The sequence below is a fragment of the Hemitrygon akajei genome, chromosome 7, assembly GCF_048418815.1.
Source record: "Hemitrygon akajei chromosome 7, sHemAka1.3, whole genome shotgun sequence".
NCBI lineage: Eukaryota > Metazoa > Chordata > Chondrichthyes > Myliobatiformes > Dasyatidae > Hemitrygon > Hemitrygon akajei.
The window spans coordinates 13,090,134-13,162,222 of NC_133130.1; the positions used below are offsets into that span (position 1 = coordinate 13,090,134).

General features: G+C 45.5%; 1 protein-coding gene across 1 annotated transcript; it reads right to left on the bottom strand.

The window, feature by feature from the left end:
* Nucleotides 1-24,610: 24,610 nt before the first annotated feature.
* Nucleotides 24,611-49,418, bottom strand: fuca2 (alpha-L-fucosidase 2). Its single transcript, XM_073050406.1, has 7 exons — nucleotides 49,163-49,418; nucleotides 41,788-41,975; nucleotides 40,286-40,625; nucleotides 38,815-39,025; nucleotides 35,387-35,577; nucleotides 32,778-32,886; nucleotides 24,611-25,380 (listed from the first exon to the last, which is right to left on the bottom strand). Exons 1-7 carry the CDS (start codon nucleotides 49,381-49,383, stop codon nucleotides 25,240-25,242), a joined length of 1,401 nt encoding a protein of 466 aa, XP_072906507.1. The 5' UTR covers nucleotides 49,384-49,418; the 3' UTR covers nucleotides 24,611-25,239.
* Between the last annotated feature and the right edge of the window lie 22,671 nt (nucleotides 49,419-72,089).

Consider the following 72,089-nt stretch of genomic DNA (forward strand, 5'->3'; position numbering starts at 1 on the left):
TTCTGAAGGGACATCCTCCTATTCTGAGGCTGTACCCTCTGATCCTAGACTCCTCCACTTTAGGGAACAACCTCTCCACATCCACTCTATCCAGGTCTTTCAATATTGAACAGGTTTCAGTGAGATCCCCCTCATTCTTCTAACCTCCAGTGAGTAACAAGCCCAGAGCCATCAAACATTCTTCATCGTTAACCCTGTCATTCCTGGAATCATTCCCATGATTTTGTGCCAAACTTTTAACCTACTTTAAGATCTATTACTACTGGAGTATATTATTGGACTGTTTACTTCTCTCCATAGATGCTGCCTGACTTGCTGAGTTCCTCCAGCATTGTGTGTGTGTGCGTGTGCGTGTGCGTGTGCGTGTGCGTGGTGCGCGCGCGTTTTACTATTGAATAATCACTCCCGGAAAACTGTACGGGACTTCTTGACGTGTTAAATGTCAAATAGTTATTTTTCTTGTTCAGCTGCTTTGTAAGCCAAAGGCTGCAAGTGAAACAGCTTTTGTGGTTGTAGATCTCGTAGGCAGATTCAGTATGACTGATCTCCCTGGGCGGTAAGGACCAAAGATTGCTGAGAGAAATGTCTTTACGCTGTCAAATGCTGGAAACTGAAGAAGATTGTAAAAGAATTTTATTTTTGTTACAAAGCATGGTTGTTAGCAACAAGTGAATACAGATTGATATGTTTGTAGATTTATTTACCAGGTTAGGTCATAATCAGTCTAACCTGTCCAAGTGCTAAATCAATCCTAATGCATGGATTTGCTGAGAAAGGCAGTTCCAGGAAGATGGGGCTTGTCAGTGATGTTCGGCAACTCACCCAGGAGAAGGAGAACTCTGGTCTCAAACTGCCACTAATTGCGGCGATGTCCACTCGTGTGGAAAAATCTAGAGCTGGGGTCCTAAGGCAGATCTACATTGTGTTCAACGCTGACTGGCAACTCCTGCGACACCACTGGTGCCAAACCGTATCGGCCACTGCCATTACTTTGGGTGGAGAGGGGGAGCCTGCTCATACTCTCCAAATCGTACTGCCCTGGCTTGAGAATCTAAATAGCTAGGACACAGTACCAATGGTCCACCCTGACTAATGGAGGGCCTCCCAGTCTAACGAGTCCCCATACACCCACTAGTTGGCCTAAGATCAACCCAAACAGACTGAGGTGGTCATGGTGATATGTTAGTGTGACACTGACCCTACCAGCTGTTTCATGTTCAGCCAGGGCTGTGCATAGTCCACAGTGTCGTGACGCCACCAGGGGACACCCAGGCAAACTCACTGAGGCTGAGGTTTAATCTGTGAGGGTGAAATCATCTTTCTGTAACTGGTTTACATTTTGCTCGTTGCTGATTTTGCTTCATTGCCACTAGCTGTAGAATGAGAGCTGGAAATGAATCGAACCATATCACATTTAATAAAGAGTTCTATAATAAGTATCAAGTGTGTTGTTTTCATTCACCCGTTCAGGCATGAGTGGGCCAGGCTCTTTGGTCCATTCAGTCTGCACTACACACACTACCGGCAATCGGTATTCAATTCCCGCCGCCGTCTGCCAAGAGTGTGTTCGTTCTAACCCATACATTCCAGGACCCAGGACCCAGGGTAGTGAACCAACAGTCATGAATTCCAGGTGGCTTGTCCCACTATCCCCTCAGGAGTGTGTGGCAGTCACCAGAGGAGATGGGGCCTAGGGTAGATCATCTACAACTATATAAAGATAAAGATTATCTTATTTGTCACATGTACATCGAAACATAGAGTGGAATGTGTCGCTTGCATCAATGACCAACATATCTGAGGACTGGGGACAGCCTGCAGGTGTCATCCACACCCATAGTGCCAACATAGCGTGCCCACAAATTACTAACTCTTAATAATCCATAAAACCATAAGACAATAAATACCAGAGCAGAATTAGGCCATTTTTCCATTCAAGTCTGTTCTGCCATTTCATCATGGCTGATCCGTATATGATGCTCTTCATACGACATGCCATTTAATCCTGCAATCACTTTTGTGAAACTCGTTTGAACCCTCGCCAGTTTCAGCACATCCCCTCCTAAGATAAGGGGCCCAAAAGAGCTGACAATACTCCAGGTAAGGCCTCGCCCGTGCTTTATAAAGTCTCAACATTACATCCTTGCTTTTATGTTCTAGTCCTCTTGAAATGAATGCTGACATCACATTTGCCTTCCTCACCACAGGCTCAACCTTCAAATTAACCTTTAGGAAATCCTGCACCAGGACTCCCAAGTCCCTTTGCGTCTCAGTTTTTTGTATTTTCTCTCCATTTAGAAAATAGTCAACTCTTTCAATTTCTTCTCACAAAGTGCATGACCATTCACTTCCCAGCACTACATTCCATCTCCCACCTCTTTGCTCATTCTCCTTATCTGCCGAAGTCCATCTGTAGCCTCTCTACTTCCTCAAATCTACCTGTCCCTCCACCTATCTTCATATCATTTGCAAAAGTGCAACAAAGCCACCAACTTCATCATCCAAATCATTGACAAATTATGTACAAAGAATCGGTCCCAACGCAGCCCCCCGTGGAACAACACTAGTCGCCAGCATTCAACCAGAAAAGGATCCCTTTAATCCCACTCTTTGCCTCCTGCCAATCAGTCACTGCTTTATCAATACAACAATCTTTCGTGTAATACCATGGGCTCGTAACTTTTTAAGCAGTCTCACGAGTGGCACCTTGTCAACGGCCTAATGAAAATCCAGGAATACGACATCAGCTGATTCTCCTTTGTATAATCCTGCTGGTTATTTCTTCAAAAAATTCCAACAGATTTGTAAGGCAGGATTTTTCCTTGAGGAAATCATGTTGACTATGACCTATTTTATCAAGTGCCACCAAAAACCACATCCTAAACAAGCAACCCAACCACTGAGGTCAGACTAACTGGACTATAATTTCCTTTCTTCTGCCTCTCTCCCTTCTTGAAAAGTGGAGTGACGTTTTTAATTTTCTAGTCTTCCCAGACCAGTCCAGAACCTAGTGATTCCTGAAAGATCGTTACCAATGCCTTCACAATCTCTTCAGCCACCTCTTTCAGAACCTGGGATGCACACCATCTGTTCCAGATGACTTATCTATAAGACCATAAGACACAGAAGCAGAATTAGGCCATTCAGCCCATCGAGTCTACTCTGCCATTCCACCAAGGCTGATTCCGGATCACACTCAACCCCATACACCTGTCTTCTCACCAAATCCTTTCATGCCCTGACCGATCAGGAAACAATCAACTTATATCATAAACATACCCACAGACTTGGCCTCCACCACAGTCTGTGGCAAAGAATTCCACCGGTTCACTACTCTCTGGCTAAAAACAAATTCTTCCTTTCCTCTGTACTAAGGGGTCACCCCTCAATTTTGAAGCTGTATCATCTTGTTCTGGATACCCCCAGCAGAGGAAGCATCCTCTTCACATCCACCCTATCCAGTCCTTTCAACATTCAGTAGGTTTCAATGAGATACCACCCCCCCCCCACACTTTTTTCTAAATTCCAGTGAGTTCAGGCCCAAAGCTGCCAAATGCTCTTCATATGTTAATCCCTTCATTCCTGGAATCATCCTCATGAACTTCCTCTGGACTCTCTCCAATAACAACACATCCTTTCTGAGATATGGGGCTCAAAACTGCTGACAATGCTCCCAAGTGCAGCCTGACTAGTGTCTTATAAAGGCTCAGCATTATCTCCTTGCTTTTAAATTCTATGCCCCTGAAATAAATGCCAACATCACATTTGCCTTCTTTACCACATACTCAACCTGTAAATTAACCTTCTGGGACTCTTGCATGAGGATTTATAAGTCCCTCTCCACCTCTGATGTTTGAACCTTCTCTTCATTTAGATAATAGTCTGCATTATTGTTCCTTTTACCAAAATGCAATATCATGCATTTCCCAACACTGAATCCCATCTGCCACTTTTTTGTTAATTCTTCCAATTTCTCTACAATTGCATTGCTTCCTCAGCACTATCTAATCCTCCACCTATCTTTTTATCATCCACAACCTTTGTCAAATATTATCAATTCCATTATCTAAATCATTGACAAACAAAGTGAAAAGCAGTGGTCCCAATACTGACCCCTGAGGAACACCACTAGTCACCAACAGCCAATCAGTAAAGGCCTCTTTTATTCCCACTTGCTGCCTCCTGCCTGTCAGCCATTCCTCTATCCTTGCCAGAATCTTTCCTGTTATGTCATAGGATTTTATCTTGTTAAGCAACCTCATGTGTGGCACTTTGTCAAACACATTCTGAAAATCTAAGTAAATGACATCCATTGCCTCTCCTTTGTCCACCCTGCTTGTTACTTCCTCAAAGAACTCCAACAGACTTTCAGGCAAGATTTCCCTTTACAGAAACCAAGCTGACTTTGACTTATTTTATCATTAGTCTCCAAGTACCTTTCCTTTTTACACTTGTGGTTCCTTAGTTCTGCCAGAATAATTCATCGCCTTTCGTCCCTATGACATCTTTTCATCATGATTTGATTTAATTTTTTATTAGCAGAACAACTCTACGCCTTCTCTCTATCTCCCTGTCCTTTTGATACAATGTGGACATTGAGCTCCCAGCTATAATCTTCTTCAGTCATGATGCAGAGGTGCCTACATCGTTCATGCCAATCTGTAACTGTGCTACAAGTTTATCTACCCTGCCCTGTATACTGTGCGCATTCAAATACAACACCTTCAGTCCTTTACTCACCCTTTTCAATTTTGTCGCACCATGCTCAACCTTTTGATCCCTAACTTTGTCTGAGGTATTCACCCTTTTCAAGCCTGTATGTCTTTGGAATTTGGGTTAAACCAGAACACATGGAAGAAACCCATATGGTCACAGAGAGCAGCCAGCTCTCCTTACAGAGAGCGACAGGAATTGAACCCAGGTCACTCGCACTGTAATAGTGTTTGGCCACCATGCTGTCCCAAATGAACACCACAATTCTGCCTGTAGTGTTCTCGTGCAGATGTAGGAACTCTGAACTAAACACCGAGGTAAACCGTAGTCAATTAGGCACAATCACAGTAAGATTAACCATTTACTGTTCACTCTTCCACATTAACATATGGTGAAAACTGTTGATAAAACAATACAAAATATATACAGTATTTGTTTCCTTCTTGGCATCACATTTACATCATAAATACTTGCAGAAGTAAAACTACAACAAACTATATTACATTAAAGTACAACATACAGTCAGAATCTACCTACGCCATCAACAACTTCAAATACTTCAACACAAACTATCCAGCAACGCTTTCAATAGCACAAGAAAATAAACTTTATCAACCGTCATTACTTTTAACAGAATCAGCATTAACATTTTTACTTCAACATATCGATTATCTTATAAACTTACGACGTTGCTTCTATGATGTTTCTTAGCACGTAGAATCAAACTTTTCTCGCGCTGATCCTGCACACACAAGCCCCCTCCTTCCCGTTTCTCCAAACCGGTATTCTCCCACAAAACACGGCGAAACCGAGTGTGACGTCATCGCATGCTGCGATACATCACAGACAATGAATTTACTTTCAACAACCTTAACTTTACTAGAAAATAATTACAAACGAATTACTAAAGCGAACATTTCTGAAATGATAACCAAGTGTGGAAAATCTTACGCAATCAGTGAAAGATTAACAATGCCTGCTGTATCAGAAGTGCTCACCACTGTTCTCAAAATGGATACCAGTATTTTAATATCAACTCCTCGGAGTAATAACTCAGTAGGTCATCGTATTGACAAAATGAGTGAAGACGTTGAGTATCAACTATGCACAGAGCTACCAAAACAGAATTTGGGATACAACAAGATGAGTCGACTGTGCAAGACAATGAGGCATTGCTAATGGCATATGTGTGACTTATCAAAAATAGAAAAGTTTATGAAGCCTTTCTCTTTTGTAAAAAGTTAAAAGCAAATATCAACAAAGAATGGATCTATGACAAGCTCAAAATGTATATTGAGGATATAAGTATTCCTATTAGGAACATGATTTCTTGTGCAACAGTTGAAACACAATATATGACAGGTCTCCATGATGGTTTAGTGGCATTTATGAAAAAAAAAGAAATTCCAAGTCTGTTTGCAATCCATTGTGTAATTTATTGTCAACATCTCACACCCAGAAACCTCAGCCAGAGACTTTTTCAAGCGTGAATCTTGTAATATCTACTATCAACACAATGAAAGCTCATCTATTAACTACCAGAATATTTCACCAGTTATGCTAAGATAATAATGAAGAGTTTGAATGCTTGCTACGCTGTCAAAAGTCTGTTGCTTAAAATGTTTCTTTCATCTTTTTGACACTGTGGTTGAATTTTAGCACAAAGTTGACAAGAGCTTGGGAAACAAGGTAATGAAAGTAAGAATAGCAGAATTAAGCAGATGAATGTGTGGCTAAGTAACTGGTGCAGGGGGCAGGGCTTCAAATTCTTGGATCATTGTGATCTATTTTGGGGGAGGTTTGACTTATACAAAGACGTTGGGTTACACCTGAACTCAAAGGGTACCAATATCCTGGTGGAATTGTTTAATATATCTACTAGGGAGGGTTTAAACTAAGTTGACAGGGGGAAGGAAGCCAGGGTGTTAGGGTCGAGGAAGAGAAAAATAGAAATAAGTCAAAGATACTGTGCAGCAAAGATGGCAAAAGGACAGGAAGGTGAACTACAACAATTGTTCATCCCAGTTTGGCAAAAGAATAAACCAGGGAAGGTAGTGCACCCGTGGCTGACAAGGGAAATTAGGGATAGTATCAAGTCCAAAGAAGAAACATATAAATCAGCCAGAAAAAGCGGCACACCTGAGGACTGGGAGAAATTCAGAGACCAGCAGAGGAGGACAAAGGGCTTAATTAGGAAAGGGAAAAAAGATTATGAGAGAAAGCTGGCAGGGAACATAAAAACTGACTGTAAAAGCTTTTATAGATATGTGAAAAGAAAAAGATTGGTCGAGACAAATGTAGGTCCCTTACAGTCAGAAACAGGTGGATTGATCATAGGGAACAAAGACATGGCAAACCAATTGAATAACTACTTTGGTTCTGTCTTCACTAAGGAGGACATAAATAATCTTCCGGAAATAGTAGGGGACCGAGGGACTAGTGAGATGGAGGAACTGAGGGAAATACATGTTAGTAGGGAAGTGGTGTTAGGTAAATTGAAGGGATTAAAGGCAGATAAATCCCCAGGGCCAGATGGTCTGCATCCCAGAGTGCTTAAGGAAGTAGCCCAAGAAATAGTGGATGCATTAGTGATAATTTTTCAAAACTCCTTAGATTCTGGATTAGTTCCTGAGGATTGGAGGGTGACTAATGTAACCGCACTTTTTAAAAAAGGAGGGAGAGAAAAACCGGGGAATTATTGACCGGTTAGTCTGACATCGGTGGTGGGGAAAATGCTAGAGTCGGTTATCAAAGATGTGATAACAGCACATTTGGAAAGAGGTGAAATCATCGGACAAAGTCAGCATGGATTTGTGAAAGGAAAATCATGTCTGACGAATCTTATAGAATTTTTTGAAGATGTAACTAGTAGAGTGGATAGGGGAGAGCCAGTGGATGTGGTATATTTAGATTTCAAATGGCTTTTGACAAGGTCCCACACAGGAGATTAGTGTGCAAACTTAAAGCACACAGTATTGGGGGTATGGTATTGATGTGGATAGAGAATTGGTTGGCAGACAGGAAGCAAAGAGTGGGAGTAAACAGGACCTTTTCAGAATGGCAGGCAGTGACTAGTGGGGCCCGCAGGCTCAGTGCTGGGACCCCAGTTGTTTACAATATATATTAATGATTTAGACGAGGGAATTAAATGCAGAATCTCCAAGTTTGCGGATGACACGAAGCTGGGCGGCGGTGTTAGCTGTGAGGAGGATGCTAAGAGGATGCAGGATGACTTGGATAGGTTAGGTGAGTGGGCAAATTCATGGCAGATGCAATTTAATGTGGATAAATGTGAGGTTATCCACTTTGGTTGCAAGAACAGGAAAACAGATTATTACCAGAATGGCGGCCGATTAGGAAAAGGGGAGGTGCAACGAGACCTGGGTATCATTGTACACCAGTCATTGAAGGTGGGCATGCAGGTACAGCAGACGGTGAAAAAGGCAAATGGTATGTTGGCATTCATAGCAAAAGGATTTGAGTACGGGAGCAGGGAGGTTCTACTGCAGTTGTACAAGGCTTTGGTGAGACCACACCTAGAGTATTGTGTGCAGTTTTGGTCCCCTAATCTGAGGAAAGACATTCTTGCCATAGAGGGAGTACAAAGAAGGTTCACCAGATTGATTCCTGGGATGGCAGGACTTTCATATGAAGAAAGACTGGATCGACTAAGCTTATACTCACTGGAATTTAGAAGATTGAGGGGGGATCTTATAGAAACGTATAAAATTCTAAAGGGATTGGAGAGGCTAGATGCAGGAAGATTGTTTCTGATGTTGGGGAAGTCCAGAACGAGGGGTCACAGTTTAAGGATAAAGGGGAAGCCTTTTAGGACCGAGATGAGGAAAAACTTATTCACACAGAGAGTGGTGAATCTGTGGAATTCTCTGCCACAGGAAACAGTTGAGGCTGGTTCATTGGCTATATTTAAGAGGAAGTTAGATATGGCCCTTGTGGCTAAAGGGATCAGGGGGTATGGAGAGAAAGCAGGTACAGGGTTCTGAGGTGGATGATCAGCCATGATCATACTGAATGACGGTGCAGGCTCGAAGGGCCAAATGGCCTACTCCTGCACCTATTTTCTATGTTTCTATGTTTCTTTGTGAAAAGACAGGATACTTTGCTGTGCAATAGAAATATAGCAAAATCAGTAACAGATACTGATCTAAATGTACTGTACTTAAATGTATGCAGCATTATAAATAAAGTGGACAACCTTGTTGTACAGCTACAGGTTAAAAGATATAACATTGTGACCATCACTGAGTCATGGCTAAATGATGGATCTGATTGGGAGCTGAATGTCCAAGGATACACAGTGCATAGGAAAGATAGGAAGGTAGGTAAAAGGAGTGGCGTGGCCCTGATGGTAAGCAACGATATCAAATCACTAGAAAGAAGGGACATAAGATCAGAAGAGGTAGAATCCTTATGGGTCGAGTTAAGAAATGGCAAGGCTATAAAAACACTAATAGCAGTTCTATACAGACCTCCAAACAGCAGCCAAGATATGGACTACAAGTTACAGCTGGAAATAGAAAAAGCGTGTCAGAAAGAAAATGTCAAGATAATGATAGGGGATTCTAATAGGAAACTGGATTGGGAAAGTCAGGAAGGTAGTGGATCTCAGGAGAGGGAGTTTGTAGAATGCCTATGGGATGGCTTTTTGGAGCAGCTTGTCCATAAGCCCACCAGGGGTTCGGCTGTTTTGGATTGGGCGCTGTGTAATGAACCTGAGGCGATTAGGGAGCCAGAGGTAATGGAACCCCTTGGAAGTAGTGATCATAATATGATTGAGTTCAGTTTCAAATTTGAAAAGGAGAAGCTGGTATCAAGTGTATTGATATTTCAGTGGAACAAAGGAAATTACAGTGGTATGAGAGAGGAACTGGCCCAAGTTGATTGGAAAAGTAAGCTAGATGGAGGGACGGTAGAGCAGAATTGGATGAAATTTCTACAAGAAATAAAGAAAGTGCAGGAAAATATATATTCCAAGAAAAAAGAAAATCATGAATAGAAAAATGGCACAAATGTGGCTAACTAAAGAGGTTAAAGCTAAAATAAAAGCAAAAGAGACGGCATACAAAGAAGCAAAAATTAGTGGGAAAACTGAGGACTGGATGACTTTTAAAAACTTACAGAAGGAAACAAAGAAAGTCATTAGAAAAGAAAAGATGAATTATGAAAGGAAGTTGGCAATTAACATAAAAAAAGATACTAAGAGTTTTTTTTAATATATGAAGAATAAAAGAGTGACACAGGTAGATATAGGACCGATTGAAAATGATGCTGCAGAAATTATAATGGGTAACAAAGAGATGGCAGAGGAACTAAATGAGTATTTTGCATCATTCTTCATGGTGGAAGACATTAGCAACATACCTGATAGCCAGAGGTCTCGGGGAATAGAATTAGGTACAGTCAAGATTACTAGAGAGAAAGTGCTTGGGAAGCTAAATGGACTAAGGATAGGTAAGTCTCCTGGACCAGATGAGGTGCACCCACGGGTTCTGAAGGAGATGGCTTTGGAGATTGTGGAGGCATTGGAAATGATCTTCCAGGAATCAATAGACTCTGGCATGGTTCCAGAGGACTGGAAGGTCGCAAATGTAGTTCCGCTGTTTAAGAAATGAGGGAGGCAGCAAAAAGAAACTTACAGACCTATTGGTCTGACATCGGTAGTTGGAAAGTTATTGGAGTCAATCCTCAAGGACGAGGTTATGAAATACCTCAAGGTGCATGACAAGATAGGCTCAAGCCAGCATGGTTTCATGAAGGGAAGATCCTGCCTCACCATCCTATTGGAATTTTTTGAGGTAATCTCAAATAAGATTGACAAGGAAGAGACTGTGGATGTTGTGTATTTGGATTTTCAAAAGGCCTTCGACAAGGTGCCGCTTAAGAGGCTGCTTAATAAGATGACAGTCCATGGAATTACAGGGAAGATATTGGAATGGGTGGAGCATTGGCTGATAGGCAGAAAGCAAAGGGTGGGAATACAGGGATCCTATTCTGGTTGGTTGCCAGTTACAAGTGGTGTTCCGCAGGGGTCGGTGTTGGGGCCGCTTCTTTTTACAATGTATATCGATGATTTAGATTATGGATTAAATAGTTTTGTGGCTAAGTTTGCGGATGACACCAAGATAGGTGGAGGAGCAGGAAGTGTTGAAGAAATGGAAAGGTTGCAGAGAGACTTGGTCAGTTTAGGAGAGTGGGCAAAGAAATGGCAGATGAGATACAATGTTGAGAAATGTATGGTTGTACGTTTTGGAAGAAGAAATAATCAGGCAGATTATTATTTGGATGGGGAGAAAATTCAAAAATCGGAATTGCAAAGGGACGTGGGGGTCCTCGTGCAGGATACCCTGAAGGTTAACCACCAGGTTGGATCGGCAGTAAGGAAAGCGAATGCTATGTTGGCATTCATTTCAAGAGGAATAGTGTATAAAAGTAAGGAGATGTTGATGAGGCTCTATGGGGCACTAGTGAGATCTCATTTGGAATACTGTGTGCAGTTTTGGGCCCCCTATCTTAGAAGGGATGTACTGATGTTGGAGAGAATTCACAGAAGATTTACGAGGATGATTCCTGGAATGCAGGGGCTAACATATGAGGAGCGTTTGTCGGCTCTTGGACTGTATTCATTAGAGTATAGAAGAATGAGAGGGGATCTCATAGAAACATTTCCAATGTTGAAAGGGTTGGACAGAGTAGATGTGGAAAGGCTGTTTCCCTTGGTGGGTCGATTTGTGCCAGGTCTAGAGGCCACAGTTTTAGAATTAGAGGGTACTCATTTAAAACAGAGATGAGGAGAATTTTTTTTTAGCCAGAGGGTTGTGGATTTATGGAATTCATTGCCAGATACAGCTGTGGAGGCCCAATCATTGAGGGTGTTTAAGGAGGAGATTGATAGGTATCTAATTAGGCAGGGTATCAAGGGATATGGGGGGAAAGCCGGGTTGGAACTAGACGGGAGAATAGTTTAGCTCATGGTGGGGTGGCGGAGCAGACTCGATGGGCCAAATGGCTTACTTCTGCTCCTTTATCTTGTGAAACAAGATTGAACTTCTCCGTGAAGGTGAGGAATACCTAGCCAATCTGGACGACAAAATGAACACTGTAAATAAGAAACTGCAGGGTGAGAATTTCAATTTAATCCAGGCAAAAATTGCAGTATCCACTTTTATTAGAAAATTGGAAATCCATAAGCAAAACATTGGGAGAAGAATGGTCTCAGAGTTTCCCAGCACGGAATGTATGGCACTCTGTTTCATAGACAGTGATTTGTAAGAGAACTGCTTACACCTGCAGTCACTGAAGAAGGATTTCCAGAATCAGTTCCAGGATATGAACGATCTGGAAATTCCAGACTGAGTAATTAATCCATTTCTTTGCAGGGTGGAAGAACAAGAAGAGAGCTGACAAGAAGAAATTATTGAAATTCGGAATGATGAAGCAAAACTGCTTTTCAAAGATGTCGGTTTTTGTGGTACGTGGCTACACTGTCATATGAAGCTTCCTGGTCTTTGGAGAAGAGCCAAACTGCTCTTCGTTGTATTTCCACCCTCCTGCCTTGTTGAAAGAGGCTTCAGTGCAGTGAACCACATACTCACAAAAAGCAGAAACCGCCTGGACATTGTTACGCATGGGGACTGAAGGCATTTGCTGTCACAACTTGAACTAAATATTTCAACTCTTTCTAAAAACCATCAAGCTCAAGGACTGTTGTTGGAGCTGCTGTACAACGCACAGGTACTGTGCCAGCTAGGCTTAAAGACAAATAAAAGTTTAAAGCCAAATCATTTTTCTCAAGTTAGCATGTGGCAGACATATTTATACACTATGGGGGCACCCGAAAGGATATTGTGTCTCAAAGAACCTTGGCAAGTATGAAAGTGCTGTAGGGTGGTGCTGGGCTAAAAATGGTTGGGAAAAACTGGGTTAGGACTTTATTCCCTGGAGCATAGGAGAACAAGATGAGATTTGATAAAGGTTTAAAAAATTATGAGGGGTATAGGTAGGGTAAATGCAAGCAGGCTTTTTCCACTGAGGTTGGGTGAGACTAGAACCAGAGGTCATGGGTTAAGGGTGAAACATCAGCCCGTGATGTTGGCTGGCAGTTTAACCTACTCTAAGATCGATCTAACTCTTCCGTCCATCTGCCTACCTAAGAGACTCTTAAATGTCCCACATGTATCTGCCTCTACCACCACCCCTGGCAGGACTTTCTACACACCCACTACTCTATGTAAGATCCTACCTCTGACATCCCCCCCTCCAATCCTCTCAAAATTATGCCCCCTCATATTAGCCATTTCCACCCTGGGAAAAAGTCTCTGTCCATCCACTCTATCAATGCCTCCTATCATCCTGTACACCTCTATCAAGCCACCTCTCATCTTCTTTTCTCTCCAAAGAGAAAATCCCCAGCCCACTGAACCTATCCTCATAAGTCATGCTCTCTAGTTCAGACAGCACCTTGGTAAGACTCCCCTGCACCCTCTCTATAGCTTCCACACCTTTTCTTTAATAAGGCAACCAGAACTGAACACAATAATCCAAGTGTGGTCTAACCAGGGCTTTACAGAGGGGCAACACTACCTCGTGGCTCTTGAACTCAATCCCTCGACTGACAAAGGCCAACACTCAACACAACACACACAAGGTGCTGGAGGATCTCAACAATTCAGGCAACATCTATGAGAATGAACAAGCAGTCGATGTTTCGGGCCGAGATCCCTGTTCAGGACGGGAAGGGAAGGGGGAGATGCCAGAATAAAAAGCTGGGGGGAAGGAAAGGAGCATAGCTAGAAGGTGATAAGTGAAGCACTTTAATAAGCCTTCTTAAACACCCTTCGACGGGGGGAAGAGGGAGCGAATGAGTAGAGAGAGAGGGAGTGGGGGCAGCAAGGGAGAAGCGGGGAGAGAAGAGGAGAAAAAAGAGGGGGTAAAAGAGAAGGAGAGTAAGGGAAAAGGGGAGGGAGAGGGAGAGAGGGAGGTGAGCTGGGGTGGGGAAGGAAATGGGGATAGAAAGTGGAGTGAGTGGGAGAGGGAAAGAGGGGGCATTTTGTGGGCCTACCCTAACCACCACCCTCATACTCCCCATCACTCACTCTTCCCCCATTCTCCCCCTCACACCGCCCCCTCTCTTCACACATTCCTCCCACTCTCTCCTCAACTTTCACACTTTTCGAGTCATAGCCCTTCGGCCCATCTAGTCTGTGCTGAACTGTTATTCCACCAAGGTCCAAGTGCGCCATGCCAGGCCCTGGGTACTTATCCACCTTAAAAACCAGTGAGCACCTCCTGTAACCTTCTGTAATCTCCTGCATACAGTCCATAACCTCACTGCTGGTTTGCCAGTTCTATATAACTCTATTTCCTGAATAAATGCAGATCTCCACCACCTTTTTCAGCTCCAGGCACAGGTGACCACGCTGTCCCCCACTTGCCCATCGCCTTCCTCTCTCGCTCACCTAACCCCCTCCTCTCCCATCAGTTTTGGGCCCCTTTTCTGTGAAGAGATGTGCTGGCTTTGGGGAAGGTCCAGAGCAGGTCCATGAGAACGATCCCAGTAATGAAAGGGTTAATGTTTGGGGCGAGTTTGATGGCTCTGGACCTGTACTCACTGGAGTTTAGTTAGATAATAGATCGATACGTTATTGATCCCAAAGGAAATGACAGTGTCACCGTAGCATTACAAGTGCACAGATACACAAATATCAGCAGAGAAGGAAGAAAGAATAAAAACTGAGTTACCTCAAACTCTCTAACAGGAGGGGGTCATCACCACCTCGGCTATAGATTGACTCATTACAGAGCCTAATGGTCGAGGGTAAAAATGACCTCATATCGTGCTCTTTGGAGGAGCGCAGTTGCCTTAGTCTGTTACTAAAAGTGCTCCTCTGTTCAGCCAAGGTGGCATGCAGAGGGTAAGAAACATTGTCCAGAATTGCCAGGATTTTCTGGAGGGTCCATTGTTTTACCACAGCCCCCCAGCGTGTCAAGTTTGACTCCTGTAACAGGGCCAGCCTTTCTAATCAGTTTATTGAGACTGTTGGCGTCATCCGTGTTGATGCCATTGCCCCAGCACACCACCACATAGAAGATTGTACTGGCGACAACAGACTGGTAGAACATGAGAAGGAAAGGCCTGCACACTCCAAAGAACCTCAGTCTCCCCGGAGATGACTCGGGCCTTTCTTGTACACAGCCTCTGTGTTGGTGCTCCACTGAAGTCTGTCATCCAGGTGCACCCCAGGTACTTGTAGATCCTCACCACATCCATGTCCTCACCATCAATAGTAACAAGGAACAATACAGGGTTGGTCTTCCCAAAGTCCATCACCATCTCCTTTGTCTTACTGATGTTGAGCTGCGGATGATTCAGCGTGCACCATTCGATGAGGTCCTCCATGAGGGCCCCAAATTCAACCTCCTGTCCTTCCTTTAAACACCCAATTATTGCTGAGTCATCAGAGAATTTCTGCCAATGACATGACTCGATATCGTATCTAAAGTCCGAGGTAGACAGGGTAAACAGGAAGGGGGCCAATGCAGTCCCCCTGTGGGGCCCCAGTGCTGCTTATAGCCATGTTTGACACACAGCTCTGAAGTGGCACAAACTGTGGTCTGCCAGTCAGGTAGACCATTATCCAGGAGACAATGGAAGTGCCAGCCTGCATCGAGTGGAGCTTTTCACCCAGTAATGAGGATTGTATGGTATCGAAGGCACTTGAGAAATCAAAAACCAGGATCCTCATAGCGCTGTCCTGCTTATCCAAATGGGAGCAGGCTCTGTTCAGAAGGTAGATGACAGCATTGTCCACTCCAATGTGCTCCTGGTAGACAAACCGCAGAGGATCAAGGACTGATCTGACCAGGGGTCCGCGGTGAGCCAGAACCAGCCTCTCTAGGGTCTTCATGATGTGTGGGGCGTGGGACACAGGATGGTCATCATTCAAGACTTTTGGTCAGCCCTTCTTGGTTACCGGGACCACACACGATGTTTTCCACACAGTCGGGACCCTCTCCAGGCTGAGACTCAGACTGAAAATGCGCTGGAGAACCCCACACGGCTGCTCAACACACTCCAGTCTGGTAGTCACGCTATCCGGTCCCGATGCTTTGCCGTGTCTCAGCTTCCCCTCTCACCTGCTGGGTAGTGAAGGTGAGTCCACGATGACCGGGGAGTTGGGGGTAGGTGGGGGTGGGGGAGGTGAAGATTGGGGTGATAGCAGTCAGCATGTGGAGGTGTGGATGGTAGGTGTAGGGCAAGGAGGAGATGTAGACAGTGGTATCCTGTGTTGTACGTCCATGTGTTGAACTGGAAGAGTGAGGGGCGATCTCACAGAGATCTATCGAATATTGAAAGACCGAATTAGATTGGATGTGGATGTTTCTGACAGCGGCTGACCTCAGGATCAGAAGGCACATCCTTTGAAACTGAGATCGGGAGGAATTTCTTTTGCCAAAGAGAGGTGAATCTGTGGAGTACATTGCCATGTCATTGGGTATATTTAAAGTGGATTAGTTTCTTGATTGGTCAGGCCATCAAAAGGTTACTGGAAGAAGGCTGGAGAATGGAGACGAGTGGGTTGATGGAACAACAGAGTGAACTCTATGGGCCAAATGGCCTTATCCTGCTCCTTTGTCTTATGATCTCATGGTCTTTCCCACTTCCAGCAGCCAGCCACTCGATCCCTCTCAGAGTGGGGCCTCCTTAACCCCGACCCAGCATCAATTTGTGCACAGAGATGGGAAAAGGGAAAGGGTTTGCCTGGGCACTGTCCTCTTTGCGTCAAGTTGGTCTGATTTCAAACCAGATGTGGCTGCAGTCTTGGAGCGCCCTCTGCTGGTAGGCACCTGGATGTATTTTACATAGCGATGCAATTCCAAAGGTTGCATTTCATTAGGAGTTTGAGATTTGGTATGTCGCCAAAGACACTCGCAAATTTCTACAGATAAGACCACAAGACCATAAGATATAGAAGCAGAAGGAGGCCATTCAGCCCATCAAGTCTGCTCTGCCATTCATGGGCTGATCCATTTCTTCCAGTCATCTCTACTCCCGTGCCTTCTCCCCTTACTCTTTGATGCCCTGGCTAATCAAGAAACTATCTCTCTCTGCCTTAAGTACACCCAGTGACTTGGCCTCCACAGCCACACATGCCAACAAACTCCACAGATTTACCACCCTCTGACTAAAATAATTTCTCTGCATCTCTGGTCTAAATGGACGTCCTTCAATCTTGAAGTCATGCCCTCGTGCCTCGACTCCCCTACCATGGGACATAACTTTGCCATATATTATCTGTTCAGGCCTTTTAATATTCAGAATGTTTCTATGAGATCCCCCCCCCCCCCATTCTCCTGAACTCCAGGGAATACAGCCCAAGAGCCACCAGACATTCCTCATATGGTAACCCCTTCATTCCTGGAATCATTCTCATGAATTCATTAATCCAATAGTCCAAATCATCGACATACCTCGTAAAAAGCAGTGACCCCAACACCGACCCCTGTGGAACTCCACTGGTAACCGGCAGCCAGCCAGAATGGGATCCTTTAATTCCCACTCTCTGTTTTCTGCCAATCAGCCAATGTTCTACCCATGCTAGTAACTTCTCTTTAATTCCAAGGGCTCTTATCTTGCTAAGCAGCCTCATGTGTGGCATCTTGTCAAAGGCCCTCTGAAAATCCAAGTACACCACGTCTACTGCATCTCCTTTGTCTACCCTGCTTGTAATTTCCTCAAAGAATTGCAATTGGTTTGTCAGGCAGGATTTTCCTTTCAGGAAACCATGCTGGCTTTGGCCTATCTTGTCATGTGCCTCCAGGTGCTCCGTAATCTCATCCCTAACAATCTATTCCAACAAATTCCCAACCACTGATGTCAGGCTAACAGGTCTATAGTTTCCTTTCTGCTGCCTCCCACCCTTCTTAAATAGCGGAGAAACATTTGCAATTTTCCAGACATCCATTACAATGCCAGAATCTATTGATTCTTGAAAGATCATTTTTAATGCCTCCGCAATCTCTCCAGCTACTTCCTTCAGAATCCAAAGGTGCATTCCATTAGATCCAGGAGATTTATCCACCCTCAGACCATTCAGCTTCCTGAGCACCTTCTCAGTCGTAATTTTTGCTGCACAATCTTCACTTCCCTGACACACTTGAATGTCTGGTATACTGCAGATGTCTTCCACTGTGAAGACCGATGCAAAATACACTTTCAGTTCCTCTGCCATCTAGGCGCCTCTGATTACAATATCTCCAGCAGCATTTTTATTGGTTCTATATCTACCATCAACTCTCTTTTAACCTTTATATACTTAAAAAAGCTTTTAGTATCTTCTTTGATATTAGTTGCCATCTTCCTCTCATAATTCATCTTTTCCTTCCTAATGACCTTCTTAGTTTCCTTCTGCAAGTTTTTAAAAGCTTCCCAATCCCCAATCTTCCCACTAGCTTTGGCTTCTCTTTTGCTTTTACTTTGGCTCTGACTTCACTTGTCAGCCATTGTAGTGTCCTTCTTCCATTCAAAAATTTCTTCTTATTTGGAATATACTGTATCTGTTTTGCACTTCCCTCATTTCTCACAGAAACTCCAGCCATTGCTGCTCTGCTGTCCTTCCTGCTAGTGTCTCTTTCCAGTCAACTTTGGCCAGTTCCCCTCTTATGCCATTGTAATTTCTTTTATTCCACTGAAATACTGACACATTGGAATTTAGTTTCTCCTTCTCAGATTTCAAAGTGAACTTGATCATACTGTGATCACTGTTCCTTAAGGGTTCCTTAACCTTAAGCTCTCTTATCACCTCCAGATCATTGCACAACACCCAATCCAGCACAGCCAATCACCTAGTAGGCTCAACAACAAGCTGTTCTACAGGGGTGCTTTCTACTATCTGAGCTCTTCCCATCCCTTCCCTGATAGTCACCCACTTATCTAACTCCAACAGCCTCGGTGTAATCAATTCCCTGTAGCTCCTATCTATCTCCTGTTCACGCTCCCTAATAAGCTGTGGGTCAACGAGCCGCAGCTCCAGATCCTACCTGGCGCAGATGTGGCCATCTGGGAGACTGGAAGATTCCCAGGATTCTCACAGCTGACACCCAGAGCAAAGTACTAACCCTACAGACATGCTCTCTATTCCTCAAAAACTGAGGTCCACTTACCCACTTACCTCACCGAAGCCCTACCACTCTGACTCAGACCACCCTATCGATGACTGCTTCACTAGGCCGTGTCTCCCTTTCACCCCTGAACCTTCCCTGCTCTCCAACTCACGACTGGTGCTCCTTGTGCAATTGGATCTTCAATTTCTTCGCTTGAAGTCCCCAGTCTGATTGGATTGGCAACAGCATCCCCTCCACAATCTTCATCAGTATAGGTGCACCACCAGGCTATTTGTAGCCACTCTGTGAACCCCCAGCTGCTACACATAACATCCCAAACCCTTCGGTGTCAGCGTCCTTCAGGACAGCTTCCAAACTGACCTGTAACAAAGCCAATTATGAAAAATACCTGAGTTATACAGGGAAAGGTTGAATAGGCTAGGAGCGTAGGAGAATGAGGGGAGATTTGATTTTGAGGTTGGAGAGGCGTGGGCTAAGGGCGAAAAGTGAACTATGTAGAGGGAACTTCTTCACTCAGAGGGAGGTGAGAGGGTGGAACAAGCTGCCAGTGGAAGTGGTCGATGCGGGTTCGATTTCAACAGTTAAGAGACGTTTGGATAAGTACATGGATGGGAGGGGTCTGGGTGGATATGGTCCAGGTGCAGGTCAATGGGAGTAGGCAGATTAATGGGTCCAGCATGGACTAAAAGGGCTGAAGGGCCTGTTTCTATGCTGTAGTGTTCCATGACTCCATATTACAGCGTAATGCAAACTTGAGTCCTAAATTATTCATTTACTGAAATTTGCATAGACATTCTGTTTATCACCATCAGAGCATTATAACATGAAAAAGACATCACATTTTAAAAGGTAGTTAATTGTAGCTCAGTTAATCAATAATAGAACAGTAATACTTCTCATTGGTTTTAAAGACCTTTGTCTTAATATCTTAACCTTATAATAAAATATTTTACCTTGGTTAAGCTCGGTATGGTAGCGTAGCAGTAAGCATGCATCATGCTTTACAGTGCCCGAGATCAGAAGATCAGGGTTCGATTCTCACCACCGTCTGTGAGGATTTTCTACCCTCTCCCCAGGGCCGTGTGGATTTCCTCACAAGTGGGACAAAGAGTCCGTGGGCTGGGTGGGTGGGATCCTTCATGATGTTACCGGCTCTTTTCAGGCAGCTTTCTGCAGATGTGTCCTTGATGGTGGGTAGGCCGGCACTGGTGAAGCCTTGGGTGGTTTTCACTGCCCGCCGCAGAGCTGTTTCCGTACCGTGCAGCAATGCAGCTTGTTAGGACGCTCTCTGTGGAATAACTTGAGAATAGGTTCAGCCGTGGGATTGACCTGCAGGCAGAATGCAACAGATGGGCCAAATGGTCTGTACCTGTGCTGTAATCTTCTATGACTCTAGGCTGTTTTGGCATGTTTTATTAACAGTGGCTTTGACTCTATATACTGTAATTTGCAATTGATTAAGGCAATTGTCAAATCACAGTCAGGTTGAATGTCAACCAGCGTGTGACATGAGATTTGTTATCTTTGCAACAGCGGTACAATGTGATACATAATAATAGAGAAAAATGGAATCAGAGTAAATGTATGTGTGTGTGTGTATATATATATATATATATATATATATAAATATACAAACATTTGCATATATCTTAGTCAAATTAAATAAATAATACAAAAATCAGAAATAAAAAGTAGTTAGGCAGTGTCCAAGGGTTCAATGTCCACTCAGGAATCGGATGGCAAAGGGGAAGAAGATGTTCCTGAGTTTCTGTCTTCAGGATTCTGTACAGGCAGTGTCAAGAGGTGTGTTGTATGTGTGTGCCCTTTTAAAGAAAGCCATTAAAATTATTTTATATGGGTCTCCAAGAAGGTGATGGTGAGCCATGGCAATGTCTTGTGAGCTGTTTACGAAACGTCGCACTTTTTCGAAAGTCTGAGCACAATGTCCTAAAGGGACGGTGTTGTGCGGTGTAGCACGCTGACATTGGTTGTTTGTCCGTCCTGTTGGGCAAGGTATGTCATCGATTCTATTGAGTTTATTTGTATTTACTGCAAAGGCCCGCAAGAAAATGAACTTCAGAACTGTATATGGTGATATATGTGTACTTTGATAATAAATTTACTTTGAACCTCCATCTGCTGGGAGTGTAGATCGAGCCTCCCTCTCTCCAACTGCCCCGAGCCGCCAGCAGAGGGCGCAGTCTCTCCATCCCAGCCCCATCAGACGCTCCCAACCAGCCAGTAGCTCCTCGCTTTCTGGCTGCGTTTTAGCCACACCCTCTTCACTGGATGAACGCCCAAGTTGGTGTCATTGATTATTTTATAGTTATTCCTTTACTATGGATTTATTGATTATGTCCACAAGAAAATGAATCACAGGTTTCTAAATGGTGACATAGATTTAATTACACTGGATAACAAACTTCTTCAAACATATGATGTGGTGGCCATTACAGAGACTTGGATGGCTCAGGGACAGGAATGGTTACTTCAAGTGCCGGGTTTTAGATGTTTCAGAAAGGATGGGGAGGGAGGCAACTGGTGGGGGCATGGCACTGTTGATCAGAGATAGTGTCACAGCTGCAGAAAAGGAGGAAGTCATGGAGGGATTGTCTACAGAGTCTCTGTGGGTGGAAGTTAGGAACAGGAAGGGGTCAATAACTCTACTGGGTGTTTTTTATAGACCTCCCAATAGTAACAGGGACATCGAGGAGCAGATAGGGAGACAGATTCTGGAAAGGAGTAATAATAACAGGGTTGTTGTGGTAGGAGATTTTTATTTCACAAATATTGATTGGCATCTCCCTAGAGTGAGGGGTTTAGATGGGGTGGAGTTTGTTAGTTGTGTTCAGGAAGGTTTCTTGACACAATATGTAGATAAGCCTACAAGAGGAAAGACGGTACTTGATTTGGTACTGGAAAATGAACCTGGTCGGGTGACAGATTTCTCAGTGGGAGAGCCTTTGGAGATAGTGATCATAATTCTATCTCCTTTACCGTAGCATTGGAGAGGGATAGGAACAGACAAGTTAGGAAACCGTTTAATTGGAGTAAGGGGAAATATGAGGCTGTCAGGCAGGAATTTGGAAGCATAAATTGGGAACAGATGTTCTCAGGGAAATGTACGGAAGAAATGTGGCAAATGTTCAGGGGATATTTGCATGGCGTTCTGCACGGTTACGTTCCAATGAGACAGGGAAAGTATGGTAGGGTACAGAAAGCGTGGTTTACAAATACTGTTGAAAATTTAGTCAAGAAAAGAAAAGAAAAGCTAACAAAAGGTTCAAAAACCTAGGTAGTGATAGATATCTAGAAGATTATAAGGCTAGCAGGGAGGAGCTGAAGAATGAAATTAGGAGAGCTGGAAGGGGCCATGAGAAGGCCTTGGTGGGCAGAATTAAGGAAAACCCCAAGGCATTCTACAAGTATGTGAAGAGCAAGAGGATAAGACGTGAGAGAATAGGACCAATCAAGTGTGACAATGGAAAAGTGTATGAAATCAGAGGAGATAGCAGAGTACTTAATGAATACTTTACTTCACTATTCACTACGGAAAAGTATCTTGATGATTGTAGGGATGAATTACAGTGGATTGAAAAGCTTGAGCATGTAGATATTAAGAAAGAGGATGTGCTGGAGCTTTTGGAAAGCATCAACTTGGACAAGTCACTGGGACCGGATGAGATGTACCCCAGGGTACTGTGAGAGGTGAGGGAGGAGGTTGCTGAGCCTCTGGCAATGATCTTTGCATCATCAATGGGGACGGAAGAGGTTCCAGAGGATTGGAGGGTTGCAGATGTTGCTCCCTTATTCAAGAAAGTATGTAGACATAGCCCAGGAAATTATAGACCATTCAGTCTTACTCAGTGGTTGGTAAGTTGATGGAGAAGATCCTGAGAGGCAGGATTTATGAACATTTGGAGAGGCATAATATGATTAGGAATAGCCAGCATGGCTTTGTCAAAGGCAGGTCGTGCCTTACGAGCCTGATTGGATTTTTTGAGGATGTGACAAAACACATTGATGAAGGTAGAGCCATAGATGTAGTATCTATGGATGTTAGCAAGGCATTTGTTAAGGTACCCCATGCAAGGCTTATTGAGAAAGTAAGGAGGCACGGGATCCAATTGGACATTGCTTTGTGAATCCAAAATTGGTTTGCCCACAGAAGGCAAAGAGTGGTTGTAGACGGGTCATATTCTGCATGCAGGTCAGTGACCAGTGGTGTGTCTCAGGGATCTGTTCTGGACCCATTCTCTTCGTGATTTTTGTAAATGACCTGGATGAGGAAGTGGAGGGATGGGTTAGTAAATTTGCTGATGACACAAAGGTCAGGGGTGTTGTGGATAGTGTGGAGGGCTGTCAGAGGTTACAGCGGGACATTGATAGAATGCAAAACTGGGCTGAGAAGTGGCAAATGGAGTTCATCCCAGATAAGTTGAGGTGGTTCATTTTGGTAGGTCAAATATGATTGCAGAATATAGTATTAATGGTAAGACTCTTGGCAGTGTGGAGGATCAGAGGGATCTTGGTCCGAGTCCATAGGACACTCAATGGTGCTAAGCAGGTTGACTCTGTGGTTAAGAAGGCGTACGGTGTATTGGCCTTCATCAACCATGGAATTGAGTTTAAGAGTCAAGAGGTAATGTTGCAGCTTTATAGGACCCTGGTCAGACCCCAGTTGGAGTACTGTGCTCAATTCTGGTCGTCTCACTACAGGAAGGATGTGGAAACCATAGAAAGGGTGCAGAGGAGATTTACAAGGATGTTGCCTGGATTGGGGAGCATGCCTTATGAGAATAGGTTGAGTGAAGTTGGCCTTTTCTCCTTGGAGCGATGGAGGATGAGAGGTGACCTGATAGAGGTGTACAAGATGATAAGAGGCATTAATTGTATGGATAGTCAGAGGCTTTTTCCCAGGGCTGAAACGGCTAACACAAGAGGCCATAGTTTTTTAGGTGCTTGGAAGTAGGTTCAGAGGAGATGTCAGAGAGTGGTGAGTGTGTGGAATGGGCTGCTGGCAACAGTGGTGGAGGCGGATACGATCGGGTCTTTTAAGTGACTTCTGGACAGGTACATGGAGCTTAGAAAAATAGAGGGCTATGGGTAACCCTAGGCAATTTCTAAGGTAGCGACATGTTCAGCAGAGCTTTGTGGGCCGAAGGGCCTGTACTGTGCTGCAGGTTTCCTGTGTTTCTGTTTCTATATCATTTCTTCAGAAATTTTTTTGTGATAGACCGCTTGAGGCTGAACAGAAATATAACTTCAGACTACTTAGGAATTAGGAAAAACAATAAATCAACTTTTATTGAATATAAAGTATTTAATTGCAAAATGGTGCTAATGCTTTGCAATAGTTCACTCAGCTAAAAATATTTTGTTAATGCTTTCCATTGGTACTCAGTGTCTGAGGCTTCTCGTTTAAGTGTTCAACAATAATCAGCCAGCATTGATGGATTCCACTTGCCCTGATACCGTTTCTCCATGACCGAAACGTCCTGGTGAAACATTTCACCGTGCTCGTTACTGACAGCACCAAGATTTGCAGGGAAGAAGTCTAAATGGGAATGCAGAAAATGAATCTTTAATAACATGACGCACTTCACATGATGCCCGTCCCATGATCCTTTCCCTTCTACAGCTCTGTATCACTTTTGCCAATCACCTTTCCAGCTCTCAGCTTCACCCCACCCCCTCCGGTCTTCTCCTATCATTTCGCATTTCCCCCTCCCCCTCCTACTTTCAAATCTCTTACTATCTTTCCTTTCGGTTAGTCCTGACGAAGGGTCTCGGCCCGAAACGTCGACAGCGCTTCTCCCTATAGATGCTGCCTGGCCTGCTGTGTTCCACCAGCATTTTGTGTGTGGTGCTTGAATTTCCAGCATCTGCAGATTTCCTCGTGTTTGATGCACTTCGTGGGTCTGTTTGCTTGAAGCATGTTGTCAACCAGCTGCACGTAGCTTGGTGCTCTGCAGTTGCCAAGAAAGTTATTAACAACATCCTTGTATGCCTTCTATGCGATTTTCTCCGGTTCCACTAGATGTTCTTCGATTTGCCCGTCATTGATGAATTTTTTGATTTGTTCGCCAACAAAAACACCTTCCTTAATCTTGCATCAGTTACTCTGACTTGAATCATGATTGAAATAGCAAGTAAAGGTGATTTCAAAAAAAAAGTGAGCGAAAGGGAAATTTCATGGTGATTTTCATGATCAGCAGCCCAAAATCCATTAAATACACCCAAAAGTATTCAGGAAGCAAAATCTTTATTGTTCAGGGTAATAAATTCACTTTGAACTTTGTCATATAAAAAAGGTAAAAGTGTGCTGAGGAATCTTCCAGAAACCCTTTAGGGGTTTTTGCTCCGCACGGCCGCTCTCCATCATCACGACACGCTGGTGAGCTTCAAGCTCCAAGCCCACTGACAGGGCAGCTGGTGCGGGAGAAGAGTCGGCAGCAACACTACCAGCTCCTGCTCCCCAGACGTCATCCACTGCAGAGGCTCCGGGTATCCGACAAGGTTTACCTGGCCGGTCAGGGTGGGAAAAGCAGACAGGTGAACTCCGGGCTCTAACAGCCGGACTGAGCCACTTCATCTCATGGTACTTACAAAAACAATACCTACAGTCAGTGACCTCTTTATTAGCTACACCCGTACACCTGCTCGTTAACGTAAATATCTCATCGGCCCATCGTGCGGCAGCAGCTCAATGCATAAAAGCATGCAGACACAGTCAAGAGGTTAGTTGTTTAGACCAAACATCAGAATGGGGAAGAAATGTGATCTGAGTGACTTTGACCGTGAAATGACTGTTGGTTTGAGAAAGAGAAGCTAAACTAGGTAGTATCAGGTTTACAGTGGAGTAAAGCGAATTATAGAGGCATGAGAGAGGAGCTGGACAAAGTTGAGTGGAAGGGGACACTAGCAGGGATGACGGCAGGACGGCAATGCCTGGTGCTTCTAGGGGGAATTCGGGAGATGCAGGAAATATACATCCCAAAGAAAAAGAAGTATTTTAAAGGGAAGGTGAGACAACTGTGGCCAACAATGGAAGTGAAAAACAGCATAAAAGCAAAAGAAAGGGAATGTAATATTTCAAAAATTAGAGGAAAGATAGAGGATTGGGAAGCTGTTCAAAACCAACAAAAGGCAACTAAAAAGCCATAAAGAGAGAAAAGTTGGAATATGAAGGTAAGCTAGCCAATAATAGAAAAGAGGATACAAAAAAGTTTCTTTCAGATATATAAAAAGTACAAGAGAGACAAGAGTGGATATTGGACTGCTGGAAAATGATCCTGGAGAGGTAGCAGTGGGGGACAAAATTAATAAGTATTTTGCGTCAGCCGTCACTGTAGAAGAGGACAGCGAGGCTTTGAGAAGAAGTGCGGCGGCGGCCATTTTCAAATTGCTTCTCAGATCGGAGTTCTGAGAGGCGGGTCAGCGCAGGTGCGTGAAGGAGGCCTGGGAAGGAGGGAAGATATAAAAAGAACGCAGCCTTAAGCAGTGGGCAGCTTCGTTTGCGGGCAGCGGAGTGAGCCGGGAGCAGAGTGTAGGGCTTGGGCTCAGAGGGCTTAGGCGGAAGAGGGCACAGTAGGCTTATCTTTTAGTTCTTGTTATTTTCAGTTATTCGGGAAGTATGAGTGTGAGGGCAGCTTGTTGTTCTCGGTGTCGGATGTGGGAGATCCTGGAGTCTCCGAGCCTCCCGGACGTCCACATCTGCGCCAGGTGCGCCGAACTGCAGCTCCTGAGGGACCGAATTAGGGAACTGGAGCTGCAGCTCGATGACCTTCGCCTGGTCAGGGAGAGTGAGGAGGTGATAGAGAGGAGTTACAGGCAGGTGGTCACTCCGGGGCCACGGGAGGCAGATAGGTGGGTCACGGTCAGGAAGGGGAAGGGGCAGGTACTAGAGAGTACCCCAGTGGCTGTACCCCTTGACAATAAGTACTCATGTTTGAGTACTGTTGGGGGGGACAGCCTACCTGGAGGAAGTGACAGTGGCCGGGCCTCCAGCACAGAGGACGGCCCTGTAGCTCAGAAGGGTAGGGATAGAAGAAAGAGGACCATAGTAATAGGGGACTCGATAGTCAGGGGTTCAGACAGGCGGTTCTGTGGAGGTGATCGGGAGTCCCGGATGGTAGTTTGCCTCCCTGGTGCCAGGGTCCAGGACGTTTCTGATCGCGTCCAAGATATCCTGAAGTGGGAGGGTGAGGAGCCAGAGGTCGTGGTACATGTAAGTACCAATGACATAGGTAGGAAAGGGGAAGAGGTCCTGAAACGAGAGTATAGGGAGTTAGGAAGGCAGTTAAGAAGAAGGACCGCAAAGGTAGTAATCTCGGGATTACTGCCTGTGCCACGCGACAGTGAGAGTAGGAATGGAATTAGGTGGAGGATGAATGCGTGGTTGAGAGATTGGAACAGGGGGCAGGGATTCAAGTTTCTGGATCATTGGGACCTCTTCTGGGGCAGGCGTGACCTGTTCAAGAAGGACGGGTTACACTTGAATCCTGGGGGAGCCAATATCCTAGCGGGGAGGTTTGCTAGGGCTACAGGGCAGACTTTAAACTAGTAAGATGGGGGGGGCGGAAATCAATTTGAGGAAACTATGGGAGAGGAGGTTAGTTCACCAGTAGAACAAGTAAGTAGACAGTGTGTGAGGGAGGAAAGGCAGGTGATGGAGAAGGGATGCGCTCAGCCCGAAGATGTAGGGGAGAAGAAAGAAAAGGATAATAAATTTGAATGCATTGCTAGGGATGAAAAGAGAGGAGGAGGTGGAGAGTATCTTAAATGTATCTATTTTAATGCTAGGAGCATTGTAAGAAAGGTGGATGAGCTTAAAGCGTGGATTGATACCTGGAATTATGATGTTGTAGCTATTAGTGAAACATGGTTGCAGGAAGGGTGTGATTGGCAACTAAATATTCCTGGATTTAGTTGCTTCAGGTGTGATAGAGTAGGTGGGGCCAGAGGAGGAGGTGTTGCATTGTTTGTCCGAGAAAATCTTATGGCGGTGCTTTGGAAGGATAGATTAGAGAGCTCCTCTAGGGAGGCTATTTGGGTGGAATTGAGGAATGGGAAAGGTGTAGTAACACTGATAGGAGTGTATTATAGGCCACCTAATGGGGAGCGTGAGTTGGAAGAGCAAATGTGTAAGGAGATAGCAGATATTTGTAGTAAACACAAGGTGGTGATTGTGGGAGATTTTAATTTTCCACACATAGATTGGGAAGCTCATTCTGTAAAAGGGCTGGATGGTTTAGAGTTTGTGAAATGTGTGCAGGATAGTTTTTTGCAACAATACATAGAAGTACCGACTAGAGATGGGGCAGTGTTGGATCTCCTGTTAGGGAATGCGATAGGTCAGCTGACAGATGTATGTGTTGGGGAGCACTTCGGGTCCAGTGATCACAATAGCATTAGCTTCAATATAATTATGGAGAAGGACAGGACTGGACCTAGAGTTGAGATTTTTGATTGGAGAAAGGCTAACTTTGAGGAGATGCGCAGGGATTTAAAGAGAGTGGATTGGGTCAAGTTGTTTTATGGGAAGGATGTAATAGAGAAATGGAGGTCATTTAAGGGTGAAATTATGAGGGTACAGAATCTTTATGTTCCTGTTCGGTTGAAAGGAAAGGTTAAAGGTTTGAAAGCGCCATGGTTTTCAAGGGATATTAGAAACTTGGTTCGAAAAAAGAGGGATGTCTACAATAGATATAGGCAGCATGGAGTAAAGGAATTGCTCGAGGAATATAAAGAATGTAAAAGGAAACTTAAGAAAGAGATTAGAAAAGCTAAAAGAAGTTACGAGTTTGGTTTGGCAAATAAGGTGGAAGTAAATCCGAAAGGCTTCTACAGTTATATTAAAAGCAAGAGGATAGTGAGGGATAAAATTGGTCCCTTAGAGAATCAGGGTGGCCAGCTATGTGTGGAGCCGAGGGAGATGGGAGAGATTTTGAACGATTTCTTCTCTTCGGTATTCACTAAGGAGAAGGATATTGAATGGTGTAAGGTGTGGGAAACAAGTAAGGAAGTTATGGAACCTATGACAATTAAAGAGGTGGAAGTACTGGCGCTTTTAAGAAATTTAAAAGTGGATAAATCTCTGGGTCCTGACTGGATATTCCCCAGGACCTTGAGGGAAGTTTGTGTAGAGATAGCAGGAGCTCTGACGGAGATCTTTCAGATGTCATTAGAAACGGGGATTGTGCCGGAGGATTGGCGTATTGCTCATGTGGTTCCATTGTTTAAAAAGGGTTCTAGAAGTAAGCCTGGCAATTATAGACCTGTCAGTTTGACATCAGTGGTGGGTAAATTAATGGAAAGTATTCTTAGAGATAGTATTTATAATTATCTGGATAGACAGGATCTGATTAGGAGTAGCCAGCATGGATTTGTGCGTGGAAGGTCATGTTTGACAAACCTTATTGAATTTTTTGAAGTAGTTACGAGGAATGTTGACGAGGGTAAGGCAGTGGATGTAGTCTATATGGACTTCAGCAAGGCCTTTGACAAAGTTCCACATGGAAGGTTAGTTAAGAAGGTTCAGTCGTTAGGTATTAATGCTGGAGTAATAAAATGGATTCAACAGTGGCTAGATGGGAGATGCCAGAGAGTAGTGGTGGATAATTATTTATCGGGATGGAGGCCGGTGACTAGCGGGGTGCCTCAGGGATCTGTTTTGGGCCCAATGTTGTTTGTAATATATATAAATGATCTGGATGATGGGGTGGTAAATTGGATTAGTAAGTATGCTGATGATACTAAGGTAGGAGGTGTTGTGGATAATGAGGTGGGTTTTCAAAGCTTGCAGGGAGATTTATGCCGGTTAGAAGAATGGGCTGAACGTTGGCAGATGGAGTTTAATGCTGAGAAGTGTGAGGTTCTACATTTTGGCAGGAATAATCCAAATAGAACATACAGGGTAAATGGTAGGGCATTGAGGTATGCAGTGGAACAGAGAGATCTAGGAATAACAGTGCATAGTTCCCTGAAGGTGGAGTCTCATGTAGATAGGGTGGTGAAGAAGGCTTTTGGAACGCTGGCCTTTATAAATCAGAGTATTGAGTACAGAAGTTGGGATGTAATGTTAAAATTGTACAAGGCATTGGTAAGGCCAAATTTGGAATATTGTGTACAGTTCTGGTCACCGAATTATAGGAAAGATATCAATAAATTAGAGAGAGTGCAGAGACGATTTACTAGGATGTTACCTGGGTTTCAGCACTTAAGTTACAGAGAAAGGTTGAACAAGTTAGGTCTCTATTCATTGGAGCGTAGAAGGTTGAGGGGGGATTTGATCGAGGTATTTAAAATGTTGAGAGGGATAGATAGAGTTGATGTGAATAGGCTGTTTCCATTGAGAGTAGGGGAGATTCAAACGAGAGGACATGATTTGAGAGTTAGGGGGCAAAAGTTTAAGGGAAACACGAGGGGGTATTTCTTTACTCAGAGAGTGATAGCTGTGTGGAATGAGCTTCCTGTAGAAGTAGTAGAGGCCAGTTCAGTTGTGTCATTTAAGGTAAAATTGGATAGGTATATGGACAGGAAAGGAGTGGAGGGTTATGGGCTGAGTGCGGGTAGGTGGGACTAGGTGAGATTAAGAGTTCGGCACGGACTAGGAGGGCCGGAATGGCCTGTTTCCGTGCTGTGATTGTTATATGGTTAAGACACTAGCAGCATGCTGAAATGCGAGAGTGTCAGGAGGCAGACGTGAGTGTCATTGCTATTAATAAAGGTGTTTGGGAAGCGGAAAGCAGATAAGTCACCTGGACCAGTTGGACTACCTCCCAGGTTCTGAAAGAGGTAGCTGAAGAGATTGTGGAGGCATTAGTAACAATCTTTCAAGGATCACTAGATTCTGGAATAGTTCCAGAGGGCTGGAAAATTGCTAATATCACTCCATTCTTTAAGAAGAATGATATTAGCAATTTCTGGTCATCCTGAGAAGGGAGGGGGTGGCAGAAGAAAGGAAATTACAGGCTAGTTAGCCTGGCTTCACTGGTTGGGAAGATGTTGGAGCCCATTATTAAGGATGAGGTTTCAGAGTAGTTGGAGACACAAGATAAAATAGGCCAAAGTCAGTTTAGTTTCCTTCAGGGGAAATCTTGCCTGACAAATCTGTTGGAATTCTTTGAGGAAATAAACAGGATAGACAAAAGAGAATCAGTGAATGTGGTTTATTTTGGATTTTCAGAAGGCCTTTGACGAGGTGCTGCACATGAGGCTGCTTCACAAAATAAGAGCCCGTGTAACAGAATGGATAGAAGACTGGCTGATTGGCATGAAGCAACGAGTGGGAATAAAGGGGCCCTTTTCCGGATGGCTGTCGGTAACTAGATATTTGCTGTAAGGGTCGGTGTTGGGATTGCATCGATCATTGAAAAGTCTGGATTCTTTGTATGTGGAGCAGGTATTTCCCGTAGTGGGGGAGTCCAGGATCAGAGGGCACAGCCTCAGAACTGAGTGACATCCACTTAGGACAGAGATGAAGACAGTTTCTTCAGCCAGAGGGAGGTGAATCTGTGGAATCAGTTGCCATATATGGCTGGGTAAGGCCAAGTCATTGGGTATATTTGAGGCAAAGGTTGTTAGGTTCTTGATGAATCAGGGTGTCAAATGTTTTGGGGAGAAAGCAGATGAATGGGTTTGAGTGTGATAATGAATCAGCCATGTTGGAATGGCGGAGCATACACGATGGGCTGAATGGCCTAATTCTGCACCTAGGTCTTATGGTGCCAGACAGGGTGGTTTGAGTATCTCAGAAAATGCTGATCTCCTGGGATTTTCATACACAGCATTTAAAGTTTACAAAGAATGGTGCAAAAATAGCAGCAGTTCCCTGGGCAGAATTGTCTTGTTAATCACAGACATCAGAGGAGAACAGCCAGATCGGTTTAAGGTGACAATAACCACACGTTACAACAGTGGTGTGCAGAACAGCATCTCTGAATGTACAATACATCACACCTTGAAGCTGATGGGCTACATTAGCAGAAGACAACACCAAGTTCCACTCCTGCACCTAACTGAGTAATCGCTGAGTTTACATGGATTATTATAGCACAGTACAGGCCCTTTGGCCCACAATGGTGTGCTGACCCCTTAACTCACTTGAAAATCAGTCTCACCTTTTTTATCCCACATATCCCTCCATTTTTCAAAATCCATGTGCTTGTTTGAATGTCCCTAGGTTTCTCTCACCCCCAGGCAGTTATCTGATCAACCACTCTAGTTGAGCTCTCCCCACCCCTCTCTACCCGTCACTGCACTTAAACAAACAAGAGAAAATGTACAGATGCCAAAAATCCAATCAAAACACACAAAATGCTGGAGGAACTCAGCAGGCCAGGCAGCATTTATGGTAAAAAGCACAGCAATGTTTCGGGCTGAGGGAAGTGTCTCAGCCCGAAACATCGACTGTACTCTTTTCCATAGATGCTGCCTGGCCTGCTGAGTTCCTCCAGCATTTTGTGTACATTGCTTGTGCACACTTTAAACCACCTTTTATAATGTCGTTTACCTTGTAAATACATACTGGTATATATGTATTTATACACATTTCATTCCATATCTGTCCTTTAACCACTAACTTTGTAGCTTTCTTATAAATAATTTTTTTTTGTTTTATTTTACACAGAGAGTGGCGGGTGCCTGGAATTCGCTGCCTGGGTGGGTGTAGAGACAGGTTCATGAGGGATTTTTAAGAGATGTTTAGATAGGCGCTTGGATGTGAGGAAAATGGAGGGATATGGGCATTGTGTAGGAAGAAGGGATTAGCTTGATGTTTGATTCCTAACTTAATTGGGTCAGCACAACACTGTGGGCTGAAGGGCTTGTTCCTGTGCTGTACTGTTCAAAGTTCTATTGCCTTCATTCCAAAGAGAAAAACTCAAAACAAAGAAGAGAAGCAATAATATACTTCAGACCTTGGTTCTCCCTGCAGCAGGACGAGGGTCACTGAGGTGCAGCCGTCCCACTTTTGGCCAGGTCAGAAATATTGCGTAAACCACCTGTTTCCCCGGTAACGATGTATACCTGCCAACACACACATGACACACCCAGCTGAGACAATTGGAAGGTCGAGAGTTAACAGTCTGGCAGCATCGGATCATTTCAGTCAGCGTAACGCTTTACAGTGCCAGCAATCACCGATTGGGGTTCCATTACCCCGCTGTCTGTAAGGGGTTTGTACGTTCTCCCCGTGACCGCGTGGGTTTCCTCCCAACATCCCAAAGACGTACTGGTTAGGGTTAGTATGTTGTGGGCACGCATGGCAACAACTGTGGGCTGCCCAGCACGGTCCACACTGATCTGATCTGACACGAACAACAAATTTCACTCATTGCTTAGATGTATGTGTGACGGGTTTTATCACAATGTCCACTCATCGCCCTCCTTGTCCCACACCCACTTATTCAGGCTGGCAAACAGTACCAAAGCAAAAAACGGCGCCACGCTGGTCGAGAGGTACCCACCCTCACCCAGAAGGAAAGTGTGTGCCCCTGCCGATCGAAAACCTTCCAGGCTGCCCGTTACAACCGGCAAGTCATTCACTTCGCTAGAAGAATTAAAAGGGTAGATAATTTTCTAAATGAGGAGCAAATTCAGAAATCAGAGGTGTAAGAGGACTCGAGAGTCCTCTAAAAGGTTAATTTGCAGGTTGAGACATTGGGAGGAAGGCCAATGCATTGCTACAATTCATATCAAAAGGACTAGAACATAACAGCAGGGCTGTGATGCTGAGGCTTTATAAGGCACTGGTGAGGCCTCACCTTGTGTATGGTGAGCAGCTTTGGGCCCCTTTTCTAAGAGAGGATGTGCTGGCATTTGAGAGAGTCCAGAGAGGGTTCAAAAGAATGATCCCGAGAATAAAAGGGTTAATACGGTATATAGTAATGTGCAAATGTCTTAGGCACCTTTATATAGCTAGGATGCCGAAGACATTAGTAATTTTATGTATTGCACTGTACTGCTGCCACAAAAAAAATCTAATTTCATGACGTATGTGAGTGATAATAAACCTAATTCTGATGTGGGTCTCTGTTGTGGACTGGGAGTGGGAAGGGGTAAGGGAGAGGGGAATCATGGTTGGGAAAAGGGGAAGGGAGAGGGGGGAGAGAGGGAAGCACCAGAGAGACATTCTGTAATGGTCAATAAACCAATTGTTTGGAATCAAACAGCCTTGCCTGGTGTCTCAGGGCTGGGTGTGTCTGCACCCACACTACCCCACCTCCCCACCCCTGGCACTCCTCCTCTGCCACCTGTCCCACACCCCTCCCACAGTCCTCCACCCTCACCATTCCCAACATCCTTTGTTCCAGCCAAAGTTACAGACTCACTCTCCACTCCACGTTGACAAATACAGTGCTGTGCAAAAGTCATAGGCACCCCAGCTATATATACTGTTTGTGCCTATGAGTTCTACACAGTACTGTATGGCTCTGGGCCAGTACTGGCTGCAGCTTAGAAGAATAAGGGGGGATCTCATTAAAACCTACAAATATTGAAAGGCTGAGATAGAATAGATGTAGAGAAGATGTTTCCTACAGTGGGAGAGTCTAGGACCAGAGGACACAGCCTCGGAATAGAGGGATGTCCCTTTAGAACAGGAATGAGGAGAAACTTTGTGAACAAGGGGGTGGTAAATTTGTGGAATTCATTGCCACAGGTGGCTGTGCAGGCCAAGTCATTGGGTATATTTAAAGCAGAGATTGATAGGTTTTTGATCTGCAAGGGTGTCAAAGATTACGTGGAAAAGGCAGGAGAATGGGTTGAGAGGGATAATAAACCTGCTATGATGGAATGGCAGAGTAGACTCGATGGGCTGAATGGCCTGTATTTTATGGCCTTATGGACATATCAACAGTGCCATGACAAGTGAGGTGGAACCACTGCCTAAGATCTCGGACACAGGCATCGCCCCCTGAAAGAGCAGGACTCAACCTACTCGACACTGGGGAAGCCCCCACACACCCCAGTGTCTGTCTCAAGCCTCTAACAAGGGATTTGAACCAAAACCCCCAACATGGGCTGAATCTCAGGCCACACAGAGAAAGTTTACAAGGATGCTGCCAGGATATGAGGACCTGAGTTACAGAGACAAGTTGAATAGGTTAGGACTTTACTCCCTGGAGCATAGGAGTATGAGAGGTGATTTGATAGAGGTTTTCAAAATCATGAGGGGTCTGTAGGCTTTTTCCCCTCAAGTTGCATGGGACTAGAGATTAAGGGTGAAAAGTAAAATATTTAGAGGGAACTTGGATGGGAGGGGAATGGAGGGCTATGGTCCTGGTTTGAGTCGACGGACCAAGGCAGAGTAAAAATTTAGCATGGACTAGATGGGCCAAATGGCCTATTTCTTTGCTGTAGTGCCCCATAACTCTACAAGCACACACAATGGGACGTGGAAATGAACTCTGTGCTGATAAATTTGGCCCCACTTCGGATCGAAGTGAATGGACTGAATTTCAGAGGAGCTCTGATGTGGATGGTTGGTACTAAGGATGACTCAAGCCTCTGCCCTCGATGGTCCTACCACACGCCAGGTGTGACCGTGTCGTTCTGCTTCCTCCAGGGCTTGGTGTTGTAGATTGCCTCCCCATTGACGTGCAGCCACTGCCCCATCTGCCTCAGCCTCTCCTCGAAGATGGGCACGATCCGACCATCGTGAGTGGGTCCGATGTTCATCAGGAGATTCCCTCCGCAGGACACCGTCTCAACCAGCGTCTGACAGAAAGAGTGACTGTTACCAATTGGCCAACTCTTAAAATAATCAGCAGGCGATTCACAATTACTCTTCAATGAGTGAAGTGGTTTTCACCTCAAGGGCACAAACCAGAACCCGGGCATATCGGACATGCTGAACCACAAGAGATTCTACAGAGGCTAGGGAAACACACACAAAATGCTGGAGGGACTCTGCAGGTCAGGCAGCATCTAGGTGGACATCTTGGTTGGCAGGGATGACTTGGTGTGAAGAGTCTGTTTCACTGCAGGGGGCAACTGTAAATTGCCTCCCCTCCTCCAGCCTAAACATTATTAAAAAGCGTACGTCGATAAGTAAATTTTTAACTTCTAGTTAAGATTTAAGATCCATTCATTTCTGAAGATTTCTGAAGAAAAAGACATTTTAACTTTTAAATGATCTGCTGCCAACATAAAACAAATCCAGTACAACGATGAAACAAGTGAATCTCCCACCACACCGTCCCGTCACATTCTCCAGGGTCAGACACAGAATGAAGCTCCCACCACACTGTCCCGTCACACCCTCCAGGGTCAGACACAGAATGAAGCTCCCACCACACCGTCCCGTCACACCCTCCAGGGTCAGACACAGTATGAAGCTCCCACCACACCGTCCCGTCACATTCTCCAGGGTCAGACACAGAATGAAGCTCCCACCACACTGTCCCGTCACACCCTCCAGGGTCAGACACAGAATGAAGCTCCCACCACACCGTCCCGTCACACCCTCCAGGGTCAGACACAGTATGAAGCTCCCACCACACCGTCCCGTCACATTCTCCAGGGTCAGACACAGAATGAAGCTCCCACCACACTGTCCCGTCACACCCTCCAGGGTCAGACACAGAATGAAGCTCCCACCACACCGTCCCGTCACACCCTCCAGGGTCAGACACAGTATGAAGCTCCCACCACACTGTCCCGTCACACCCTCCAGGGTCAGACACAGAATGAAGCTCCCACCACACCGTCCCGTCACACCCTCCAGGGTCAGACACAGAATGAAGCTCCCACCACACCGTCCTGTCACACCCTCCAGGGTCAGGCACAGTATGAAGCTCCCACCACACTGTCCCGTCACACCCTCCAGGGTCAGACACAGAATGAAGCTCCCACCACACCGTCCCGTCACACCCTCCAGGGTCAGACACAGTATGAAGCTCCCACCACACCGTCCTGTCACACCCTCCAGGGTCAGACACAGTATGAAGCTCCCACCACACTGTCCCGTCACACCCTCCAGGGTCAGACACAGAATGAAGCTCCCACCACACCGTCCCGTCACACCCTCCAGGGTCAGACACAGTATGAAGCTCCCCCCACACCGTCCCGTCACATTCTCCAGGGTCAGACACAGTATGAAGCTCCCACCACACCGTCCCGTCACACCCTCCAGGGTCAGACACAGTATGAAGCTCCCACCACACCGTCCCGTCACATTCTCCAGGGTCAGACACAGTATGAAGCTCCCACCACACCACCCCGTCACACCCTCCAGGGTCTTTTTTTTATTACAAAATCCTTTATTACAAATATTGGTGCTATACAATATATACAAAACAGTGGCAAACACAATTACCGGTACTTCACTACAAATAGACAATAGACATTACACCAGAATGTTGCCATCTCTATCCACGATGGCATTTACACCCCGTGGAGCCCAACGGTCTCGAAACTCCTCTAAGGTCGCCGTGGATTATGTGTGTTCTTTTTCAATATTTACCCGGGCACGAACATACCCCCTAAACATTGCCAGGCAGTCTGCCCGGGGAGATCCTCCAGCCACCCGTTTCCAAGACCCTCGGATGGTGGCTTTTGCTAGCCCCAGGAGCAAGTTGACTAGGTATGAAGCTCCCTCCACACCGTCCCATCAAACCCTCCAGGGTCAGACACAGAATGAAACTCCCTCTGCACCGTCCCGTCACACCCTCCAGGGTCAGACACAGTATGAAACTCCCTCCGCACCGTCCCGTCACACCCTCCAGGGTCAGACACAGTATGAAACTCCCTCCGCACCGTCCCGTCACACCCTCCAGGGTCAGACACAGAATGAAACTCCCTCCGCACCGTCCCGTCACACCCTCCAGGGTCAGACACAGAATGAAACTCCCTCCGCACCGTCCCGTCACACCCTCCAGGGTCAGACACAGAATGAAACTCCCTCCGCACCGTCCCGTCACACCCTCCAGGGTCAGACACAGAATGAACCTCCCTCCGCACCGTCCCGTCACACCCTCCAGGGTCAGACACAGTATGAACTTCCCTCCACACCGTCCCGTCACACCCTCCAGGGTCAGACACAGAATGAACCTCCCTCCGCACCGTCCCGTCACACCCTCCAGGGTCAGACACAGTATGAACCTCCCTCCACACCATCTTGTAACAACCTACAGGGTCTGACACAGTAAGAAGCTCCCTCTGCACCGTCCTGTCACACCCTCCAGGGTCAGACACAGAATGAACCTCCCTCTGCACCGTCCTGTCACAACCTCCAGGGTCAGACACAGTATGAACCTCCCTCTGCACCGTCCTGTCACACCCTCCAGGATCAGACACAGTATGAACCTCCCTCTGCACCGTCCTGTCACACCCTCCAGGGTCAGACACAGTATGAACCTCCCTCTGCACCGTCCTGTCACACCCTCCAGGGTCAGACACAGAATGAACCTCCCTCTGCACCGTCCTGTCACAACCTCCAGGGTCAGACACAGTATGAACCTCCCTCTGCACCGTCCTGTCACACCCTCCAGGGTCAGATACAGTATGAACCTCCCTCTGCACCGTCCTGTCACACCCTCCAGGGTCAGACACAGAATGAACCTCCCTCCACACCGTCCCGTCACACCCTCCAGGGTCAGACACAGAATTAACCTCCCTCTGCACCGTCCCGTCACACCCTCCAGGGTCAGGCACAGTATGAACCTCCCTCTGCACCATCCTGTCACACCCTCCAGTGTCAGACACAGAATGAACCTCCCTCTGCACCATCCTGTCACACCCTCCAGTGTCAGACACAGAATGAACCTCCCTCTGCACCGTCCTGTCACACCCTCCAGTGTCAGACAGAATTTGTACTTTAAAATAAGCTGAAAAGCTGCTCATCATTCCTGACTCCCGGAAGAATCCGAAGGATGAATGGAGGAGCAGTCAGGGATGGGTAGTAAATACTGGCATCACTGCGCCCAGTGAATGAATGAAACAGGTGCACTCTACCTTCACCAGTTGCTCGATCGAGAGGTAGTCCCGGAGCTGGGCCTCTCGCCTGTATCCCCAGGACTTGGAGTCGATGGTCATGCAGTTCTCCCACTTGTGGGTGAGGAGATGCCCTGGGCTGTACCGATCTGCACAGGTGTAGAATCCGCCGTGCTTGCAAATGGTACCCGTGCCCCATCGGTCGTTGGTTACCACCGTCTCTCGCACAGGACTGAAAGGATAAGACATGGGACCAGAATCTGATTTGACATTCCATCATGGCTGATTTACTATCCCTCTCAACCCCAATTTTTCTGTCTTCTCCTGTAACCTTTGACACCCTTACAAATCCAGAACCTATCTTTGCAACAGACACAAAATGCTGGGGGAACTCATTTCCCCCAGCAGGTTTGGCAGCATCCATGCAAAAAAGTACAGTCGACGTCTCGGCCCAAAACACCGACTGTACATTTTTCCATAGATGCTGCCTGACCTGCTGAGTTCCTCCAGCATTTTGTGTGTGTTGCTCGGATTTCCAGTGTCTGCAAATTTTCTCTTGTTTGTAAAGAACCTATCATTCTCCACTTTAAATATACCCAATGACTTGGCCTCCACAGCTGTCTTTGGCAATGAATTCCACAGATTCATCACCCTCCAACTAAAGAAATTCCTCATCTCTGTTCCAAATGGACATCTCTCCTTTCTGAGGCTGTGCCCTCTGGTCCTGCCACCCTCTCTGTAGGAAACATCCTCTCCACATCCACTCTATCTCGGCCTTTCAACATTCGCAAGGTTTCAATGAGAACTCCCCTCATTTGTCTAAACTCCAGGCCTAGAACCATCAAACGCTCCTCCTATGTTAACCCCTTCACTCCCAGGACCATTCTTGCGAGCATGCTCTGGATCTTCTCCAACGCCAGCACATCTTTCTTAGATGAGCCCATAAGACACAGGAGTAGAATTAGGACACATGGCCCAACAAGTCTGCTTTGCTATTCCATTATAATTCCTCTGAACCCCCATTCTCCAGCCTTCTCCCTGTGACTTTTGATGTCCCTTATTAATCAAGAACCTATCGACCTCCATTTTAAATATACCCAATGACTTGGCCTCAACGGACGTCTATGGCAATGAATTCCACAGATTCATCTCTCTCTGGCTAAACAAATCTCTCATCTCTTTTCTAAAGGGACGTTCTTATATTCTGAGGCTGTGCCCTCTGGTCCCAGGCTCTCCCAGGGGAAAGCTGGAGAATATCACAGGGAGGATGTGCAAACTCCACATGGACAGCCCCCTCAATCTACCCCGTTATGGCCCTGCACGGCTCAGTCTCAGCAACTGTGCGGCTTCAGTCTGCATTCTGTCAATGTTCTTCCCTTGTCCTACCTCCACTCTCCACCGTGAGGAAGTGACCCGGCTGAACAAAGCTCCTCGCTGTGCCTCCGTACATGTGACAATAGTAAACCAATTACTGATGGTGATGGTGCAGTACCTCTGGGTGTAGAGCCAGTACAGGAAGCCAGTGCTGTTCCAGTAGGTATCGGGAGCTCCGCCGTCCCCGTCAGACCAGAGAATCTCTGGGCGATACCTGTTCACGATCTCGTACAGCTCCGGCAGGGTCTTGGTGGTGGGGAACGTGTTGGTCCGGAAGACACTGGCAGCATCTTCCAGGAAGGTGGGGTTGAACCATTCGAAGAGGGAGTGATAGAGGCCAAGCCTCAAGCTGGTCCTATTACGGACAGCTTGTGCCAGCTCTCCGACAAGGTCACGGTGAGGACCCACGTCAACTGCGTTCCAGTTCCACGAGTACTTCGACCCCCAGAGTGTAAAACCTACAGGGGACACAAAATCAAAGTCAATATAACCACCATTGTTTAAACCTGCACTGTGTCAAAGGGTTCACAGGAGTGATCCCGGGAATGAAAGGGTTAACGTGTGAGAAGCATTTGAAGGATCCCAGTCTGTGCTTGTTCAAGTTATGGATGATGAGGGGTGATTGCACTGAAACTTATCAAATATTGAAAGGGCTAAATAGAGTGGACATGGAGAGGATGTTTCCCATAGTGGGGGAGTCTAGGGCCAGAGGGAACAGACTCAAAATAGAGGGACTTACATTTAGAACAAAGACAACGAGGAATTTCTTTAGCCAAACGGTGGTGAATCTGTGGAATTCATTGCCATATGCGGCTGTGGAGGCCAAGTCACTGGGCGTATTTAAGATGGAGTTTGATAGCTTTTTGATTAGTCAGTGTATCAAAGATTGCAGGGAGAAGGCAGGAGAATGGTTTTGAGAGGATAACAAAATCAGCCGTGATGGAATGGCGGAGCAGACTTAATGTGCCAAATGGCCTATTCTGATGCGACGGTTTATGGTCGTGAAATCAAAGTGAGTTTATTGTCGTCAGCACAAGGCCACGTGTGCCCAGGCACAATGAGAAAGGTCTTTGCAACAGCCTCACAGACCCATACCATCAGATCAGCAGTGTTCACAAGGGACACACAAACTCAGCCCAGCTTTTACAAGAAAGAACACAATCAGAACAAAAATAAAATTCATTTTGGTGCAAATTGGTCAGAGCATTGACAAACTGGGCAACACACTAGCATAGCAGTTAGTGCCATTCCTTTACAGGGAAAGCGCCACCGTAAGGAGTTTGTACGTTCTCCCCATGACCATGTCAGTTTCTTCCGAGGGCTCTGGTTTCCTCCCCCTTTCACCTTAGGGTTAGTAAGTTATGTGTTGGTGCTGAAAACTGGGCGACACTTGTGGGCTGCCCAACACAATCATTGCTGATTTGATTTAATCAGACAACACAGTTCACCATACCTGAGGCAAAGCGTCTTAGTGACATCAATGGCTGTGGAGAATACACAATCTTTCTATTTACAGTCGAGGGCTTCAAATTACACACCATTTCTCTTCAGCGTTAACGTGCTGACTCAGGCTACGAGAAAGCAAAGGAAGCTGAGGCTATGCTCTGAGAAGCTTAGTACCTTCGTGGTGCTTTGAGGTCAGGACGACGTATCGGGCTCCCGAGGAGGCCAGGAGATCAGCCCAATCCTCTGCATCAAAGAAGGTTGCGGAGAACATCGGGGCAAACTCTGGGTAGGTAAATCTAGGAGGGTAGTTCCTCTCCATGAACTCCACATACTGTTTCAGCCTCTGCTTCTGCCAGTAGAACCTGTGGGAAATGAGAACCTGAGTATGTGTGCACACGTATTGACCAGCACGCAACTGCGATTACGAAGAAAGCACAGCCGGCCGCCCTTCTAATTCCTTAGGAGTCTGCAGAAATTCGGGAAGACACATAAACTTCTACAGATGTGTAGTGGAGAGTGCTTTGACTGGCAGCATCACGGCCTGGCAGGGTAACACCAATACACTTGAATGGAAAATCCGACTAATAGTGGTGGGTTCGGCCCGGTCCATCACTGGCAAAGCCCTCACCATTACCGAGCACATCTGCACGAAATGCTGTCAAAGGGGAAGCGGAAGCTATCATCAAGGGCCCCCACCACCCAGGCCGTGTTCTTTTCTCACTGCTACCATCAGGAAGGTACAGGAGCCTCAGGACTCACCTCACCAGATCCAGGAACAGTTTTCACCCCTTAACCATCAGGCTCTTGAACCAGAGGGGATAACCTCACTCAAATTCACTGGCACCATCACTGAACTGTTCCTTCAACCTATGAACTCACTTTCAAGGATTGTTCATCTCATGTTCTTGATATTTATTGCTCAATTATTTATTATTATTATTATTATTTTCTCTTTTTGTGTTTGCACAGTGTTTTGTCTTCTGCACTCTGGTTGAAAGTCCTGCTTGCCCGATCTTTCAATGATTCTGATGTGGTTATTATTCTACAGATTTAGTGAGTATGCCCACAAGAAAATGAATATCAGGGTTGTATATGGTAGAGTTTTCAATCGTAATGCCTTCTCACATTGTTTCTCATCCTTACAAACAATTAACACATCACCTCCTCTTAAAGTACGAGCATATGACATATATGGACTTTGATAACAAAATTTACTTTTGAACCCATGGACGCGTACCATTTACTGTGACACTATTACAGCTTGGAGTTCAAGTTCAGTCCCGGCATCCTCTGTAAGGAGTTCATACAAGGTCCCTCACGAGAGACTCATCCAGAAAGTCATGAGGCATGGGATAAGTGGAACCTTGGCTGTTTGGATAAAAAATTGGCTTAAGGGAAGAAAGCAGAGGGTAGTTGTGGAAGGGAAGTATTCTGCCTGGAGGTCGGTGACTAGTGGAGTGCCACAAGGATCTGTCCTGGGACCCCTGCTCTTTGTGATTTTTATAAATGACCTGGATGTAGAGGCGGAAGGATGGGTGGTGTTGCAAGTTTTATAAGGAAAGGAATAGGACATAGAGTTGTGGATGTAAATTAAGTATATTAAGTATATGAAGTATTTGATTCAACAGGTAGGGGTATTAAAGCAGTAAATGTTTACAACCCTTGTGGAAAACTTTTGATTTGTTGGGAAGCCTATGTAGCTCTAGCTCACTAAGGGTTATACTGTGTGGGGATTTTAACGCACAGAGTTCACTGAGGGGTTATTCACAAAATGATAGTAATGGTTTGATCGTAGAAGGATTTTTAGGTATTTCTCATCTTGTGTGCCTTAGTGATGGGAGGGGTAAGAGATTTGATGTTCATTATCGTTCGGAAACTGCCATCGATTTAACTTTAGTTTCGAACATTCTGGCTGGAGTGAGTGAGTGGGAGGTCATGGAGATGAAACATTGGGAAATGATCATTTTCCTGTATTAGCTTGGGTTTGGATTTGTATAGGGGACAGGCCGCTTTTAGAATGTGGAATTTTGGTAAAGCAAATTGGGAGAAGTTTAAGGTTTTATGCGATGAATGTTTGTCAGGGCTGAATGTTGAAGATTATGTGGATTTATGTAATGAAAGATTACATCGCATTATTCATCAAACTGTGATTCCTATTAAAAAGGGCATTAATAGGAGAACTGAGTGGAAATAGGAGAAATAGTGGACTGAGGAGTGTGCAGAGGCAATTAGGGAGAGAAATAAAGCGTTTAGGAAAGTTATCAAGTTTCACTCTCCGGGTGACTTTATTAAGTATAAAAGGGCACAGGCTGTGGTGAGGAAAGTAGTGAAGGTTGGGAAACAGGTTTACTGGAGGTCATATTGTGGTAGTATTAGAAGGGATATTAAACTTGAAGATTTTTGGGGAATGATTAAGAAAATGGGGGGTGGGCGTTCATAGGGCTACTAACACTCCAGTATTGATTAAAGAAGGTAATACAATTGTTACTAAAATAGAGAAGGTTGAGTTACTGACTCAGTCACTTGCTGAATTTCATAATCAAGATAATTTAAGTGAAGAGGCTAAACGATGTAGGGATAGGGTTCTCAGTGAATACCCCGATGTGTTGGAAGCCAGCTGTACCTGTGATGTAGAATTTTCCTTGTGTGAATTTATGAAAGCTATTCATAGTACAGGTCAGACAGCTCCAGGAGAGGATGTTACATGTTATTGTATGTTTAAACATATAGCTGACAACTCTCTTGAGAGAAGATTAAAATTCCTGAATCATATTTGGAGCTTAGGCCATCTTCGCTCCTCTTGGAAAAAGCCAGTAGTAGTGCCTATTCTAAAACCTGGGAAGCCCCCATCTGATCCTTCCAGTTATAGACCAATATCATTAACGTCCCATTTGTGTAAAACTTATGGAACATACGGTAATAGAGCAGTTGAATTATATTTTGGGAAAAAGAGGAGATATAGCATTTTTATCAGAGTGGATTTCAGAAGGATAGAAGGACATTGGATTCAGTTTTATGTTTGGAAGATGATATTAGGAAAGCACCGTAAATAAAGAAGATGTAACTGTAGCATTTTTGATATAGAAAAAGCTTATGGTATGTTATGGAAGGAAGGTCTTTTGATTAAATTATGGAAATTAGGAGTGAGAGGAAAGCTATACTTTTTTCTGAGTTTTGTATTTGGAAGGTCTATGCAGGTAAGGGTAGGGAGGGTATAGTCAGGCTTCTATGAGATAGGGAATGGGTCTCCACAAGGCAATATTTGTGCCCTTTATTGTTTACTATTATGATTAATGTCATTTTCTCTGAGATAGGCACTGGGGTGGGTAAATCACTTTTTGCTGATGATGAAGCTTTCTGGATCAGAGGTAGAAATTTCACTTTAACTGTATATAGAATGCAACCAGCATTTAATAAGGTTGAACAGTGGGCAAGTAGATAGGGTTTGGAGCTTTCAGTAGCTCAAACACAGGTTATGTGTTTTGCAAAGAGAATCAATAGACCTGAACTTGATTTGAAATGATATCGTCAAACACTTGAAGTTGTGCCAGTGGTAAAATTTCTTGATATGTGGCTGGATAATAAGCTGACATGGAAGCACAACATCAGTATAATAATTGATAAATGTAAAGGGGCATTAAATATCCTTGGGTGTCTATGTGGGTATTCTATGAGGTGCTATGTGAAAATCTCTGACCATTTATATTTGTTTAATTAGATCTGTACTTGATTATGTCTGTGTGGCTTATGGATCAGCTTCATCTTCAACTTTGAAAAGTTTGGATGTGGTACAAGCGAAGGCTTAAAGACTGTGTTGTGGTGCAGTAAGGTCGTCTCCTGTTTCAGCTCTACTGGCCGAAATGAAACAATGACCCTTACAGCTGCGAAGGTTGAAGTTGTTAACATACTGGGTTAATTTGCGAGGACAGAGGAATGATCACTCTGTTAAAAGTGTGTTGGAAGACTGTTGGGAACATCACAGTTTATCGGTTAGGGTTAGGATAAACATCACTGTTTATCAGTAAATACAGCAGAGCTGGTTGCCGTCGTTTCAGGCTGACAGTGGGTGGAGGGAATTTGTCCTTGCAAAGTTGTAATTTCTTCAGATTCTTTTTTGGCTTTGACTAGTCTTAAAACAGGTCATTGTAGCAACAGGTCAGATTTACTGCTGGAAACTCTTCAAACTTTACTTCAGATTCAAAGTCTTGGTCTTCATTTCTGCTTCTTATGGGTCCCTGCACATAGAGGTGCTGAAGGGAATGTGCGGGTTGATTGTTTGGCCAAAAAAGCTGCTAAAATTCTGCTGTGGATATAGAACTTCCAGTTAGCAAATCAGAAGCTAAAGGGTTGGTGGGGTAAAGAATTAGGATTCTGGCAATTGCATTATTCTGGCATTATGCAATAATGGGCATAAAGGGAGACATCTTTACAGAATATCTAAAACTGAAGGGAGTAAAACAAGAAGGGAAGGAATTATATTGACTTGACATAGAATTGGGCATACAATGCTTAATTATTCCTTGTTGAAAAACATCGTAGAAACATAGAAAACCTACAGCACAATACAGGCCTTTCGACCTACGAAGTTATGCTGAACATGTCCTTACCTTAGAAATTACTACAGCCCTCTAGTTTACTAAGTTCAATGTACCGATCTAAAAGTCTCTTAAAAGACCCTATCATATCCACCTCCACCACCGTTGCCGGCAGCCCATTCCACACACTCACCACTCTCTGCGTAAAGAACTTACCCCTGACATCTCCTCTGTACCTACTTCCAAGCACCTTAAAACTATGCCCTCTCATGCTAGCCATTTCAGCCCTGGGAAAAAGCCTCTGGCTATCCACACAATCAATGCCTCTCATCATCTTATACACCTCTATCAGGTCACCTCTCATCCTCCATCGCTCCAAGGAGAAAAGGCCAACTTCACTCAACCTATTCTCATAAGGCATACTCCCCAATCCAGGCAACATCCTTGTAAATTTCCTCTGCACCCTTTCTATGGTTTCCACATCCTTCCTGTAGTGAGGTGACCAGAACTGAGCACAGTACTCCAAGTGGGGTCTGACCAGGGTCCTATATAGCTGCAACATTACCTCTCAGCTCCTAAATTCAATTCCACAATTGATGAAGGCCAATACACCGTACACCTTCTTAACACAGAGTCAACCTGCGCATCAGCTTTGAGTGTCTTACGGACTCGGACCAAGATCCCTCTGATGCTCCACACTGCCAAGAGTCTTACCATTAATACTATATTCTGCCATCATATTTGACCTACCAAAATGAACCACTTCACACATATCTGGGTTGAACTCCATCTGCCACTTCTCAGCCCAGTTTTGCATCCTATCAATGTCCCATTGTAACCTCTGACAGGTCTCCACACTATCCACAACACCTCCAACCTTTGTGTCACCAGCAAGCTTACTTACCCATCCCTCCACTTCCTCATCCAGGTCATTTATAAAAATCACGAAGAGTAAGGGTCCCAGAACAGATCCCTGAGGCACACCACTGGTGACCGACCTCCATGCAGAATATGACCCATCTACAAGCACTCCTTGCCTTCTGTGGGCAAGCCAGTTCTGGATCCACAAAGCAATGTCCCCTTGGATCCCATGCCTCCTTACCTTCTCAATAAGCCTTGCATGGGGTACCTTGTCAAATGCCTTGCTGAAATCCATATACACTACATCTACTGCTCTTCCTTCATCAATGTGTTTAGTCACATCCTCAAAAAATTCTATCAGGCTCGTAAGGCACGACCTGCCCTTGACAAAGCCATGCTGACTATTCCTAATTATATTATACCTCTCCAAATGTTCATAAATCCTGCCTCTCAGGATCTTCTCCATCAACTTACCAACCACTGAGGTAAGACTCACTGGTCTATAATTTCCTGGGCTATCGCTACTCCCTTTCTTGACTAAAGGAGCAACATTCACAACCCTCCAATCCTCCAGAACCTCTCCCATCCCCATTGATGATGCAAAGATCATTGCTAGAGGCTCAGCAATCTCCTCCCTCGCCCCCCACAGTAACCTGGGGTACATCTCATCCAGTCCCGGTGACTTATCCAACTTGATGCTTTCCAAAAGCTCCAGCACATCCTCTTTCTTAATATCTACATGCTCAAGCTTTTCAATCTGCTACAAGTCATCACTACAATCACCAAGATCTTTTTCATAGTGAATACTGAAGTAAAGTATTCATTAAGTACTTCTGCTATTTCCTCCGGTTCCATGCACACTTTCCCAGTCACACTTGATAGGTCCTATTCTTTCACATCTTATCCTCTTGCTCTTCACATACTTGTAGAAATCCTTGGGGTTTTCCTTAATCCTGCCCACCAAGGCCTTCTCATGGCCCGTACTGGCTCTCCTAATTTCCTTCTTAAGCTCCTTCCTATTAGCCTTATAATCTTCTGGATCTCTAACATTACCTAGCTCTCTGAACCTTTTGTAAGCTTTTCTTTTCTTCTTGACCAGATTTATTACAGCCTTTTATACACAGCCTGTACCTTACCTGTCTCCTTGGAACGTACCTATACAGAACTCCACACAAGTATCCCCTGAATATTTGCCATATTTTTTCCATATTTTTCCCTGAGAACATCTGTTTCCAATTTAAGCCTCCAATTTCCTGCCTGATAGCCCCATAATTCCCCTTACTCCAATTAAACACTTTCCTAACTTGTCTGTTCCTATCTCTCTCCGATGCTATTGTAAAGGTGATCACTATCTCCAAAATGCTCTCCCACTGAGAGATCTGACACCTGACCAGCTTCATTTCCCAATACCAAATCAAGTACAGCCTCTCCTCTTGTGGCTAATCTACATATTGTGTCAAGAAACCTTCCTGAACACACCTAACAAACTCCACCCCATCTAAACCCCTCGCTCTAGGGATATGCCAATTGATATTTAGGAAATTAAAAGCTCCCATCACGACAACTCTTATTATTATACCTTTCCAGGATCTGTTTCCCTATCTGCTCACTCGGGATGTGTAGGTTTTGTCATCATTATGAAACGACTGAACACATTATTTTACAATGTGAAGCACATAAGGCTGAAAGAAAGCAAATGCAGTCTGCACTACTCTGCGTGAGGGTTGGTCCGGACTTTAAGTTACGGACCTGAATTTAATTCACAGTATTGTCTTTCATTATTTACAATCTACAAGGCTTTTGGGGGTAACTTAGCTTGCACTTGATAAAGAACTAGCAGGACATTTAATTCCCAGCTCGCTACACCACACTCCACCCCGGTTGGTGGCGGTAGCGCACCTTTAATGTGGACTGCCAAAGGATTAGAGGGCTACGGTCCGAATGAATGCAGGTCGACGGGACTGGCCGGAATGGGCATGGGCTGGATGGGCCGAATGGCCTGTTTCTGTGCCGTAGTGCTCTATGTCACAATGGCCACCTCTGCAAGAATCTGGCCGCCCACAAGGCAAACTTTGTTTCCGGTCTGTACAGTGACAATAGCCAAGTAAGCAGGAGAGTGGCACTGGCGCCGGGAGTCCCCCGCGTCCACTCACCAGAACCACTCACTGCCGAAGCTGGGCACCGAGAAGACTCCCCAGTGGATGAAGATGCCGAACTTCGCCTGGTCGTACCAGGGCGGCAGTGGCCGCGAATCGATGGTGTCCCAGCTCGGGGATGGCGCTGACTGACAGCCCGGGCTGACTGACAGCAGGGCCCAGGTCAGGGCCAGGCCTGAGCAGCCCAATGCCCAGCGCAGCCGAGCCGCAGCCACCATCGCAGGAGCCCGCACAGCCTGCGGAGCTCGTAACTCCGAGCCGGAACAGAGAGGGCTGTGCAACGCTGGGTCCTAAAGCCCGCCCTGTTACCACGGCCTGATTTCAAATCGGTGCAAACCCCAATTGTATCCCACTTTCTTGTTTCTAAGTGTAAATGTTTACAACAGCCTTCTGGGGAAAAAAAATCAGAAAAAGTTAATGCAGATGCTGGAAATCTGCACGCAAACTTCTAGAGATTCTCCAGAAGTTTCTCTGAGAAACTCGGAAGGGATTTTACAGTCGCTGTTTCGGGGGAAGACCCTTCATGAGGACTGGAAAGGAGAGGGGAAGAAGCCAGGATAGGAAAGGGAAGGTGATAGGTGGGTGGGTGATGGAGTTTGGCCGGGGGGGGGGGGGGGTGGTGATGTGAGAAACTGGGAGGGGATAGGTGGGTGGGTGATGGAGTAGGGAGGGAGTGAAGTGAGCTGGGAGGTGATAGGTGGGTTATGGAGTGAGGGTGAAGAGAGAAGCTGGGAGGGGATGGGTGGAAGAGGTTGTTTGTGTTCCTGTACTGATAATTCGGGACAGGCCATGTGGGCACCGGCATGTGTGGCGGGCAGCCCCCACCACCATCTTGTCGGTTGTTAACGCAAATGGCACATTTTCATTATCTGATATATTTCATTATTTATTTTATTTCATTTAGACATACATCACAGTAACAGGCCCTTCCAACCCAAAGAGCTCACACTGCCCAGTTATGCCCTGTGAACAATTAACCCACCTGTAGGTTTTGGAGTGTGGGAGCAAATCGAAGCACCACAGGGAGAACGTAGAGACAGTAGCGGGAATCGAACCTGGGACACTGGAACTGTACACGAACCGTGTTGCTACCGCGCGTTTTGATGTGCATGCGATAAATGAATCTGAATATGAATATTTGCAGGCCCTGCTCTAGCAATATCCCACAATCGAATTAACAACGCCGTGAAAGATTCACCAGTCTTTTGTTCAAAGTAAATTTATTATCGAAGTACATATCGTCATCATCATCATTATGGGCTGTGTTGTATGACATCATCATTATGCGCCATGTCGTATGACATGGGCGATCACAGTCTCGACCATGATTGTTGATGGCAAATTTTTCTTCGGAAGTGGTTTGCCATTGCCTTCTTCGGGGCAGTGTCTTTACAAAATGGGTGATCCCCAGCCATTATCAATACTCTTCAGAGACTGTCTGCCTGGCGTCAGTGGTTACATAACCAGGACTTGTGATATGGACCGGCTGCTCATACGACCATCCACCACCTGCTCCCATGGCTTCACGTGACCCTGATCGGGGGTTAATCAGGTGTTACACCTTGTCCAAGGGTGACCTACAGGCTAGCGGAGGGAAGGAGCACCTTACACCTCCTTTGGTAGAGATGTATCTCCACCCAGCTGTCTGAAATTACAACCATCTGCAACCCTGGGATCCATTTCTTGTGGGCATTCACAGTAAGTATAAAGAAACACAATAGAATCGGGGAAAGGCCACACACAAAGGTGGACAAGCAACCAGTGTGAAAAAGACAACAAACTGCGGATGTCAGAATCAGGTTTATTATCACCGGCATGTGACGTGAAATTTGTTAACTTAGCAGCGGCAGTTCAATGCAATACATAATCTAGCAGAGAGAAAAAAATAATAAATAAAAATAATAATAAGTAAAACAATTACATATATTGAATAGATTTTTTTTTAAATGTGCAAAAACAGAAATACTGTATATTAAAAAAAAGTGAGGCCGTGTCCAAAGATTCAATGTCCATTTAGGAATCGGATGGCAGAGGGGAAGAAGCTGTTCCTGACAAAAAGAATACAAAAGAAAAAAATAAAATAATAATAATAAGTAAGCAATAAATATTGAGAACCTGGGATGAAGAGTCATTAAAGGTGAGTCCATGGGTTAGTTTCAGTTCAGTGATGGGGTGAGTGAAGTTATCCCCTCTGGTTCAGGAGCCTGATGGTTGGGCAGGCCAAGTAGCGTCCACTGTTTTATGTTGGCTTTTGCATTGGTGCCTTTGTGTGCATTTATCCCACACACCCCTGTTACGTACCCCATAAAGGGTTAAAAAGGACCAGCAGAAATGGACACACCTGGAGTCTGAGGCTTCTGTTATAAACACTATTTTATTAGTAACTACATGATAAAGTAACATAAAACAAGATAAGGCAATCAGGTTAGCGGAGTTTATGTGTATATAAGTGAGTAAACAAAGTTCCCAAACTTCTCCCGGCTCAGGTGATAAATGATGCAGTCTTACGGTGGTATAGGTATGCAGTCAGTTCAATTCTGGATATTGAATTGAGTAGTTTGAAGAGAGAAAGAGATGTTTTGTCTTCCCAGTGCCGATGCCATTGAATCTTCCACCTTGTCCCCCTGCTCCCGAAACTTACTAAAGTCGCCGACTGTGACCGAACAAATGAAAATGCCGGTTTTCCACGGTAAGCTATCAACCCAGGCCAGGGTTAAACACACCGATAGCTTCCCACCAATCACCCCTTTGTCCACACTGTGAGCAAAAACCCCACCTTTGTCATGGGCACACCAAGCTCAACCAGTGTCAGTGTCTTCCTCGTCTCTGGTGTCTGGCATGTCTCACGTGTCCGATTAGAAAGCCAGTTGACCTTGTATATATTCCACAAGTGCTGAACACCAGCGGTCCATCATATAGCTCCGCCTTGCCGCTTCCATGGCAACTCACAGACATTTTTGTTGCTCTCTCTCTCCCTGAAATAGCATACACACTGTCCGCTCCCTCTCTCTCTTTTTAAAGGAAAAATCCACTTTGGATAATCCTTCAGATCTCACCCCCCCCCCCCCCCCCCCCCCGGTTCTCCTCAGTTGTCTGTGCCCCGGTCACTCTGTCTTCTGTTGTCCATTCTCCACCCAGGCCAGCTGCAGTTCTAACACTATGGACCATCTCCGGACTGGCCTGTGTTACCAGTTTCTCCGGTGTGAACGTCTGCTCATACCCTGCTGAGGGATCCTCACCACCTAGACTGACAGATTAGCTGGTTGAGTGGCGTCACAACATTACACACAACATCAGTAAGACCAAGGAACTGATTGTGCACGTCAGGAAGGGGAAGTCCGGGGAACACACACCAGTCCTCATCGAGGGGTCAACAGTGGAAAGGGTGAGCAGTTTTAAAGTTCCTGGGTGTTAACATCTCTGAAGATCTGTCCTGGGTCCAACATATTGATGCAGTGAAGAAGAAGGCACCCCGGTGACTATTTCATTCGGAGTTTGAGGAGATTCGGTACGTCACCAAAGACTCCAGCAAGTTTCTGCAGATATACCATGGAGAGCATTCTGACTGGCTGCATCAGCGTCTGGTGCGGAGGCTCCAACTCACAGGATTGGAAAAAGCTACAGAGGGTTGTAAGCTGTGCCAGCTCTATCACGGGCACTAGCCTCCCTAGCACTGAGGACACCTTCAAAAGGCGATGCCTCAACAAGGTGGTATCCATCATTAAGGAGCCCCATCTTCTCATTGCTACTGTTACAGGAGCCTGAAGACACAGACTCGATATTTCAGGAAGAGCTTCCCGTCTGCCATCAGATTTCTGAATGGTCCATGAACACTACCTCACTATTTTGTTCTCGCTTTGTACTATTGTTATATATATTCGTACTGTAATTTATAGTAATTTTTATGTCTTGCACTGTACTGCTGACACAAAACAATTTTCATGTCATCAACACAGACAAAACGCTGGAGGAACTCAGCAGGCCAGGCAGCATCTAAGAAAAGAGTAAACAGTCGACGTTTCGGGCTGAAACCCTTTGGCAGGGCTGGAGAAAAATTTTAGCGAGTAGGTTTAAAAGGTGTGGGGGAGGGGAGGGAGAAGCACAAGGTGATCGGTGAAACTGGGAGGGGGGGATGAAGTAAAGAGCTGGGAAGTCGATTGGTGAAAGAGCGACGACGTGTTCCCAGAAAGGATACATGGCTGTAGTAGTGGGTCTGGGTAAGCGCGTGGTCAAAGAGCAGCAGGCATCACAGCGGGAGAGAAGTGAGAGAGGGTTTCACTGAACTCCCATCAAAGGGAAGGTTTAAACTTCTTCAGACGTGTCATATCTCAGAGACGGTAAACCTGATTCGGAAACGCCACTGCACTAAGTGTCAGGGTCAGTGCAACTACTGCTCTGTCATCTGTCATGATACCAACCCTCTCTATCTCTCCAATCCTCCTGGAGTGCCTTATTATTTATTGTGATACATCGCGGAACAGACCCCTCCAACCCTTCGAGTCACACTGCCAGCAATCCCAGATTTAATCCTAACCCAATCATGGGACAATTTACAATGACCAATTAACCTACCAACCGGTACGGTTGGACAGAACGATAAAAGATATAAATTACAAGAAGAAATATATATTAAAAATTAAATTAAGCAAGTAGTGCAAAAAATGGGTAGTGAGGTAGTGTTCTTTGTGATTTTATTTTATGTCTCAGTTCTACTGTGGATGGCTGCAAGAAAATGATTCTTGAGGTAGCTTATGGTGACGTATACATTCTAAAGAACAGAGAACACAGAAGAGTACAGCACAGGAACAGGCCATTCGGCCCACAATGTTCTGCTGAACCAGCTAAAATCAAATCAAAAACACCCAGACACTTTTCCCTCTAACCTACGCAATGTACAGATCCCTCCATTTTCCTTATATCCGACATCTCTTAAAAGCCTCTAATGTATTTGCCTCTACCACCATACCAGGCAGTGCATTCCAGGCATCCACCACTCTCTGAGTAAAAAACTTATCCCTCAAATCCCCCTTGAATCTACCCCTCTCACCTTCAATGCCCCCCAGTATGAGACATTTCTATCCTTGGAAACAGATTCTGTCTATCTACTCTATGTCTCTCATAATCTTATAAAACTCTACCAGATCTCCCCTCAACCTCCTACGCTCCAGAGAAAAGAACCCAAGTTTATCCAGCCTCTCATGATAACACATTCCCTCTAAACCAGGCAGCACCCTGGTAAACTTGTTCTGCACCCTCTCCTAATCCTCAACATTGTTCCTATAGTGGGGCAACCAGAACTGTATACAGTACAATACTCCAACTGTTGCTTAACCAGAGTTTCATAAAGTTACAACATAACCTGCTGACTTTTGCACTCAATGCCTCGACTAATAAAAGCAAGCATTCCATTGGCCTTCTTAACCACTTTATCAACCTGTGTAGCTATTTTCAAGGAGCTGTGAACTTGGATCCCAAGATCTCTCTGCTCAGCCACACTGTTAAGGACCTTTCCCCTTATCAGTGTACTGTCTCCTTGTATTTGCCCTACACCTCACATTTATCTGGGTTAAACTCCATCTGCCATTTCTCAGTCCAGATCTGCAACTGATCTATATCGTGCTGTTTTCTTTGTCAGTCTTCTACACTATTCACAACTCCAACAATCTTGGTATCATCCGCAAATTTACTAACCCACCCATCTACATTTTCGTCCAGGTCATTCATACACATCACAACCAGCAAACGTCCCTGTGAATCTCCACTAATTACAGACCTCCAGCTCGAATAAGTCCCTTCAACCACCACCCTCTGCCTTTTATGCACAAGCCAGTTCTGAATCCACTCAGCCAATTCGCCACAGACCCCATGCATTTCAGCTTCCCATGAGGGACTTTGTCAAACACCTTACTAAAATGCATGTGGACAACATCCAATGCCCTACCCTCATCAATCTCTCTTGTCACCTTTTCAAAAAAACTCAATCAAGTTGTAAGCCACAACTCGCCCAGCACAAAGCCATGCTGGCTCTCCCTAATTAGGCCGTGGGTTTCCAAATGCTCATATATCCTATCCTTAAGAATTCCCCTATAACTGACATGATACTCACTGGTCTATGCTCCCAACATTTTCCCTTGTTCCCTTCTTAAACAGAGGTACAACATTAGCCTCTCACTAGTCTTCCAACACCTCACCTGAGGCTGGAGATACAAAGGTACTGTTCAAGGGCCTAGCAGTCTCATCTCTTGCCTCTTTCAATAGACTGGGGTAAACCCCATCAGGCCTTGGGGATTTATCCACCTTAATACTCATTAGGAGGCCCAACACTTCCTCCTCCTTGACCTCTAAATGCCCTAGCGTATTTATACACTCAGCACTGATCTCCTGCTCCTCCATGTCCGTTTCCTTGGTAAATACTGAAGCAAAGTACTCATTAAGTACCTCACTCACATTCCCTGGATCCAAGCAAATGTTTCTCCCTTCACTCTTGGGTGGTCCTACCCTCTCACTCGTTATCCTCTTACTCTTGATGTACGGTATGTGAAGAATGTCTTGGGATTCTCCTTAATCCTACTTTCCGAGGAATTTTCATGACCCATCCTGGCTTTCCTGATTCCCTTTTTTAGTGTTTATCTGGCTTCTTTATATAGGTGCTCCCCCCCCCCCTTTTACAAAGGTAGAGTGTTCCTATGAAACCTTGCTTAAGCCAAAATGGCATTAAGTGAAGAACCATTAATCTATATGGGAAAATTTTTTGTAAAAGCGAAAATCCTCTTTGTAATGCCAAAACAGGTTAGTAATGTAGGTCTTTAGTAAAAGAGAAATGGCATAAAGCAAACATTCGTAAAGCAGGGGGACACCTGTATTCAAGTGCTTCATTTGATCCTAACATCTGAAGCTTTACATATTTCTCTTTTTTCTTCTTGACATCCTGTCTCTGGACATCCAAGATTCCCTTATCTTTCCATCGCTGTCCTTCCTTCTAACAGGTATACAGTATACCTTTCCCGTACTCTGTGTAATTGATCTTTAATTTTCTGATGTGGACTTGCCGGAGAACAGGTGTTCCCAATTAACTCTTCTTAGTTCCTGCCTATTGCCCTCATAATTTACCCTACTCCAATTTAAAACTCTCTTACAAGGACCATGCCTATCTTTCTCTATAGCTACCCTAAAAGTTAAGGATTTCTGGTCACTGTTCCCTAATTGCCCACCCACTGAAAGGTCAATCACCTGGCCAGGCTCATTACCCATCACCAGGTCCAGTTCAGCCCCTCCTCTCATTGGACCATCCACATTCTGATTTAAGAAACCTTCCTGGATATGGTTAACAGATCCTGCCCCATCAAAACCCCTGGCACTGAGGAGGTCCCAGGTTATATTAGGGAAGTTGAAATCCCCCAGGACAACAGCCCTATTATTTTTACACTTTTCCTTAATCTGATTACATATCTGTTCCTCAATGTCACAGTAGCTAATGGGGGTCTGTTGTACAGTCCCATCAGTGTGAGTTCACCCTTCCTGTTCCTCGACATAATTATCCCATTCTTGACATCAAAGAACCAACGCATGAACTCTGAGTCTGATCCCCACCCCTGAGTGCAGCTGTGATATCGACCCTGATTAGTAGTGCAACTCCAACTGCTCTTTTATCTCCTCCTCCATCTTTTCTAAAACTTTGAAAACCTGGTACATTAATCACCCATTCCTGCCCCTCTCTCAACCAGGTTTCAGTAATGGCCACAACATCGTAGTTCCATGCACTGATCCAATCTAAGTTCTCACCCTTACACATAATACGCCAAGCATTAAAATACATACACTTCAAACTATACAACCCATCATACCTGTCATTTCAAAACTGTCTTTCAATACTTTCCCTGACATCTATCTTCTGGTCCAATACTGACCTAGGGCTCCAGTTCGCAGCCCTTGTAAAACTAATTTAAACTCTCCTGAGTGGCATCAGGAAACCTCCCGGCCAGGATATTGGTTTGCCAATGATTAATAAATTTACTTTGAAACTTGACCTTTCAGGAGCAAAGATTTGGAGCATAAAACTGTGAGAAAGAAAGGAACCAATTCTTCAGGAGATGGCAGCAGAGATCTTGAAAAGAAATTAGGAGAGCACTTGATGGAATTCAGAATACAGAAAGTTCCAGAAACATTCTGCAGGTCAGGCAGTATTGGTGTTGAGAATCAGAATCAGGCTTATCTTCTGTGACGTACATTGCGAAATTTGTTGTTTTCGAAAATATAGTGCAACAACAGGGCAATTACAAAGCACAGAACATAGAACCCTAAATACAGCACATTACAGGCCCTTCAGCCCACAATGTCGTGCCATGTAACCTACTCTAGAAACTGCCTAGAATTTCCCTAGCACATAGCCTCTATCTTTCTAAGCCCCATGTGTGTAGGCCTCCGTTAGTTTCGATAGACCGTGGATTTGCACCTTGGAAAGTTTCCAGGGCGCAAGCCTGGGCCAGGTTTTTTTTAATGGAAGACCGGCAGTTGCCCAAGCTGCAAGTCTCCCCTCTCCACGCCACTGATGTTGTCCAAGGGAAGGGCATTAGTAAGCCCCATGTACCTATCTAAGAATCTCTTAAAAGACCCTATTGTATCCATCTCTAACACCTTCACTAGCAGTGCATTCCACACACCCACCACTCTCTGTGTGAAAAACTTACCCCCGACATCCCCTCAGTACCTATTTCCAAGCACCTTAAAACTATGCCCCCTCAGGTTAGCCATTTCAGCCCTGGGAAAAAGCCTCTGACTATCCACATGATCAATGCCTCTCATCATCTTGTACACCTCTATCAGGCACCTTTCATCCTCCGTCGCTCCAAGGAGAAAAGGCCGAGTTCATTCAACCTATTCTCATAAGTTATGCCCTCCAATCCACGCAACATTCTTGTAAATCTTCTCTGCATTCTCTCTATAGTATCCACATCCTTCCTGTAGTGAGGTGACCAGAACTGAACACAGTACTCCAAGTAGGGTCTGACCAAGGTCTTATAAGGCTGTAACATTACCTCACGGCTCTTGAACTCAAACCCAGGGTTGATGACTGTCAACACACAATATGCCTTCTTAACAACACTGTCAACCTGCACAGCAGCTTTGAGTGCCCTATGGACATGGACTCCAAGATCTTGCTGATCTTCCACACTGCGAAGAGACTTACCATTATATTCTGTCTTCAAAGTTGACCTACCGAAATGAACAACTTCACACTTATCTGGGCTGAAGTCCATCTGACACTTCTCAGCCCAATTCTCTGTCCTATTAATGTCCACTGTAACCTCTGACAACCCTCCAGACTATCGTCAACATCCCCAACCTTTGTGTCATCAGCAAACTTACTAACCCACCCTTCTGCTTCTTCATCCAGATCACTGATTAAAATCACAAAGAAGAGGGGTCCCAGAACAGATCCCTGTGGAGCACCACTGGTCACCGACCTCCATGCAGAATATGAACCATCTTCAACCACTCTTTGCCTTCTGTGGGCAAGCCAGTTCTAGATCCACAAAGCAAGGTCTCCATGGATCCCATGCCTCCTTACTTTCTGAATGAGCTTCACACGGGGAACCTTATCAAATGCCTCTCTGAAATCCTTACTGGGGTAGGCACATGGATGATAGAAAAATGGAGGGCTATGTAAGTGGAAAGCGTTAGATTGATCTTAAATTAGGCCAAAGAGATACTCTGTTGTAATGTTATATGTTTTACTTTATAATACATAAAACTTACTTTCTGAAGCCCATCAACCTCAGCTGGGACATAGGCCGCTAACAACTGCACGCTAGCGTCCTCTGTCCTGGGCCAGTATCCCAAGCTGTCCCCAGGTGTAGCCCATCGTCGAACATCCTTCCTCTCCCACGGATGAGGCCTTCAGAGACTCTGTTGGCGTTTCTGTAGCTCAGGGTTTTTACGGGATAGAGATCCTAGCTGTATGCCCAATGTCCTCCTTTTGTATATAATTTATGTATATATCCCGAATATATAAAGAACAGCTTTCTCCCCATGACGACGTGGGTTTCCTCCGGGTGCTCACCTTTCCTCCCACGTTCCAAGGGCTGGTAGGATATTTGGTCACATGGTGTAATCGGTTGGCACGGGCTCGTTGGGCCAGGAGAGCCTGTCACCGAAATGAGTAAATACAGATCAGCTACAGCCTTTAACAAAGTCAGAGGGCGGATCAGCTGGGCACTCGAGTGGAGGTGTGGGAATTATACTCTGAGAAGGATGTTGGAGACAGTGAAAGGAGGCGGATCAAACAGAGGGTAGGAAGCCCAAGAGCAGCCTGAGAGTGTTGGTTCTTTGATGTCAAGAATGGGATAATTATGTCAAGGAGAGAGAATCAGAATCACAATCAGCTTTATCTTCTCTGATATATGTTCTGAAATGTATTATCTTGTGCCAGCAGTACAATGCAGAACATTAAAATTATTGTAGGCTGCATTAAGAAACGTATGAATTGCACTCGATGGCTCTGGCCTATACTCATTGGAGTTCAGAAGAATGGTGGGGGATCTCATTGAAACCTATCGAATATTCCAAGGCTGGAATAGAGTGACCATAGAGAGGATGCTTCCACTGGCTAAAGAAATTCCACCTCGTCTCTGGTCTAAATGGACATCCCTCTATTCTGAGGCTATGTTGCCACCAAGACTCCAATCCTTGTCCCCAAATTCTCAGCGTTGGAGAAATTGGGCCTCCAACTTCAGATTTTACCCCAGGATGCTGACCCTTGGGTGTACTGGTTGTTCTAAAGATACAGTAGCAGTCAGCATGATACAATTATGATGGCCCTGACTCTGAGAATTCGGGACAGAGATTGGAGGCCCGAGGGTGGCCTATCCTATGGTTAGGGCAACCTGCAAGTGTACCATCATTGCTTGCCTACCATGCTCAGCAGAACAGCATAAACAACAGGTCCGACTTTAGCATAGCAGTCAGCTTGGCGCTGTTACGGCTCAAGGCATCAGAGTTCAGAGTTCAATCCCAGCATCCTCTGCATGTCTTCTCTATGAAATGCACGGGTTTTTCCAGAGTGTTCCGGCTTCCTCCCACGGTCCAAAGATGTACCAGGTTGGTTAATTGGTCATTGTAAATCGTCCCCTGATTTGATTGATCACGGTTAAATCGGGGTTGTAGGAGGTTGCTGGACGGAGCAACTCGAAGGGCCAGAAGGACCTATTCTGCGCTGTATCTCAATAAATAAATAAAAAACAAATAACTATGAATCAGAGTGGTTAGGATAGGGTTAACCATGGAGATTCATCCTGCAAAGTTATACAGTGTAATTTTATTATCTTTCAAAACTCACTGACTCGAGTTTTGTTTCTGTATTTCTCAAGAGCGAACTGCAATGCTGACTTAAGCATTATACCTATAATTATAAAAATATACACACACACACACACACACACACACACACACACACACACACACACACACACACACACACACACACACAGAGTCATCGGGTCGTACAACACAGAGACAGGCCATTCAGCCCAACAGGTGCATGCTATCCTTTTCCTACAATGATGAGAATCAGGTTTAATATCACTGATAAATGTTGTGAAATTTGTTGTTTTGTGGCAGCAGTACAATACAATGTGTAAAAATCATTATAATTTATAATAAATATATATATATTAAACAAAGATAAACAAGCAGTGAAAAAGAAAGCAAAAATACTGAGGTAATCCCATTTCTCCACAATAGCCTGGTACCCTACTGTACGCCTTGCCTATTTAACCGTCTGTCAAAATGCATTGTAACTGTGGCAACGGTATCTGCTTCCACCGCCTCCACTGACAGCACTTTGCAGATTTCAATCATCCTCTCATAAAATGATGTCCTCCTTTGTTACCATTTAAAGGCGGCACACCTGTGTAGTGTTTGACTTAACACTATTACGGCGCCAGTAACCCGGGTTCAATTCCTGCCGCTGTTTGTAAGGAGTTTGCACTCTCCCCCGTGACCACGTGTGTTTCTTCCAGGATCTCTGGTTTCCTCCCACACGCCAAAGATATACGGGTTAGTAGGTTAATCGGTCACATGGGTGTAACTGGGCGACGTGGGCTCGTTGGGTTGGAAAGGCCTGTTACTTTCTCTCACACAGACACACACTCTCTCTCTCACGCTCACAGTCTCCCTCTCCCTCTCTCATATACACTCACACACAGTTTCCCTCGGCCTCTGGCACACACACTCTGTCTCTCTCACACACACAGCATCCCTCTCCCTCTGTCACATACACTCTCTCTCTCTTTCACACGCACAAGCACAAACTCTCTCACACACACACACACACACACACACACACACACACACACACAGCCACACAGATACTCTCTCTCTCTCACAGACACAGGCACACAAACACACACACACTCTCTCTCACATACTCACATACACTCTCTCTCACACTCACACACTCTCTCACAAACACACTCACGCAATCATTCTCTCACATACTCACACTCTCTCACACACACTATCTCTTACACTCTCTCTCATACACACTCGCATACAACACACACTCTCACACAAACACACACTATCTCACACACTCTCACACACACACACTCATACTCACATACACTCTCTCTCTCACACACACTCTCTCATGCACACATACTCTCTCTCACACATACCTATTATCTCTTAGGCACACACACACACTCTCCCTCTCTCTCTCACGCTCACATACATGCTATCTCTCTGCGCACACACACACACACACACTTCTGTCTCTCTAACACACATACCAATGCGCCCGCACACATTCTCTTACACACACACTCATATACACATGCACACTCTCTCTCACACACTCTATCTCACTCACACACACATACTCAGCTACACACACATACATTAATGCATGTATACCTGTATACACTCACATGCACACACACTCACACACAGACCATGATATAGGAGTAGATTTAAGCCATTCAACCCATTGAGTCTGCTCTGCCATTCCATCATGGCCGATTTATTTTCCCTCTCAACCCCATTCTCCTGCCTTCTCCCCATAACCTTTAACTCCCAGATTAATCAAGAACCCATCAACTTCTGCTTTAAATATACCCAATGACCTGGCCTCCATAGCTGTCTGTGCAATGAATTGCACAGTTTCACCACCCTCTGGTAAAAGAAATTCCTCCTTATCTCTGTTCTAAATGGACGTCCCTCCATTGCAAACCTGCCCACCCTGGTCTCAGACTCCCCATTAAGGGACACAGCTTCTCCACATCCACTCTATTTATTTTAGTATTCGATAGGTTTCATTGACATCCTTCCTCATTCTTAAACTCCACTGAGTAGAGGCTCACCGTTATCAATGGCTCCTCATATGTTAACCCTTTCATTCACGGGATTATTCTCGTGAACCTCCTCTGGACCCACTCCAAAGCCAGCACATATGAGGTCCAAAACAGCTCAAGATACTCCAAGTGCAGTCTGAATAATGCCTTATGATGTTTGGGTATTCAGCAATGCCACTGACGGGCGAGGAATGACATCCCTTGTGGAAATCTCTGCTGTCTGGTGTTCCAGGAGATGTCAGAAGGACTATAACTATTAACAGCAGTGATACCTTTGTCTCCAAATGTCTTTGCAAGCGAGGGAGTTGGGAGCTTGCCGTTTTTGATGTTCTAGCTTCTGTTTTCAGGTGGGTGATCTGTTAGTATTTGTGCGAGGGAGGGGTGGGGTGTTGGTGTTAGCGAGTTTTATTTCTTTTTCATGTGGGGAGGGTTTGATGACTTTTCTCTCAAGGACTCCCGTGGTCTTTCTGTATTTCGTGACTATCTGGAGAAGACGGATATCAGAGTTGTGCTGCACATTGCCAATAAAATGAGCCTTTGAACCTTTGATCTTCTTTGACTATTACACAGGAAACTGCACCTTACCGCAGCTCCCGGAAACTCCACTTGCCACTGCACACTCTCCCAAAACAACAGGGAAGTCCATGCTCGTCAGATTTAGCTGTGTGACCATCTACAACTTTGACAAACTTCTGGAGTTGGATGGTGGAGAGTATATTGACAGGCTACGTCACGGGCTGTCATGGAAACAGTAATGCCCATGAATGGAAAATCCGAGGAAAGGTAGTACATACGGCCCAGAACATCCTGCGTAAAGTTTTCCTCACCAATGAGCACATCTACAACGAACGTTGTCACAGGAAAGCAGCATCCATCATCAGAGACCCCCACCACCCAGGACATGATCTCTTCTCACTGCTGCCATCAGAAAGAAGGCACAGGAGCCTCAGGACCTAGACCACCAGGTTCAGGAACAGTTACTACCCCTCAACCATCAGGCTCTTGAACCAAAGGGGAAAAATTCACTCACCTCAACACTGAACTATGGACTCACTGTTAAGGAATCTTTACCTTAGATTGAGTGGGCAGCCGGAGACTTCTTCCCAGGGTGGAAATAACTCATTCTGAAGTGATTGAAGGAACATGTAGGGGCAGGTTTTTACACAGAGAGTGGTGGGTGCATGGAACACACAGCCAGGGGTGCTGGTGGGGGCAGATACATTAGGCCTGTTTCTGATTCTGATACATTAGGGACATTTAACAGACACAAAATGGTGGAGGAACTCAGCAGCAGGAACAGTTGGGGTGTTGGTCATCAGGACCGGAAGGGAATGGGACAGAAGCCAGAATAAGAAGGTGGGGCGAGGGGAAAGAGTACAAGCTGACAGGTGACAGGTGAAGCCAGGTGGGTGGGTGAGGTGGGATGAAGCAAGAAGCTGGGAGGTGATAGGTGGAAGAGGTAAGGGACTGAAGAAGAAGGAATCCGATAGGAGAGGAGAGTGGATCATGGGAGAAAGGGAAGGAGAGGGGATCCAGATGGAGGTGATGGGCAGGTGAGGGGAAGAGAAGGGGTGAGAGAGGGAGCCAGATTGGAGAATGGAAAAAGAGAGTGGGGGGGGGGTGGAATTACCAGATGTTAAGAGAAATCGAGGCTACCCAGATGGAATATGGGGTGTAGTGCCTCCAACCTGAGAGTGGCCTCATCGTGGTAGTAGAGGAGGCCGTGGACAAACATGTTGGATGGGAACGGGAACTAGATAGATAGATAGATAGATAGATACTTTATTCATCCCCATGGGGAAATTCAACTTTTTTTCCAATGTCCCATACACTTGTTGTAGCAAAACTAATTACATACAATACTTAACTCAGTAAAAAAAATATGATATGCATCTAAATCACCATCTCAAAAAGCATTAATAATAGCTTTTAAAAAGTTCTTAAGTCCTGGCGGTAGAATTGTAAAGCCTAATGGCATTGGGGAGTATTGACCTCTTCATCCTGTCTGAGGAGCATTGCATCGATAGTAACCTGTCACTGAAACTGCTTCTCTGTCTCTGGATGGTGCTATGTAGAGGATGTTCAGAGTTATCCATAATTGACCGTAGCCTACTCAGCGCCCTTCGCTCAGCTACCGATGTTAAACTCTCCAGTACTTTGCCCATGACAGAGCCCGCCTTCCTTACCAGCTTATTAAGACGTGAGGCGACGCAACTTAAGTAAAATGTTTGGCAAATGGGAAAGCTGCACCTTTTGTGGGGGATGTTTAAGACTGGATAGGCAGATGAGGGGAAACACACAGAGCTATGTGCGAGGGAAGGGTTAGATTGATCTCGGAGTAGGTTAAAAGGTCGGCGAAGTATCATGAGCTGACGGACCTGTACTGTTCTATGTTCTATACGTCAGTGACAATAAACCTGATTCTCCCAGCTTCAGAAATGATGGGGTGACCACCTTGCGACGTTTCAGCGCCTCCGGCCCCGAAGCGCGGCGGCAAGTACTGGAGATTCGGCCGGGCAAGGGTTAACCCGTGCCGGTGCGAGGGAGCCGAGTTAAAGAGGAGATTAGACGGTCCTTGAGGGGGAGCGGCTGAGTCAGACAGTGAAAGGGTTGGATTAGCATAATTACACGCTGCGTCACTGGCCCGCACCTCACCGGCAGAAGGTTAGCTTTGCAACAGTCAGCCGTTTTGTGTTAATTAGAGCAAGAATTCAGGGCAATACACCAGGTACTTATCATTATAGCTCGGAAAACTAGCAGGAGATTGTAAACTAGCTGTCACAGAGAGTTGGACAAACTGTGTGCACTTTCAACCTGCAAATTGAATGTGAAGAGAATTTAATTCCTTTAGACAATAGTTGTACTTAAATAGATTTGCTTTGTCCCAGGTGAAATGTGTTTTCGCCCCGCGGCTGCATCCACACACACGGTGCCTGTCCTAAACAGATAAATCCAAGAAGATATTTTCTTTTTTTTTTAAAAAATGACTTATTCACTGATAAAGGGTCTCTGCCTGAAACGTTGACTGTTTATTCCTCTCCATAGACCTGCTGAGTTCCTCCAGCATTTTGTGTGTGTTGTTCTGGATTTCCGGCGTCTGGAGATTTCCTGGTGCTTATAGTTTATATACCCTCCATGGCCACGTTATTAGGTACACCCGCCCGTAAATGCAGATATCTAATCAACCAATCTTGTGACTGCAACTCGATTCATAAAAGCATGCAGACATGGTCAAGAGGTTCAGTTCAAACATCAGAATGGGGAAGAAATGTGATCCAGGTGACTTTGACCACGGAATGATTGTTGGTGCCAGATGGGGTGGTTTGAGTATTTCAGAAACTGCTGATCTCTTGCACAACAGTCTCTAGAGTTTACAGAGAATGGTGCAAAAAACAAAACACAAACATCCAGTGAGTGGCGGTTCTGTGGGTGAAGATGCCTTGTTAATGAGAGAGGTCAGAGGAAAATGGGCAGACGGGCTGCTGCTGACAGGCGGGCACCAGTAACTCAAACAACCATGCAGAGGTGTGCAGGAGAGCATCTCTGAACACACAGCATGTCGAACCTTGAAGTGGATGGGCTACAGCAGCAGAAGACCGTGAACATACACTCAGTGGCCACTTTATCAGGTACAGGAGGCATCTAATAGAGAGGCCATTGACTGTACCTGTTTACAGTATGCATCATAGTCTGGCGCAGCAATTCGAACGCACAGAATCTGCAGAGGGTGGCGGACTCTGCCCGATACCACACCGATATATCCCGTCCCACCACTGGTTACATCTGCAGGAGACTCTGCTTCAAGAAGGGAACACCCGTCATCAGAGATCCTCAAAATCCAGACCATGCCGCCTTCTCACAGTTACCATCAGACAGGAAGTCCCACAGAACCAGGTTCAAGAACAGCTTCCTACCTTCAACCAATCGGTCCTGGAACCATCCAGAAAAATCCTAACGGTAATAGTCCCCATGAAAGATTTCGGCTCCCAGGACGTCGATGTTTTATTTACCTGACCTGCTGAGTTCCTCCAGCATTTTGTGTGTGTCCATCTAATAGTCACCACTACAGTTTAGCAACACTATGACCACTCTAAACAGTGCACTAAATTGGATTTCTTTTCTTAATTGTGTTCTTTCTGCTAAAAGGAATGTGTGTGATTTATGTATCATTCCTGTGTGATGCTCTGTACCTGTGCTGCTGCTACAGGTACGTTTGTCATTGCCCCTGTGTACACATGGTCTTGTGTTTGACCAGAAACTCCATTTTGGCATTTTTTCCCAATATTTACTTTAAAATATGTTATTTACTTATTTAGAGATGCAACTTGGAATAGGCCCTCCCGGCCCTTCAAGCTGCACCACCCCAGCGACCCACAGAAACCCCGATTAACCCTAACCTAATCACGGGGCAATTTACAAAGACCATGGCCTATGGTGTGTTGGCATTCATCGACCATGGGATTGAGTTCAAGAGCCGTGAGGTGGTTGAGTGAACTTGTCCTTTCTCCTTGGAGTGATGGAGGATGAGAGGTGACCTAATAGAGATGTATAAGATGACAAGAGGCATTGACCATGTGGATAGTCAGAGGTTGTTTCCCAGGGCTGAAATGGCTAACTTGAGGGGTATAGTTTTAAGGTGCTTGGAAATAGGTACCATAGAAACATTGAAACATAGAAAACCTACAGCACAATACAGGCCCTTTGGCCCACAATACTGTGCCAAACATGTACTTACTTTAGAAATTACCTTGGGTTACCCATAGTCCTCTATTTTTATAAGCTCCATATACCTATCCAGGAGTCTCTTAAAAGACCCTATTGTATCCACCTCCATTACCATTGCCAGCAGCCTATTCCACACACTCACCACTCTCCACTTCCAAACACCTTAAAACTGTGCCCTCTCATGATAGTCATTCCAGCCCTGGGAAAAAGCCTCCAACTATCCACACAATCAATACCTCCCATCACCAAGGGGACGTCAGGGGTAAGTTTTTCACACAGAGTGAAGGGTGCGTGGAACGCACTGCTGGATGGCGGTGGTGGAAGCGGATACAATAGGGTCTTTTAAGAGCCTCTTAGGTATGTGGAGCCTCAAAAAATAGAGGGCTATGTGCTAGGGAAATTCTAGGCAGTTTCTAGAGTAGGTTACATGGTCGGCACAACTTTGTGGGCCGAAGGGCCTGTAATGTGCTGTCGATTTCCATGTTCTATGACCAATTAACCAGTACATCTTTGGACTGGGGGGGAAGTGGAGGACCCAGAGAGGGAAAAACAGGGAGGATGGGCAGATTCTCTTTACAGAGGACTTGGAGAAGTCAACAGTTTTGCAACCCGTATCTCAAAAAGGATGTGTTGTCATTGGAGAGAGTCCAGAAGATGATCCCAGAAATGAAGGGGTTAACACATGCGGAGCGTTTAGCAGCTTCGTACTCGCTGGAATTTAGAAGAATGTCGGGGTGGGGGGAGGGGGAAATCTCATTGAAATCTACCAAATGTTGAAAGGACTAGATAGGGTGGATGTGGAGAGGATGTTTTCTTATGGTGGGGGTGTCCAGAACTAGAGGGCACAGCCGCAGAATTGAGGGGTGACCTTTTAGAACAGAGGTAAGGAGGAATTTTTTTAGCCAAAGAATGCTCTGCCACAGACTGCGGTGGAGGCCAAATCTGTAGGTATATTTAAGGCGGAAGTTGATAGTTTCCTGATTGGTCAGGGCATCAAAGTATATGGAGAGAAGGCAGGTATACGGGGTTGGGTGGGATCCGGGATCGGCTATGATGGAATGTCGAATTGGACTCAATGGGCTGAATGGTCCAATTCCGCTCCTATACCTCATGGTCTTATGGACGCCGGAACTGAACTCCGAACTCCGACGTCCTGTGCCATCATAGCATTGCAGTCATGGGTTAAGAGTGAAAGGTGAAAAATTTAAGGAGAATATGAGAGGGAACTAATTCAGTCAGAGGGAGTTGAGAATGTAGAACAGGCTACCAGCGCAAGTTGTGCATGCAAGCTCGATTTCAGTGTTTAGGTAGGGTCATGGATGGCAGGGGTATGGAAGACTATGGGCCCGCTGCAGATCAATGAGAGTAGGCAATTGAAATGGTTTAGCATGGATGAGATGGGCCAAAGGGCCTGTGTCTGTGCTGTACTTTTAGGCTGCCATGCTAACGTGGCGCCCCATTTAGAACGCCCATGGAGGGGAGCCTGGTTTCTCTAATGTGCTGAGCATCTTGCCCATGCTGAGATGCAGAAGTCACATTTCAATACTTAGCGTCCGCAGACTCGAGGCTGGTTTCCCCAAAGTACTGAGCATCCCATCCACGCCGACCAAGATGTCTGCCTGGGTGAAACCCATTTGTCTCAACCTTTCCTACCCATGAACATGTCCAAGTGTTGTTTAATTGTATCTGCCTCCACCACTTCCTCTGGTAACTCATCCCTCTACTGACCTCCCTCTGTGGGAAAATGTTGCCCCTCATGTCTCTTTCAAATCTCTCCCATCTCACCATAAATCCATGCCCTCTATGTCCGGATTCCCCTGCCCTGGGGAAAAGACAGTGACCGTGAGATCTCGGAGTGGAATCAGGCCATTTGGTCCATCGTGTCTGTTCTGTCACCTCATCGTGCATGGCTGATCCACTTTCCCTCTCAATGTCAATCTCCTACCTTCACCCCGTATCCCTGCATGCCCTGACCAATCTACCCCTGCCTTAAATATACGTAAAGGCTTGGCCTCCACAGCTGCCTGTGACAAAGAATTCCACAGAGTCATCGCTCCAGGTTGAGTTGGTGGTGAAGAAGGCGAATGCGATGTTGGCATTCGTTTCTAGAGGTATAGAATATAAGAGCAGGGATGTGATGTTGAGGCACTCGTGAGACCACACTTGGATATTGTGTACAGTTTTGGGCTCCTTATTTTAGAAAGGATGTACTGACATTGGAGAGGGTTCAGAGTAGATTCACAAGAATGATTCCAGGAATGAAAGGGTTACTGTATGAGGAACGTCTGGCAGCTCTTGGGCTGTATTCCTTCGAGTTCAGGAGAATGGGGGGGGATCTCATAGAAACATTCTGAATATTAAAAGGCCTGGACAGATTAGATATGAAGAAGTTATTTCCCGTGGTAGGGGATTCTAGGATAAGAGGGCATGACTTCAGGATTGAAGGACTTCCATTTAGAACTGAGATGCAGAGAAATTACTTTAGTCAGGGGGTGGTGAATCTGTGGAATTGGTTGCCACAAGTGGCTGTGGAGGCCATGTCATTGGGTGCATTTAAGGCAGAGATAGATAGGTTCTTGATTAACCAGGGCATCAAAGGGTATGGGGCGATGGCAGGGGAGTGGGGATGACTGGAAGAATTGGATCAGCCCATGATTGAATGGTGGAGCAGACTCGATGGGCCGAATGGCCTGCTTCTGCTCCTATAACTTACGGTCTTATGGTCTCTGGCTAAAGAAATTCCTCCTCATTTTCGTTCTAATAGAGCGCCTCTCTATTCTGAGGCTGTGTCCTCTGGTCCTAGACTCTCCCAACATAGAAAGCATCATCTCCACACCCACTCCATCAAAGCCTTTCACCATTCGATGGGTTTCAGTGAGGTCACCTCACCTCACCCCTCATTCTTCCGAATTCCAGAGAGTTTTATAAATCATTGTTTTATAAATCTCTATAAGGTCTTCACTCCGGGGGAAACATTGCAGCCTTGTCATTCAAGCCCTGCAGTCCTTGTAGCATTCTCGGGAATCTTTTCTGCATCTTCTCCAGCTTAATGTCAAACACAGGAAATGCTGGAAATCCAAAGCAGCACACACAAAATGCTGCAGGAACAATTCGCCGTTTATCCTTCCCACAGTGGGCGGGACCAGAACTGCACACAATACTCCGAACGTTGTCTTAGCAATGACTTGACAGGGAGGTCTAAAGATTAAAGATTAGCTTCATTTGTCACGTGTACATCAAATCTTCAAAACGTACGGTGAAATGCACTGTTTGCATCAACGATCAACACAGCCCAAGAAAGCTTCAGGCACCACACTTCCGGCCCCAACTAACCCTAACCTGTACGTCTTTGGGAGAAAACTGGAGCAGCCGGAGGAAACGGACATGGTCAGGGGGAGAACGTACATGTCCTTACAGACCGAATCCCAATCACCGGCACTGTAACCGTTAGTGATTCCGGAAAAAAATCTGTGCTGTCTGACATTTAATGTGAGGAACACAGTCAAATTGCTGGAGGAACTCAGTAATTCAAGTAGCATCCATGGACAGGAATAAAGTGTTAATGTTTCGGGTCGAGACCTTTCATCGGGACTGGAAAGCAGCCAGAATAAGAAAGTAGGGGAGGGGAAAGGACAAGCTGGCCAACTCTCTCTTCTCTCCCTTTCTCCCTCTCCCTTTCCCTCCCCCCTCCCTCTTTCTTTGTACTCTCGTCCCCTCTCTCCCTCCTCCCCATGTGATTCTCTCTCATTTCTCTCTTTCTCTCCTCCCTCTACTCTCCGCCTCTCTCTTATTCTCCCTACGTCTGTTTACTGTTCTACCTGTGTCTTTCTTGCTCCCTGCCCCCCTCCCCCATCACCATCACACCCCCAGTCTCTCTCTCCCCTTGTACCTGAGTCTCTCCATGCAGCGCGTCACCTCCCCATTGGCTCCCCTTAACACCGTCCCCGTCAGGGCTGTCTTCAGTTGCCATGTGAACAGCCCGCTGACGAGCTTTCCCATCTCCACGTAATCTTCCAGTCCACTGCCTGATATGGACACTACCTCCTGTTGACACGAGGGAATACCGCGTGTCTGTGTGTCTGTGTGTGTGTGTGTGTGTGTGTGTGTGTGTGTGGGGGCGGGTTATCTGGGTGCATTTGTATGTATGAGTGAGTGTGAGGGTATGTGAGTCTGTGTAAGAGTGTGTGTGAGTTTGTGTAAGGGTATGTGTGAGAGTGTGTGTGTCCGAGTCTGTGTATGTGGGATGTGTTAGTGAGTGTGTGTGTGGTTCTGTGTATGTGGGTTTGTGTGTGTGTGAGTCTGTATAAGGGTGTGTGTTTGTGTTTGTGAGGGTGTCTGAATGTCTATGTGTATATGAGTGGCTGCAGGCTTGTGTCTCTGTGAGAGCTGATGATATTCAAGCTCCCTCCAGCTCTCACTGTTTGAACTGATCCTGTTGTTCTGTAAGCAAAAATGGTTAAAGCTGGTGTTAACGTGATTATCACTCACCACTTGTCTCTGTCTCCGAACGGGACAGTTCTCCCTGCTCAGAGTCTCTTTGCCTCTCTGACTGGAGGCCTGTAACTAGTGGAGGGCCGCAGAGATCGGTGCTGGGTGGGTCTGTTGTCGTTTGTGGATATCAATGATCTGGATGATAATGTGGTTAACTGCATCAGCAGATTTGCAGATGACACCAAGATTGGGGGCACGTTAGACAGTGAGAAGGCTATAGTGACTTGCAATGGGATCTGGATCACCTGGAAAGACAGGCTGAAGATTGCAGATGGAATTTTATACAGACAAGTGTGAGGTGTTGCATGCTGGGAGGCAAACCAGAGTAGGCTTACGCAGTGAACGGTAGGGCACTGAGG

What these genes read in the sequence shown, in the direction of transcription:
- fuca2 (XM_073050406.1), bottom strand. Translation starts at nt 49,383, where the DNA reads ATGGTGGCTGCGGCTCGGCTGCGCTGGGCATTGGGCTGCTCAGGCCTG. An exon ending in TACTGGCTCTACACCCAGAG is followed by an intron (nt 39,026 to 40,285) that starts GTACTGCACCAT and finishes TTATCCTTTCAG; the next exon opens with TCCTGTGCGAGAGACGGTGG. An exon ending in CTGCTGCAGGGAGAACCAAG is followed by an intron (nt 25,381 to 32,777) that starts GTCTGAAGTATA and finishes CTGACCGGCCAG; the next exon opens with GTAAACCTTGTCGGATACCC.